This window comes from Perognathus longimembris, chromosome 5 (assembly GCF_023159225.1).
Source record: "Perognathus longimembris pacificus isolate PPM17 chromosome 5, ASM2315922v1, whole genome shotgun sequence".
Taxonomy (NCBI): Eukaryota; Metazoa; Chordata; class Mammalia; order Rodentia; family Heteromyidae; genus Perognathus; species Perognathus longimembris.
This window is the reverse complement of record NC_063165.1, coordinates 23,434,494-23,506,582: the sequence shown is the minus strand read 5'-3', so window position 1 is coordinate 23,506,582 and position 72,089 is coordinate 23,434,494. Positions and strand designations below refer to the sequence as shown.

Here is a 72,089-nt window from a genome sequence, read left to right as displayed (position 1 = left end):
TACTCTGGAAAGCAAAAAATAAAAAATAAGTATTATCTCAAGAAATATTTATGTGTACCTACTGAGAGCTCATCATTTTACTACACAGTAAGGATACTAAATCAAACAAGAAGTGGGTCTTGTCCTCAGTAAATTTATAGCCTAATGTAAGATATAAACAAGTTTTTTTCATGTTATAAGAAAAATTTGCAAAGGTCATGGGAACCTATAGCAAAGGCAACAAGATTATTTTGGAATTCTGCGTTGATGTTTTGAGCTGAAAATAGAAGTTATATAAAAAAAAAGGTTTACAAGGAAACTGCAATAGAGATATCAAGGAGAAAGAGTACTTTCAAAGGGAAAACTACTAGCACATGTTAGAACTGACTGTATAGTCAGTGGAAGATGACAGCAAATGCACCACTTAGAGGGGGCATATCTATAGACATCTGTGAGCAAACTTAATTTGAACATAACAAGCTATCAAAGACAGAAAAATAATAATCCGTCTTATAAAAATGCCAATGAAGACAGATTGGAGCAGGAACAAATTGTCTAGAGTAAAATTCTAGATGAGGCTTTGGTAATAATGATGGAAGGTAGCAATAAAACATCAGAAAATGATAGTGAGACAGATTAGGTAAGATTAAGGCAAATGCTAGCATCTTTCTAAGGAAACTTTATAATTTAGATGTTTCTTCTAGTAAAAACTTGTAATGTTGATGAAAAATGGTACTATTAACCAAAAAAGACAACATTATTAATTTAATGTGAATTTATAATTGAATCTAGGAGTCAAGAAATGGTGGTGCATTTCTCCCACTTCTTGAAAGGCATATATTTTCTTCTTCTTGAACAATTAAGTATAAAAATGATAGATAACAACAAATCTGTAATGCACTGGTTGAACTTCCAATGTTTTATATCCATGGACTATACTCTTATTTTTAGGGATGGCTAAAAATGTTCTAATAGAAAACACTTTTGCTTTGTATATTTCAAATTTCTTTGAATATTTTCATTTAAGGAGTCAAACAAAATATTACAAAATCAATCTCAAATTTAAAAGAGTAAGGAGTCTTTTACAGAAGATCAATTGCTTAACAAATTTCAAGATTGTTAAATGAGAGATGTAATGGTTGTTTAAGGTATCTTGGGAGGGGTTGTTTTCCTATGTATTCCCATGAATAAAATGATAGAAATTATGAGATAGCCTGCTATTGAGAATGTATTAGAGAGAGATAAGGTGATTTGAAGGACCAATTTTTTCGGTAGTCTAACTTAGTAAAAAAAAATTGATTTTATAGAAAACTAGCTAATTAGGAGTTAAAGATATCTAATATATTTTCTACTGATGTAGACTGTAAGTAAGACTACAAACAGATACATGACAACATTAGCAGGCAAATTTTCTGCATTTATGTTAACAAAAATTTCTTGTAATATTCTCCTTTTACAGCAATCAATATGTGGCAAATCTTTGCATTCTTGTTTATTGTAGGATCAATATAAGCCAAAAACATTGATGTGGAAAGTAAAATTTAGCACCATCATATAAGTAGAAAGTTCAGCTGGGTACCAGTGGCCCAGAACTGTAATCCTAGCTACTCAGGAAGTTGAGATCTAATGATTGTGATTCAAAGATACCCTGGGAAATAAACTGTTCCCTAGTACCAGCAAAGAATAATAAATAGAATAAGGTAAAATAAAAATAAACCTCACAAGTATACAGCTATCCATTTATAGTAATCACGAATTAAATCTTGGGGTTGGGAATGTAGCTTAGAGATAGTGTTTGCCTATCATGTACAAGACCTTTGGTTACCTCTCTAGTACCAGAAAAATAAATAAGTAAATCAATTAACCCTTGGGAGTTCCAGGATTATTTTCATATCAACAAGTTGGAAATAATTACTGCAATAATCATTTCAGTCTCAGACTGTGGTTGTGCTAATCCACACTGGTTTTTCACCTGAGACTATTTCAGGCTCTAATAAAGCTTACCCAACCAGAGTAGCTGTATTAGAGAAAGCAATAGGAGCAATAAATTCTGCCTCCACTGTTAAAACATGTCTACTTTTTCATGAAGCACAACATCTACAAGTTTGTTTTAATTGTTAGGTATAGTTGAAACAAACAAACAAAAACCAGTCAGGAATCTCAGAAATCGATGTATAATTCCCATTCTGGTACTAGTTTTGTGATCTTAAATAAGACATGGAATTCTCTGAAAAATTGAAGCAGCTGAACAAGAGTAATTATGGAAGGTCTTTTATAAATACAAATAATACTTATTACCATTGAATTTAATAATTTTTCAGGCTTAGAAAGTAGGAAAAGAGTATGCATTCAGTAAAACTGTGCTTTAAAGTTTGAATGTTAGTTGTTGTTGTTGTTGTTGTTGTTGTTGTTTTCCCAAGTGTTCGCTACCACATTTTCTCGTGATGCTGGACAAAGTGAGTGAGTCATAGCTCCACATCAATCACAGTGTCGCTTGGAAAACCAACCATTTGCTACAGGGTATTAGGTTCAATAATTTACATCTTATTTTCAGTATTTCATTATAAAATAGGCTGTGTGTTATTTTCCCAACTGAAAATTAATAAAAAATGTTCTGAACACATTTGTATTTTAGAAGGCTAAACTGCATGTTATATAGTTTACATGTAAAAACATTTTAATCTTATCGTATTTCAGCTGACAATAGGTTTGAACGTAATTTCATCAGAATTTGAAAACTTCCTCTGTAATATTCTGGCTATAATATGGTCTGAAAATATTCCCTAAAACTTCACATGATATCCAAAACTTGAAGATCTATTATTTGAATGCCAGCATTTGGATACTGGACACACAAAGTCTACATGATAAAGGCTTGGTTGGTAGCCTGTGGATGTTACTGAAAGTTGCTATAAGAAGTAAACCCTAATGGAAGGAAGTTAGGTCATTGAGGATTGTGAAGGATGATTCATACTTTTGTCTCTCTTTGCACCACTTGTTGCTTGTCTTGGGTATTTTTCTTGGAAATATTAAAAGTTTACAAACATGCAAACTGTGTTTAAGAATAAGGCCTTCAAAAATAATTCAATTTTTTTAAAGTAAGGATGCTGAAATGGGCCATAATTGAATGAACGTTGATTTTATTAAAAAGAATGTAATGCTAACGAGCTCACTGAGATGTGAAGACTGGAAAAACACCCACTGAGCCAGGTACAGTAAGTAGCTCATCCTTTAATATTACTACTTTGGAAGCTGAGATAAGAGAATTACTACTATTCAGCGAGTATGGGGCAAACAAGACAAGATGTGCAGCTCTGAGAGGCTCAGGGAGAGATCTAGAGATCACAATATGATTCCAGCCCTGGGGGGAGTGGGGAACAAGACTCTGAAAACTAAATAAATATAGCAGGGCTGCAGGTATGCAGCACTGGTGTGCTAAAGTGCCTACTTAGAAAGCACAAGTCCTAGAATTCAGTTTCTAATGTCCTTTGAAGCCAAACAAATGCTAAAAGTATCCATGCAGTCCAAGTTCAGACCTCAAAAGTTATGGTATCTGATAACACCGTATATTGACTTTTAGCCTTCAGAATTATGAGCAACGTATATCTGTTGTTAGGACCACATTTATGCCATTTTGTTAGTCTAAAACACAATAAGGAAATGATTCCAAAATATGTGGTCTAGAAGCAGTGATTTAATTTATTTAAAATTAGTTTTAGATGTAAAGCATTTGAAATGCTTGACATTCTTCTGGTATCTATTAACACCTGATGCTTTAGGAATTAGAGTAAGAGAAGTTACAGGGCTACAAAAATTCTCTTTCAGGGCTGGGGATATAGCCTAGTGGCAAGAGTGCCTGCCTCGGATACACGAGGCCCTAGGTTCGATTCCCCAGCACCACATATACAGAAAAAACAGCCAGAAGCGGCGCTGTGGCTCAAGTGGCAGAGTGCTAGCCTTGAGCGGGAAGAAGCCAGGGACAGTGCTCAGGCGCTGAGTCCAAGGCCCAGGACTGGCCAAAAAAAAAAAAAATTCTCTTTCAACTTTTCTGCATGGAATTTATGAAGGCAATAATACAATGTATGTACTTTTAGCTAATCATCTTCCCAGAATCCCTTATTAGAGTTCAATATGCTTAGTTTTCATACCTGAGCCCATTTTACCCATAGAATCCGCAGTGATGATGGTTTATAATCAGAAAAAAAAAGCTTTTAGACATTACACTAATTTACAACTGGGCATACTAATCCTTCCCCTTCATGTTTACTTTTTATAAACAGATTACAAATTTTGGGTTGAAATGCAAATAAGATTTTTTAAATTTCATTTTGTTGACATTCCAGATAATTTGATTGCCATTTAAAAGTATTTTATCTCTTTCTTAGTATCCGTTTTTTTTTCCAAAAAGTTTTCAGAGATATCACTCTATCTTCAAGTCTTACAATATATCATAGTTACCAGAGGAGAGGCACAAAAAAGCAATTTGAACAAGTGAACTATAATGAAATTTCCTAAGTTCACCATTGGTAGCATTGGGACAGCATGCTCTATCTACATAAACAAAATTCAAGAAATATTTTTTCTTATGCATCCGATAAGTTTTATGTTAGCAGTGACTTATTGTTTTTATATAAAATCATTGCTAAAGTTTTCCTGGACTATATATATCAACATGCCTGGATCTTGTCTAGAAACTTAGAATTAGACACCACTTCAGATAACCTCAAACAGAATCTACACTTTATTACTTTTAGTTACATAATACTGAGGGCTGAACTCTGGGCTCCTGGTTTGCTAGAGAGGTGCTCCACTACTGGAGCTATACCTTCAGCCCTCTTTGCTTTTGTTGTCTTTCTAATAAGGTTGCACAGTTATGTCTAGACAAGACTGAACTGCAATCCTCCCATATATGTTCCTTGAGTATCAGGGATGACAGGTGCATGTCAGCACACCTACTTTTAATTGTTTTACATGGAGCTCTCACTAAATTTTTACAAGGCTTGCATCAAACCACTATCTTTGTGGTCACACTTTCCTTAGTATGAAAATTTAATGTGTGAATCACTGTGTCTGGTTATTAAGAAATCTTATAATAATAAAAATAACAAAATATAGTGCTATTACTGGTGGCATAACTCAGTAGTAAAACTCTGGCTCAGTATGCAGGGATCCCTGGGTTTGATTTACAGTATCACATTTATGAAACAAGTGCTCAAACAAGAAAAAATCACAGAAAAAAAAACCTATTCTAATTGAATGTATATCAAGCATGAAATATTAAATCTTTTTTTCCTTTTTTCTTCATTGTCAATGTGAAGAACAGTTTCATACGTAAAGCAGTGAGTATATTTCTTATTCAACTTGTTACCTCCTCCTTCATTTACCCCCTCCCCTCTCCCCATTTCCCTCTCCCCTTATGAATTGTACAGTGGGTTTACACCAAATGGTTTTGTATGTATTGCTTTTGGAATGGTTTGTCTTTTTATCCTTTGTCTCTCAGTTTCGGTATTCCCTTTCCCTTCCCTGGCTCTAATACACATATATACAGTATGGAGGGTATTAAGATCAGATACAGTTATAAAAAGGGTAACACCACAGGAAGGGAATACAAGAGCAAAAAAGGTACAGTTTCACATGGTATGGTGAAAATAATTACAACAATAATATATCACTTGTTTCCACAACGTGGACTTCATGAGGCTTAGTATCAACTTATGTGTTCATATGGGCAGAGCTATTAGGGTATTGTGCTCTTCTTCAATGACTAACCTAAATATGTACTAATTATTCCCTATGAGGGAAACCATATGAGGGAAAGTGGGTCCTGCCTCACTTCACTTAGTATGATTTTTTTCCAAGTTCTTCCATTTTCCTTACAAATGGGGCAGTGTTATTCTTTCTGACAAAGGCATAGAGTTCCACTGTGTATATGTACTACATCTGGGTTGGTTCCATATTTTAGCAATGACAAATTGTGCTGTGATTAACATAGGTGTGCTGGTGGCTTTAGTGTGTTCTTTCTTGTAATCATTTGGGTTGATGCCCAAAAGTGGGACTGCTGGGTCATATGGGAGCTCTATGCTTATCCCCCCCCCCCTTTTTTGCCAGTCCTTGGGCTTGAAATCAGGGTCCAAGCAATGTCGCTGGCTTCTTTTTGCTCAAGAATAGCACTCTGCCAACTTGAGCCATGGCACCACTTCTTGCCTTTTCTATATATGTGGTGCTGAGGAATCGAACCTAGGGCTTCATATATACAAGGCAAGCTTGCCACTAGGCCATATTCCTAGCCCCCCTATGTTTAGCCTGCTGAGGAACCTCAATACCGCTTTCCAGAGTGGTTGAACAAGTTTACACTCCCACCAACAATGTCGTAGGGTTCCCTTTTAGAGACATCCCCTTCAGCATTTGTTATTAGTTTTAGTTTTTCTGATAATGGACATGATCCTGTGTTTAAAATTATATTTTTAGCTCAATATCGATATGACTACAAGATACAAATGAAGTATCTTTTGTAAAATGAAGAAAAGCAGAAAAGAAGTTCTATTTTCTTTCTGTTTTACTCTCTAAGTCTGTTTCTCTCTCTCTCTCTCTGTGCATCACACACACACACACACACACACACACACACACACACACACACTCCAAAGGAAATTTCTGATGGTATACTAAGTTTCCATGATAGCCTTATCTCTCTCTTACATGATTTAACATCTATCCTTCTATGGCATTAAAATGATGTCTTTTTAAGAAGTCATAAATTTAGAAGTGTTATATGGTTACTGTAGCTATATTTATCATAAGTACTTTTTCTTCTGTCAGTACTGACATATTTCAGCTTAATGTACTAACATTTTTTCAGCTTTGCACATATGCAGAGGAAGGTGAAAATGGGTTAGAGTTACTATTTTTACTAATAAAGAATGAAAATTCTTTTTTCATTTTCCTGGAAATTCAAAACTTCCTATGAAAATTGTTGGTTTAATATATTTTTCCAGATAATTCCATTTCCTTACTAATAGGACAATGTCACTCTTTCTGACGGAAGCACAGAACCCATTATGTGTATGTACTACATCTTCTTGATCCATTATCTATTGAGAAGGATCTGGATTGGTTCTATATCTTAGCTATGGTAAATAATACTCCAATGAACATGGTTGTGCTAGAAGCTTTAGTATGGCCTTGTTTGTAGTCACTTGGTTAAATGTCCAAGAGTTGGATGCTGGGTCAAAAGGGAGCTCTATGTTTAGCCTTTTGAGATGCCTGTATACTGCTTTCCAGAATGGCTAGACAAGATTACACTCCTACCAGCAGCATATTAGTGTTCCTTTGGCCACATATTTGCCAACATCTGTTGTTGTTAGTTTTCTTGATAATAACCATTCTAACTGGGGTAAGGTGGAACCTCAGTATTGTTCTGATTTGCATTTATTTTATGGCCAGAGATGTTGGGCATTTCTTCACTTGTCTTTTGGCCATTTTTACTTCCTCTTCATAGAAATCTCTCTTTAAGACTTTATCCTACTTACTAATGGGGTGGTTTCTTTGAGGATTTGTTTCTGAAGGGGTTATTTTTTTGAGGCCCAAGCATATTTTAGCTATCATGCGCTTGTCTGTTGTATAGATAGTCAAGATCTTTTCTCAATGTGTGGGCTTTCTATTTATCTTGATAGCTGTGTGTTTTTCCATATAGAAGCTCTGTAGTTTAATGTAATCCCATTTATTTAATCTTCCTTTGATTTCTTTGTTTGCGTTTCTTGGTCATTAATGAGAACGTTTCAAAGCAAGGCAGGCCCAAAGAAAGGTAGGTTGAATAGTATTCCTCACTTGTAATAACTGGAATGTGTTTATGATATTCTTTTCTAATTTAATTTTATTGTCAAGGTGATGTACAGTGGGGTTAGAGTTATATATGTAAGGTAGTGGGTGCATTTCTTGTCACAATTGTTACCCTGCTCCCTCATTTTTTTTTCTCCCACTTTCCCTCCTCCCAATGTGACTACCTCCCTGAAATGTTTTGTCTTCTGGGTATATGTTTATGATATTCTTAACAAGGGCTCACAATACCCTAATTGCTAAGTGCAAACAATCATATATAATGAAGTGTATCAAAACCAACTCTAAGAATTAGAAAGAAGAGGTTCTTATTATGTCCTGTATGTGGTTATTTCCGTTTTTTTTTGTTGTTGTTGTTGTTGTTGTTGCTGTTGTTGTTTCAGTTTTCTCTACCTTTGTCTTGTATATGAGTTTATCTGACCCAAAGAAGAAAACAGAATCACAGAAATATCAGGACAAAGGGTGAACTAATGCAACAATGATACTTACTGGGCACTATGTTGGAAGTGAACTATGTAGCTTGTTGTGGAGGGGAGTAGGGAGGGATAAAGGTGAGAAAATGAGGGGGCATAACAGTGTTTTAAAAGAAATATACACATTATCTTATTTATCTAACTGTAACGCCACTCTTCATTACCTTAACAATAAAGATATTCAAAAAACAGTTATTTTTTATTGTTGTTGTTTATTTCATTTGATTCTTTGAATTTTATTCTGGTTCTTATTTATAGTGAAAAAGAAAATAAGACAATCACATGGTTTTTCAAACTTACACAATTACTTTATGTGTAAAACTCATATAGATACATTTAATATGTGGATGGTCAGCATATATATAATGTATATACATACTCTCCTGGAGTTAATCACTAAACCAACTATACTTTCATGTAAAATTGAATTTAGCATCACCTTATACAATCATATGTACATAGTCATTGAGATATTATGATCATTTTGCTAGGACTATCCTCGACACATACAAATTAGGACCAATGTGCTAAAAAAGTGAAATGTATATGATTCATTTTACCATAAAAACTTATTGATTCACACAAATTTACTATTTTGCTTTGTATTGGCCACTATGTTGTGTGGCTACCTCTGAAAGTCTTCAACTTAAAAATCTGTCATGTGATTTCATCAACATGAATGTGTGGAGAAGAGAGAGCCAATTCAGTCAAGCAAGAGAAAAGTTAAACAGGCAAATTGGACACAACTGTGACTGAGCAGTGGCTCTAAGTGGCTGATTATAGTTTGCCTGCCTACTTAGACTTGCAGCTGTGCCTAGTGGAAAGGAAGAGGTGGATGGAAGGTGTGGGGAAGAGTAGAAAACAGTCATTTGAAACAAGTTTACTTTCCACCTATGTTAGGGTTCTTTATGTGTATACAGAAGCATTTACATAATAACTTAATATTAAAGTAACATTAAAAATACAGAATGATCTGTCAATTACCTAAGTTTTGTCTTATTATTATGGATTTGAATTCTAGAATAGTGATAATAAAAGATGTTTCACTTGAAACTTAATTAAGAGGTTCTATATTACACAATTCAATAATGACCAATTGAGTATTTATCTATTCTTAGAATCTCTATCTCTTTGAATCTTTTCTATTTTCTATTTTCTATTTTCTGTTTGCTTTTTAAAAACTATTTTACCCAATCATGATGATTTTGCAAAGGCTATGATACTCAACTAGGAGATGAAAATTATTATTTGCTATATTTTTAATCATGTATTTTTAATCAAAATGTTCTTTATTTACCAACATATCATTATTATCGATTCTTTTCTGAAAAAACACAAAATGTATGACTGAGTATAACTACATAACTTGTGCAAGATGCCAATTATAATTAGTTAATATGTTTTACCTTCAGCCATTTGATCAGTTTATGCCATCAAAAGAATGTTAATCTACAGTTTTTCAAGGTCAATGTTATTACCAAGAGATATCTCAGCAGTGGTGTAAGTGGACTAGACATGACTGCAATTTTCCTTACCCAATTCACTCACTTGTTTAATAAATATCTGTCAAGATTTTGACACATACTAGTAGGTTTAAAGGATGATAAAGTTAAATTAAGATACAACACAACCACCTTGCCTCTAAGACAGTTACATCTGCTATATCTCAGCCTCTGTCCTAGTGTTGAGCTGACAATACACAGGGATATCTTAGACTGGAGGTGTCAAAGCATAGCCTACAGGCTAAATTTTGCTTGCTGTTTCCTTCAATTAAAAGGAATATTTTGAAAGTATTTATTGTCTATGGCTGCATTGGGCAGCTCAGCTGTGTATTTTCCAGGGAATTTATGATACAAATTGCCAGAAGTATTTACTCTCTAGGCCTTCACAATGAACTTTGCTTACTTCTTCCACACATCATGTTGTGATCTAAATTAGGTATAATACACCATTTGATTTCTTTCATTATCCAAGCTGATATACATCATTCTGTGACTCTTTATAATACTTATTCTCTGCAAACATGAAAGCATAGGTAATTCAGCCCACAAGCTCAATAGATTTATGACTTAATGCATGTGATGATGTAATTATGAGCTAGTATTCTAAAACATTGTGAATATTTAATGTATGAATAGATACCTTCAAATATTTAAATGTACTTGCTTTTTATAAGGCAAATACACATTAGAATGCTAAATATTACACACTGTATTTTGATACTTTTGATCTCCAAAATTACATTATAATAACATGCAAATTTCTCCAAAGAACCAAGGTTTCTTAATCATTATGTGATTAATCACTATGCCAAGTTTTTTATACATACATATTGGGCATCTAAAATCTAAAATATATGACTATTCAATATGAAAACCTTAAGTACTTCTTTTATAAGTATAGTGGTTAAATTTTACTCAATCTCGTAATCACAGCGAATGTCATCCCGGTGCTCTAAGTTCAAGTTCATGTCAGACATAGAAAGTCCAGAGTAAGAACTTTTCCATGTAAGTCAGAAAAATAACAAAACTTTTTTTTTAATCAGTCTATGTCCTGCACTGTACAGAGGATTCACATTTGTAGAGAACTCGAGAAAGTATTAAAATACTATGCGACTCTTACAAAATTTATTCCTATGTTGAATAATTGACAAATGTGCAAATCCTAGGAAAATATATAAAATGTATACTAAATTCTTTCTGCATATCAACTTAATATGTATTCTATGTATTAGTCTAATAATTCTTCTCTAAAATATAGAAACATAAAACAGAAATATATAGTTTCTTGTTAATTCCATTTGAGAAGAGGCAAGTTAACATATACTATGTTCAGGAAGTCCAATGCATCCTGGGAAGCAAATCATTTGGGTTTGAAGTACTTGGTTTTGAGAAATAAATACAACATGAACATGTGTCAGAGGCAATCTTTGTGATTTCAAATACGGTTTATATGGCATCCCTCTCAAGAAGGATAAAAATTTCTGACTAATCCTATTTCCAAAAGTTCTTAATCATCATAGTAAAAATAAAGTGGCTTACATATTTTGAATACTAAGATAAATAATAATATAACACACCCATTTTCTATGATGTACATTATTGAGCTTGAATATCAATAAAGAAGCTACTCAAAGAATAAAAAAATTGATTTAAAATATCTACCATAGTTTATTTGAGGTAGTCTTCCTTTTTAGCTGATTATTTGAATCTCCTAAAATTTCTAGGAGTTTTTGAACAATGATTGATAGAACTTTTATTCTAAGCTTTAACTCTTCCATTTAACTTTGTGTTCTTAGTGTAGTCATTATAGAAAACAGCATGATGGATCCTCAGAGAGCTGTACAGAACTGTCATATAATTCAGGAATTCAATACCTAGGTATATATAAAAATGAAAGAAAGCATCATATCTAAGTGATATGTGTACTCTTGTGTTTATTACAGTAGTATTCACAGTAACCAAATATGTTATTAGCTTAAATTAATACACAAAACATGGCATATTTATATGTGGTACAATATTATTTGATCAAAAATGAGTGAAAACCTGTCATTTGAAGCAATATGAATAAGCCCAAATGACATTTTATTAAGTGAAATAAGCCGTATACATGTATATATATGTGTATATATATAACTATATACATACAGTACATCAAGAGGACTACAGTTCTATTCCATTTGTAATGAAAGTTAGTGAAACCACCTCAACACACAGTCATGCTGACACATATTTATTCTCCAAGTTATACTGCAGATTTAAGTAAACGAGTCATTGTCTGAGGTCAGATGAAACAAAAATGTGTGAAAGCCAATCTAAAAAAAAATAATGAAAGCAAAGAAAACAATGTTGTGGCCTGAGTTAAGAGGTACAAACTTGCCTAACAAACGTGTGGCCTTTGGATCAAATCCCAGTTTTGCCAATATAAGTAGACAAGATTTGAAAATATATAAAACATTTATTTCTAACTTCTTGTTTCATAGAAATTTTTATCAACATTTCTAGTGATTCCTGAATTACCTGTCATGTTTTCAAAAGAGGCTGTTAAAAATAAAATGCACATAATGCTATGTGCTAGGATAGTGATGATTGCCCAGGGAACAAGTCAGTCCACACGAGGCCTTGAAGCTCACAGGAGAAGGAATTTGGATTTCTCACTGTTTGTGTAGATTTCCACTCTTTTGATCAAGTTCATGAAAATAAAAATTTTCCACACATCAAATGATCCTTAATCTTCTCTTAATCCCAAAGTCTCAACTCTTGAAGAGAGTGACGTCTGCAGATAAGAGTGAATGAAGGACTATTTCCTGCCTCTGCAGACACCAGCGGGAACCCAAGACTCTTATAAGATCCTTACATGTTTCTTTCACCAGTTCTTTACTTTCCTCGATACTCCTTTCTTCCTTAACTCATTCTTCTACCAGACAAAGAATCAGGTGTCCATGTGATTTTTAAAGGTTTTCTTCTTAATTTCAAGGAATAAATGTATTTTGATATTGTTGTGGCAGCTTTTCCAAATTGCTACCACTCTTGTTGCCACTCACTTGAAATCTCTAATCATCTATATTTCCTGCAGCCTACATACTGTTCCTTTGGGTTTAATAGTGTAAAATATGTCTCTGTTTTAGTAATTAAAATAGAGAAAATGTAAATGCATATATTCAATCTATCGTGTTAATCTTGTATCCCCGTACAGCATGTACATATGAAAATATATGAATATATAAGCACTATGACATATAGGAAAAGACACATTGCTTATAAATGCTATAGATAAATACTCAGCTAACCATGTATAGATTTTTAAGCAAATATTGGCATATCATCCAAATTTATTAGCCTCGATCAAACTGAGTTGTTACTATTTCATATTCCTAAACTTTGAACCATTTCACATTCGTATACTTCTAATTTTACCACTTCTACATATTAAAAAAAAAGAAATTAATGGCATTTCTGGAGAAAAACAAATATACACATAAACCTGAATGCAATACTTCATAAAACATTAGTGCGCAATTCTAACTCTAGAGAGAGCACAGTAGCATCATTTACAATATAACTCTGACTTCTAACTTAAAAGCATGTCTCTCTGATTCAACTGCTCCATAGATTCTCAAGGATCCTCAACCTGCACTCTCAGCTGCAGTGAAACGCAAAGACTGTCTATTCTCCATTCTGTTGTGAGTGTAATAGAATACCTTTATCTTTCCTTTTGTCTTGTTAACATTGGAGAATTCCTTTTGTCCATTTTTCAGCCACAAACTTTCCATTGTTGCTGAATATATGGCAATAGGTTTGTGTGCATACATCTATGTGTGACGTACATTTCCTTCTGGAGGCACAGAGGGGATCATGGGCAAGGAGGGCCCAGCAGTAGCAGCAGCAGCCATGCACCAATAAAAGGCAATACCACAAAACACTGGGGGCTGGGAATATGTACTAGTGGGAAGAGTGCTTGCGTCATATACATGATGCCCCTGGGGTTCAATTCCCAAGCACCACATATATAGAAAATGGCCAGAAGTGTCGCTGTGCTCAAGTGTCAGAGTGCTAGCCTTGAGCACAAAGAAGCCAGGACAATGGTCAGGCCCTGAGTCCACCGCCCAGGACTAGCACAAAAAATAAAACTAAAAAAATTTTAATTAAAATTAAAAAAACACAAAAGACTGGTAGATCCACAGATAATAAGGAAAGGTAATAAGTGAGCAGTGCCTTTCTAGTCTTCTCACCATAATTTTACATGCTGTAACATATTCTGTCACTCTGTTCCTCCTGTGAATTGACTATCCTGTGACTTTTTTGTATAGGAAATCAACACAAATGTACAAAGGTCAGGAAAAGACCTCATAAACATGTAAGTAAAGGATTTTATGCTGACTTACAAGTTTCCATCTTTGTTCTGGATAGCTAGATCTTGAAAAGTTGTTTGTGTCCTCTGCAATTTCATTTTTCTTAGAAAGCAATTATGTATATAAATTTTACATTTCCAATTGTATAGAGACCATAGATGTTCCTAAGACCCAAGAGCTTAAAGTCCTTGACTGGTAGAGCTGATCCTCCATTTCCTCAGATTCAATACTGTCTTTAACTTCTGTTTGCTTGTAATGAACGTTGCTATGTATACTCACTCTGTTTGTCCACCTATTCATTATTCATACATTATGCCCATAGCCCATACTGCTTCTTATTTTGACTCAAATCCAATGACATCTTTGATTATATAATTTCCAACTTTGTACCTACAAGAGATCCTACAAGATGTACATAGATCTTAACGAATGTGTTTATTCTTGTTGTACTCAAATGCCTAGGGATATATTGTAATAATTTTAAAATAATAAAAGATCAATTGTAGCTGTAAGAACCTCACCCTGTCAAAAGCTGTGAAAAGTCAGATTTTTTTTTATCGATTTGTAAGCCTGCCAGTGTTTCAGGGATGTGCTAAGATGACACTTGGGTAACAGAACAACAACGTTATTTATATAATAACTGAAGGAACCAGAGCATAAGTAATTGTGCAAATTTTGGGGGGAAAAAATCCCAATTCCCATGGAACAGCACAGAGAGGTCCAAGGCATTTTTCCAATGTTTATGTTAAAGAAGGTACACCCTGTGCTTAGGAAGAAACACTACTTGTTATTTGAGAGCTTTTCTGGAGTTTTTCTTAAAGCTACCATCTTTATTACTATATCAAGACATAAACCTTCTCTGCCTTAGGAAGTTAGCTTCTAACTTCCAAGAACATAGATTAACATACATTCCTTAAAAGTTAATCCTCAAGAAACCTCAAATAAAACCAGCACAATCACTGTATAATATGTTGGATGGTTGGTTACTAGGAAGAAGTGATGTAGGGATGGGGCTGGGTTTACAAGGTCTGTGCAAGGACTACAGATTTTATTCTCAAATGAAAAGCCTTTGTATTATCTGAGAATAAAGCTAAAAACAATCGGATACAATTTTTTTTAAAGGATTGGGTTGAAACTAGTTGAAATGGTTAGAGGCTGCAAGTTATAAAACCAGTTGGGAATTTACTTCAAAAATCTACATAAAAATTCAATAATGAATGTAAGGCTTGGATGTTTGAAGTATATAAATATCTTAAAAATCTGTTGATCACTCACCTGACAAGATTGACTGGATGTATAAAATGAGTGTTCAGCTTGATTCTAAGATTACTATCTAATAAATTATGAACCAGGAAATAAACTCCCAATTATACCTTATAATGATACCACATATCACTGGAAAAAAATAACACTTGAAAATTATTTCATCATCTTCAATACTTTTTATTAAACTAACCTCAATCATAATAGTACCTAGAGAGCTCAGAGAAAATTCTGTTGAATGTAAATGTTTCTCTTGTAATGTTCATGATATATATATACATATATCTATAGATATTCATAAATATCTCCTATTCATTCAATAAAAATAATACATTGGAAAATATTTACATAAGACAAAAATTTTCAAATAAATTATTTATTATTTTTTGAGCTAGGTGATGGTGGATCATGACATTAATTCTAGCTACTCAGGAGGCTTAGATCTAGAGGTTATGATTTGAACCCAGCATAGCAGGAAAGTCTGTAAGACTCTTATTTCCAATTAACTATCAAAAAGCCGGAAATGAAGCTGTGATTAAAGTGGTGGGAAACTAAACTAAGGAAAACTAAACCGTGTTCCTCAAACTCTCCCATGAAACAGAAAGGGAGGAATCACTATCAAATTCATTCTATGAAAGCCGCATTACACTTAAATCCCCAAACCAGACAGAGACACAATACAGGAAGAGAACTATAGACATAACATATCTCTTTGATAAAGATAGATGCTAAATTCAACAGCTAAACAAAAACACCTTACAATGTGGTCAGGTTAGACCCCTCCTAGGGATTTGAGGTTGGTTCAGTATATGTAAATCAATAAACGTAACACAACAATTAATCGAGCCAAAGACAGGAATCTCATGGTTAATCATCTTAACAAATGCAGAAAATTCTTTGACCAAATCCAACATTCTATTAAAAAATTCTGGAGAAACTGATTGTCATCTGAACCTATGATCCAAAAGTTGGCTCATACATGTTCGGTTGCTTTTTGTACAATTCAGCTTGTCATAAAATCTCCCTTAATTTGTATATACTTTTTATCATCAAATGGTTGAACAAAAGAGTTGTCATTTAACAAAGCAGTTTATAAGCACAATATATCATGATCAATATCACTCCTTTCAAGATTATCACTCATCCCTTTCATTGCCAGCCCTTACCTCACTCTTCTTAATTTTGTAGGATATCCATCAAATTCTTGACTGCATTTCTCCCCTCTTTTCCTCCTTATTAGCCTTTCCTTTTCATCTTAGCCCCACTCCTTATATTTTACAAATTTGCATTCAAATTACTTGACACTAAGTGATAGAAGTGGATTACAATAAAATAAAAAATAACACTAGACATTAAAATTAGTAGCTATAGGTTCGTACATCTATAGTGAGATTGCTTAGGTTATTATTCTTACAGAAACAATGTTACTTAGTGTCTTTAATTTATATAATTAGCCAAACCTGTAAGAATCTGAGAAGTAGCTCACAACCTAGCTCAACTTATTTTAATGAAATAATTAGCAATAATGTGTTACTTAATTAAAAATTAACATCTCAGGAAAATCCCAACAGCTAACAATTTGGGGAAAATCCTACAAGACATTATAGATAGTACAAGACAATGACTAGCAGAAAAATAACTTAGAAATTGGAAATTATAGATACTAATAATATCTTAACATGAAATTCACATACTTCATAGTATTCAAGAATAATTTTGAACGTTGGCACGAAGAAAAGAGAAATACACAGGAAAAAATAATGCTGCTAACCTTTAAACTGAAACTTTTACTCTGGTAAAGGAAAAAAAATAAAAAAAAATAATCCCATATGAGTTTGAAAGAGTTTTAGAAATAAGCATAACATTAAGGATAAATAAAACATTTCTGGGTTTGTCACCTTTTATAGAATGATAGAAAAAAATAAATTGCTTCCTCAATCTTAAGTATCTCAATATGTGAAATGAGATAATAATTATAGCAAGGATGCTATCAAGATTAAACAATATTAGTAAATAACTCCCTTGATACTAATTTGTGGCTTTAGAAAATATTAGAATGTGTAATTGAAATGTGATATGCTGGATCAGAAGCCGATGAATGGAATTTAGGAAATGGGTGACATGTTTAGATTTAGATGCTGCTAAATCATGGAATCTCTTTAATCACTCTGATAATTGTGCTAATGGAAGCAAAATAAGTTAGCATCATCATTAAGGAATACAATAAATCTGAATAGCGTAGAATATCCCCTGAGAAATATAAACAAAATCTTACTCAATGTCTTTTATTCAATAAGATGCTTTTGGTAAAACCTGATCACAAAGAAAGATTACAACAATTCTCTCTTTATAAAACTTCCACATTTTCTAGAAGCTAGTGATATTTTTTTCATGTTCATGTTCTGTAACAAAATCTACTCCAGCAAGGAATTCTCAAGATAATGCAGTGCAATATTATATAGATCGTTCAGCTTGAATAATAATTCCTCATCTGATATACTCCACAGCCAGCAGTTCACGTAACAATGCATCTTTTGTCTGGGTTCATGCTCCGCTGGCTTCCAAATGTCTTGCACTATTGCCTTTCTGAATTTAGCACTTGTATTGCTAGAGTTAAGAAAATTCACAGAGGATATGATTTTTTGCATATTATAACTTCCTTAAAGCAACTCAAACAAAACTTTGCTCCTGAGGTTCTCATGTTGTGCTGCCATTACTAAGTGGACAAATTATGCCGGGCATTAAAACAAGAGTGGCAGTTACTTGTATTTTGTTTATGTCTCAGGCACTGTCTTAAGTCATCCTCATGTTATTGTGTCAAATACATTTTACATAAGTGATCCGAATTTTAAAGAGTGTTTATGATTCGGGAGAGGTCAGTGATAAAAAAAATATTATTCATCCTCTTATGGGGGTTAATTATTTTTCACAAAAGACTTGGGAGCCATGTCTGGTGGCCCATGCCTGTAATCCCAGCTACTCAAGAGGCTGAGATCTGAGGATCATGGTTAGAAGCCAGCCTAGACAAGGAAAGTCCATGAGACTCTTCTTACAAATAACCACTAGAAAACTGGAAGTGCAACTGTGGCTTAAAGTAGTAAAGCATTAGTCTTGAACAAAACAAACTCAGGGATTGTGCCCAAGCCCCGAGTTCAAGCCCCATGTGCAACAACAACAAAAAATGAATTATAAAGACTTGAAATTTCTGATACCTAAAATATAATTAGAATGTGAACCCTCACCAACTTGTCCAGTTTAGATAAGTTTCTAAAACACCAAAGTTTAAAAAATTGTATTATACTAGAGCAATGTAAAAATGTCAGAATTTATTTTTCTAACATTTAAACATCTGAGTGTATTTTGTGCCTCTACAATAGAATGCTACGGCCGAGTTGATTTATAAAGGAAAGAAAATAATTTCTCCCACTTCTGGAAGCTGAGAAGACCAAAATCAAGATGGTAGAAGGCTAGGTCTCATGAGGATTGTTTCTTGTTTCCAAGACACCACTGTACTGCAGTGTCCTCTGAGGGGAGGAACTCTGAGCCTTTTACAAGGCAGAAGGCATCAGGCAAGCTAGGCAACCATTCCAAAAGGCCTCTTTTTACAATTTTTTTTAACAAGGATTGTAACTCCGTTATTGAGAGGAGCAGCTTTTTTTTGACTTAAGCACTTCTTTAAAATTCCATGGAACTAGGAAACTAAAAGGGAATACTAAAATCGAGAGACACAGGGTTAAAAAAAAAAAAAAGACAAACGACTACAAAAGCAATACTTGCAAAACTGGTGTAAATGAACTGAACTCTTGGGGGGGAAAAGGAAAGGGGGAGGGGGAGGGGTAATGAGGAGGGAGGTAACAAACAGTAAAAGAAATGTATCCAATGCATAAGGTATGAAACAGTAACCTCTCTGTACAACAGTTTGAAAAGTAAAAAACATGTAAAAAAAATAAAATTCCATGGTGTTTTCCTTTGTTGCTGTTATTTTTCAAAACTGGGATTTGAGCTCAGGGCAGATTACTAGGCAGATGCTCTAACAATTATTATTAGGCAGATGCTCTACCAATTGTGCCACACTCCCAGCCTAAGGTCCAAACTTCTAATGCTGTCATGAGTACGGATGTATTCTCACACACAGGTTGTAGTGATACATTCAGAAAATAGTAAATGAAATTTAAGGGACATATTTAATTTTCAGGTTATTCTATGCATGTGGTACAGAGGAATTGAACCCAGCGCTTCATGTATGCTGGGCAAGCACTCTACCACTAAGCCACCTTCCCAGCCATGGGCCGTATTTGATTTTACACAACATATATTAAATATTTGCCTGTAAGAATTAGGCAATTTGATATAGAAGTATCTCTACTACACCTGATTTCTAATATCACTTTTTTTCACAATCATAGATCAGAAAAAGAAGAGTATGGATGTGGACTTAAAATTAAATGTTCAAATGTGATTTCTACTTTGGAATAAAACTGTATAAATATTTAGCTTCACATTGTACAACATAAGCATAGTGAGTTTTTTCACTGTCAAATCAACACCAGTTGCTACAAAATACATCGCCTAAAATTTAGAAGTGAAATATCTCCATATTTCTACTAAAGACTTCAACTTATTTTTTCTTCATTTTTGCCTTTGTCAGGAATTTTTTTAAAATTTCTTTTAATTTCCCTTCACACTCAATGAAATTATATAATAACACAAAAATTTTATTCATTAAACTTTGGAGGGATGAAAACAATTATACTTAAGAGTACCTTTTCCATTCTCTAAAAAAAAAAGTTGTTGGTTTTCTTTTTGTTTTTGTTTTTGTCTCTTTGGAAGTGATAGAAAATGTGTAGGGCCAATTGATGTTGCTGTTGATAAATGCTACAGTGACTGCTGCCCTCAAGCTGGCTTGAACTGTTGCTCTAGAACTGTAGTCAGACTATAGCTTTGCCCACTCTTTCAGCAGTTTCTCCATCACCTTCTACATTTTCTGGACCAAATGTTCTTGTAGCTTTCTTGATGGGGATATCATTGACATCATCATATTGACAGAAGTTTATATGGTATTTCAGGTAATTGATCCAAGTTCCAATCTGCATTACTCTCCTCTACCTCAATTCTCTCTGTTCTTTTGTACTGTCACCACTGCACTGTTCTAGGTCAACTTAAGAAGCAAGAATAATAGCATAAATTGGGTTGCTCAAGAAATTCCCCCAGATAGTTAAAATACATGCAAGAAATTTGTTACTGCTTTTTTCTTAGTTGTTTTATTTTCTCTGATAGGATCAGATTTGACAATAAGTGATAATTTTCTGGAATTTATCAACTTAAATATATTTGCAAGGTTAAAAAATATATTCTATATTTTTCTTTAAAAATAGAATGAATAAAACAAAGAGAAATAAAGAAAATTATATATATCTTTATTTTTGTGTTATTTCTTGTATATTTCAGTAATTAATGCATGTTTCCAATGTCATATACATATTGGCATTACTTAGAAAAAGCATAATTATTTAATATATATAAATGTTTAGGCTAAATAGAGTTCCATTTGTCTTCGGTGTTCATAAAATTACTCTTCCATTTCTGTTTATCTTTTATACTAATAAATTTTAAATTAAGTTGTAATGCTTATCATTAAACAAAAAGTACCTTAATTTTTATGAGTTATTCTCCTTTGTAACTCTCCTGCAACACAACAGTTGGATAACACATTCATTTCTTCCAAACTATAACTTCCTTTTTAAACCATTCATAGGCTCAATTTTTATGACAGTCATAAGAATAATAAGAATATAAAAAAGATTAATAAAAATAAACAACAATAATAATAAAACAGAACACACATTTCCTAGGGATCTTTTTAAAAGTAAAAGACAGGACCAAAAAGCTATATTAAAAGGAAGTACATTCTTATTTCAATGAAGAGGCCAACTTACACAGAGGAAAAATGAGTTTCTATTTAAATGATAATTCAGTCTCTGTTCAGAGATTGATTGATGAATTAAAAAACATATTATAAATCAAATGGGGTGTGTTTTATATAATATGTTTTCAGAATTTTTGAATGCATAATCAGAAATTCAAACAACTTAGTTGCGTGCACTTATTAAAATATCAAATCATCAAAATAAGTGCATCTGTGTTTATTATAAATCCAAAAAATAGACAATTCGTCTGAAGCTATTAAGCATACTACCCTTTGTCATATTGTTAAAAATTGGTGAAAAATACTTGACACCATTGAAAATAGTGTGCATATATGCAACTGTGTGAAGGTCTGTAATTGATGCTTTTAAACTTTTCAACACTGTTTAATGTTATCACAAGCCAAAATTTTGAAAATTACTTGAAATATTCTATCATTTTTTTCTGAATAAAATAAATTTTAATGAATCATTTCTGAACATAGTTGGTTTTTGAAAATTGGTTATTAAGCATAATTTCTGTCCATTTCTGAGACCATTCTGTCAATATCTACAGGATATTTACATTCATGACTATGTATAAGTAAAATGTAGACTATGTCTTTGAACTTCGTGCTTCTTTCATTATTAGTCTCTTAATAATATGATGTTTCAGCAATTATGACAGAAAGATATCAAGACATTTAGGCAAAGATGATAACAAAATCTCTCTTTTATCAAAGAGAGCATTTATTGTACTTGATATATGACTCACCATTACAAAAGAGAGCATTATTAATCTAGTTATAAAGGGAAATATATTTGTGGAGAAAAAATATAAAACATTTGGAATGTAATTACAGGATTCACGCTTAAATTATATAAAAGCATTTGCTCAAAATGCACATCACTCATTCTAGAATTTTTGTCTATATCATATTTTCAATTACTTTCCAGTCCTAAGTTTGTAGTATGTGTATACTTTTCCTATATCTTTTTAATTTTCCAAAAGTAAATATCTATCCCAATTTTAATTTAAGTAAATAGAGCAATATAAATATTCTTTCTTGGTTATTTCCTGTGGTAAAATGTATACATTACTATATTAAGACTTGAACATGTGTCCAGCCTTATAATCTTTTTCACCAGAGCCAACGGGAGATTGAAGAAGTCCCAAGGCCATATTTCCTAGGAATAGTCTCCCATACAGTCCCCGTAGGGTTTAATCAAGTGCAGAAGGCAGCTGAATTCTTTTTTTCATATATTAGCAGATGATTGAGAGCCTGGAATGGATAGAACCATGTATTCTGGACAAAGAGATTCCAAATTAGATACAGTTTGATTAAGAAATGATCATATAAACACACATTTATATATATATATGACAATACAAATAGTAGAATAGTAGGATTTTCATTGATTGTTTATCTTCTTTTTTTAAATTAAATTTTATTGATAAGATGATGAGCAGAGAGGGTATACTTATGTAATAAGGTAGTGAGTACATTTCTTGTCATGTTTGTTACACCCTCCTTCATTTTTCTTTCCCTTCCCCAGTTCAGATAAGCATATATACAATATCCAGTGTACCAGAATCATATACAGTGACCACAGGGGGTACGTCAAAGGAAATTCACCTAGTACATTAAACATTGACAAGAGTAAAATCCTCCTGTTTCCATCTCTTGGAGTTCATTTTGCTTAGCCTCATCTTATATAATCATGTATGTAGCTGTTGAGACCTTTTTATGTTTATTTAGTAATTGTTTGGTTTTAGAGTGATGATCTAAAGTCGCTGACCAAAATATGTAGAAATACCATTTGAAAAGAAGTTTGTTGCTTTACAGACATGATCTCTACTGTTCTCCCCTCCCGCTCCAACAAGCACATATCAGGGAGACCATGCGCCTTTGTCCTCTGTGCTTTAGGCTTGTGTCGCTCAATATTATTCATTCAAAATCTGACCATTTCCCTGTGAATGCCATTATTTTATCATTTTTTGCCATTCAGATTACCTTTATTTTAAGTACACATTAAACAAGAGATTATCTAAAATCAAATGTAACACTTTTGAAAGAGACATATCCTAAAATAACTGATTTCAATGACAAATTAAAAATTTACTGAGTAGTCTGATTTCTAAGTTTATCTTGCTGTTAATTTCATTAAACATATTGACTATTTTTTCAGTAGGCAGACAATTATGTTTACTTTAGAGACAATATTTTTTGTTGATTATGCAGTAGAATTCATTATGTTACCTAATATGCACAGAATGGACTTTTCGATGAAATTATGTAGGATGTCATTTATCTTCTCCATATTAATAACCTAATTGTATTTTCATATGTGCAAGAAAACTTTATGAGCAATATTCTTTGTTAGCTCTCTCTACTCTAGTTGCTGCTCACCACACAATCTGAGGCTGTTTTAAGAGTTCTTTTTTTTAACAAAGGATTTACATTCACAAGGCTTTTATCCTGTTTGGGTTCTCCAATGCAAACTGAGTTTTCTTCCAGGTGAAAGACATTCCACATCTATTACAATCCTAACGTTTCTCACATGTGTGAATTCTCTTAGGCCTGGTAAAGTGAGTTTTGGTTGAAAGACTTGCTATGTTTACAAGGTTTCTCACCTGTGTGAATTCAATTATCCATGCCAATGTCTGTCCACATTTGTTATATTCATAAGGTTTCTCTCCTGTGTGTTCTCTGATGAACATGAAGGTCTGTCCCACTTTTAGGTGAAAGAATTTCCTCATTTGTTACATTCGAACTTGCTGCTTGTGGTCCATTGTTCCTCCACCAGGTTGGGAATAGGTTGAAATGATCCCAGGGTATTGCAGACACCAGAAATCTAGGACATACGGGTAATGATAATATTATCCCATGAGCTCCACGTGCACCTTGGACATGCCATAGATGGTCCTGGGCTCCGAACACAGAGGTCTGGGGTTGGGTTCCGGGGAGATCCCCACAGACGACCAGCTGGGCTCCCCAAATGACCTGCGGGTGCAGCTGCCTGGGACGCAGAGCTGGGACACGGAGCCGGGCCATGAGGTTTGTTTTCATGAGTTCCAGTCATAGGTTTGAACTTGAGGTGTTTTTCTAATGGCTACAGCTCTATTACTTTTGGCCTGCTGGTGGCTAGAGATAAGAGTCTCAGGGACTTTCCTGCCCAGGCTGGTTTGCACCAGGATGCTCAGATTTCAAGCTTTTTGTGTAATACTCTCGGTTTCCCATGGGACACTTATCTCCTGGATTGAGTAGACAGGCCATTATAAGGCAGGGGATCTGAACTGGAAGAGAGAGAGAGAGAAAGAGAGAGAGGAGTTTATCTTCTTTTGTACAGATATTAGGTAACAAATGTATCATCAAGAAATATATGTAATACATATACTATTATATATAATATTAATAAACATATTATATATTATTCATTATATATTATTATATAATGTATAAAAATATAGAAAATATATTTATATAATTATATAGTATATATCATCATATATAATTATATAATATATAATTTATATATACTTTTGTGTATATATATATATATATATACTTTTTTAGTCCTACCATGAATTGACTTGACAAAGTGGAGCATCAAGTTACTATGCTATATAGCAAATATTCCAGGTATATGTTGATGTAAACATGTTATATTTACAAAATTTTAGATCCAGGAATTTAGACAACTTACAGCAGTGATGGCTTATCATTACTCCATAGAGCCTGGAACTTCAAATGGATGGATTAAATTCTAGGTTCTTGAATATCCTTAACTTTTTCCATTCATATTTTTGCTGATTAGTAGCTATTGACATTACACTCAGAATCTCTTCGAGTCTCTAGCTTGGTTGAAATTCGGCCTTATTCTTGGGATTTTAACTTAATTTCCATGGCAAGTTTTCCAAAAGAAAGTCCTATGGGTCTTTTCGTGCTTTTATTTCTCACCTCCAAATCATATAGCAGTATGCCTGTTATAGTATATTGACCAAATCAATTATCATGCATCATCCCGACGCAGGGGAAGAAAATATAGATCTCATTTCTCTTCAAGGAGTGTCAAACTGCATGTATGAAGAATAGGCGGGATGGAAGTTGGGATTGCAAAATATCAGCCAAATACAACATCCATTAACAGCCCAAAGACGCAGTATAAACAAAGGTTTACATTTCTTTTACTAAGTCTCCCCACACTCAGTCCTCACATCTTTTCCTTTCAGTTAACTATGTTTTTCAAACAACTAAAAGATCTATTCATAGATCTTAATTACATTTTCTTGGTTGACTCCCTTCACTTTAAGGAAGCATGTCTTTAACCGATTAAGAGAAGAATAAATTCTAATTTCAGACTTTACATTGCAATATATTTATCAGTAAATGAGGGAGAAATGTTCCATGATAATAGTAGGACTGTGGCCAAATCATCTTTTTTAGAAGGCAATGGGTTCCTAAGATATTTTTTTATATTTTATTTAAAGTTAAAGTATGCTGAGGATCATCATGTGAGGATAATCATCAGTTTTGATAGAGAACACAGGTCTCAGGAGAAGACCTCTGGAGATTTGTCCTTGCTTTGATTTCTTTCCAACTTATGGCAATTTGGCTTGTTGATCTCGCTTGAAATCATTCATAAATCTCTGTTCCCTTGTCTCTGTAGAGGAGGTTCCATCTTCTTAATATTTGGACTTACACGGCAAATTATGTTGGGAATAAACACCATTTAGAGGTTTGAGGACTTTTATTATTTGCTCTGTCACTAAAGATATGTAAGTAAATAACAGTATATTTTTTTTGAGAGAGTTTGTGTTTCAGAGTCCTGATTCATGGTTTAAGAAATGTTTAGCCAAAGGTTTAAGGTTCCACTTGACAAAGTGGAACATCCAGTCACTATGCTATTTAACAAATATTCCAGGTATACGTTGATGTAAACATGTTATATTTACAAAATTTTAGATCCAGGAATTGAGACAACTTACAGCAATGATGGCTTATCGTTACTCCATAGAGCACGTGTGGCTCATGCCTGTAATCATATGTACTTTATAGGGAGACATGTGGAGGCTCACAGTGGAAAGCCGGTCCAGGTAGAAAAGTCTGTGAGATTTTATCTTCAAATAATAAGTAAAATATGGAGACCAGAAGCCTAGTTCAATTAATAAGCCAACCAATATACAAATATAAAAAATTAACCTAAATTTTATGCAATTGCTTCCAAATTGTGTATTTAAAACTGAGTAAACTAGTGGGAAAAGCTGGGAGAGAGCAAGAGAAGAAGTGACATTGTCTAAAGAGAAATATACTCTTTACCTAACTTATGTAAATATAACCCCTCTGCACATCACCTTTATACTTTAATAACAATAAAAATTTAAAAACTAAGTAAACTAGGTTTTATCTGTTACTAGTTTTGTTTATGGAAAATAATATAGCTTCCAATCTACTTGGACTGAATTAGAATGCATGATGCTTATTGTTTATATGATATTTGAACATTAAGTATACTGCAAATAATTGCATCTTCAAAGGAAATTTAATGTAGGATTTGTTTCTTTTAAATATTAATCTTTTTGAAGCAAATGATCTTTGCAAAGCAGAAGCAAATAAAAGAAATCTAGACTTCTCTGTGAACAACAGCACAAAAGAGCTCTTAACATCACTTGTCAAATTTAGAAAAAACAATGAAAGAGTCTAGAAGGGCCACTACTCCAACAATGGCAGTGTTTCCCTGTAATGGAAGACTACTTAAATCACCAGTAGACTCTTGGCAGCATGGGATGAATCCCTAGTGCTCAGGATTCTTTCTGAAGGGAAAATATGGTGTGCCAATCTCTAACAGCTGTCAAGAATTTTAACACTACTCCATTAGAAAGTGCTTCTTGTATACTTTCAAAATAGTATTAATAATGAGATAAACACTTAAAAATGGCACAAAATAGATTAACATCCCTTATGGATATTTTTGTTTATTTTTTGGCCAGTCTTGCGCCTTGAACTCAGGGCCTGCACACTGTCCCTGGCTTCTTTATGCTCAAGCACTCTGCCACTTGAGCCACAGTGCCACTTCTGGCTGTTTTCTATATATGTGGTGCTGAGGAATCGAACCCAAGGCTTCATGTATACAAGGCAAGCACTGTTGCCACTAGGCCACATTCCCAGCCATACTAATGATATTTTTAAAGTAAAAGCCAACAATGAAAACTTATTCAGGGGCTCCAATGCTAAAAAAAAATTGACTTAACTAGAGTAAGTATTGCATGACTATGTAGAAAACTGACAGAATAGAGCATAATTATATAGGACAGATAGATATGTAGTTAAGTATATAGATAGATGATAGTAGATAGACAGATAATAGCTAAAGAAATGATGTACTAACCTGATCTATAAAGTAATAATAAAGGCCTAAATTATGCATTCATACATGTTGAATATTTACTACCTATTCAGCTTAAAAGATTGGATAACATGGCATTTGGAGACTTTACAAAGTCAAATTTTTGCAGTCTGAAAACCCATGTCCTCAAAACTCCAGATGATATTTGTACTTCTGAGTAATATTGTGTACCAATGCTGATAGAAATACAAATATGTACTGTTGGTTTATTAAATAATTAATCACTTTGGCCAAATAATATTGACACAAAGTGCAAAGTCAAAAAGACTTCTAAATGAGAAAATTTCTTACTAAGACTGAAGTTTCTTTCAAATCTCGCTCTAACCATATAAATTCAGTGAGTTAGATAGAATTTATTTTAAAGTTAATGTCAGTAGTGTGGTGCCACATATTTTTTCTTTAAGTAATAAAGATCTAAATATAATCTAAAGAGGCCTCATTAAATAAAACAGCAGGAATTTAGGGCTGAATGATGTATTTATGCATGTATATTTTCTCAAAGATATAGGTACCCTTTCAGCTAGGTACTTTGAAAGAGTCTTCACTTGTTTGCCTATCCTCCCTATTGGACTTGTTATTACTTTCACAGTCTTTTAATAATTATCACCTCATCTTTTATTCTTTGTGAATTTTCTAATATATCTTTGTACGGGTTTATTATGTCAGTTTCTCCTACACCATAATTTAATGAGTCGCAATCTAAAAAGAAAGAAATAAACAAGTGGAAAGACAATCCTTTAGCTCTGTGTATCATTTAGTATCCTCAGAGAGTGAGAAATTAACAATAAAACAGATTTACAAACACAAATGATCATACATTGTGTTAAATGATAGTGCCTAAGTTGCTTCCAGGATGAGAAGGAAGATTTGTTGCCAGTGCACAGTGAAGGAGCAATATTTGGGCATTACGTGGTAGAAGTCATCATGAAAATAACCAAGCACCAGTAAGCCCTGTGCCTATTTGCTCGGCTATTTAAAAAAAAAATGATTTAGATGCTGATTGAGCCTGAGTTGCTCTACTGCAGTTGTTCATGGTTTTAAAAGACACCGGCGTTTACTTTCTTAGTGTGCGCCCTAAACAAACAAACATTTACGTATTTACTCTGCACAGCACAAATCCATGGCTCTACGACTGTCAATATCCCAAATCCATTAGGCAAATGCCTAGAAAAGTACAGAAAGTGAGCAACTAGAAGCATCAACAAACAAGTGCAGAACTCCATAAAAGGTTGCTCGCTTTGACCTTGCAGTTTACCATGCAGAGTCAGCCGTCCAAACCTGCCAGCTGAATTCAATCCACTGTGGATCAAAAACTATTTGAAAGAAATGGTCAGTGCCTTTCAGCAGTACAGTTTCACAGCTATTTGAATGGCATGTTAGTATGTTAGGTTATGTAAGTAACCAAGAAGTCATTTCATGTACATGATCAGATGTGAATAAGTTATATGCAAATATGCTGTCTTATATAAGGAACTGGAGTATCTGCAGAGTTTGGTATTGGTGAAGGATCCTAAAACGAATGCCTTACAGATATCTGAAAGACTCTGGTAGTATGATGAGATCCAAATTAATGAACAAAATATTGATTTCTAAATGATCCCTTTTTTATTTGTTTTATTTCAAGGCAGCATAGATGCATACATCTCTAAAATAATTGCTGAAGAGAATGTTTACTCTGTATGCCTTGCTGCTAAGCTACAAGTACGAGTACCTTATCTTCCAGCTACTTTTAATTCATTTATGTCTGCTCAGCCACAGAAAGGGGTCAGCTTTCCTCCATGAACACTTCAGTGAGCTCTACTATTGTATGATTTGGAATCAAAGCAGGTTTTATGGGTTGAATTTCATTCCCTTAATACTCTCATATTCCTAACTCTGAGTGCCTCAGAATGTTCCTCTATTTGGAGAAGAGGCCATAAAAAATGATGAAGTTAAAATTAACCTAATGTGATATGCCCTGGTCTAACACAATTGATGTCCTTATGTGAACTGGATTATAAGTGACACCTAGCATTTTGTGTACAAAAAGAAAAAGCCATGTGAGGATAAAGCAAAAGACAAGCTTGAAGGTCTCCAGGAGAGGAAAGAAAAATTAAAGAAGGAAGGGAAAGTGTGAGGGAGAGCAGGAGGTCCATTCTTTCTTGACCTTGGAATTTTCGCCTTTATACTTGTGAGAAAATAAATCAGCCTCTATATACTTTACTACAGCACCTCCGAAAATCTGATTCATGACTTTCAAATACACTGCTTTCAGGGTTTGAGAAGACAAAGGAAAAAGTAAGAGAGTGTCTTGTGAAGTACTTGTTGGGATGAGTCCTTCTCATAAAAACTTTAAATGAGATGGGATATATACTTTTATGTTGCTAGGATGTAGTGGTTAATGCTATACTAATATATATATATATATCCACCTTGGAATTTTCAATACAAGTATCTAGAAATGTATGTTATCATTGAGGAAAGTCATTAATAATATTCTTTAGGCATTTATCATTTATAGAGGAAACTGAAATATGGAGGTGTTCTTCAAAATAACAAATAAAAACAGGAAACTCTAAAAAATGAAAAGAAATACCCACTGGCAATGCTTTTGACTACTCATTGAGACTCTTCTGACCATGAGGCTGGATAATCATAACCCTCCCATTGTGTCCACTCTGCCAACACACTAAGTCAGTCATAAGAGGACTTACAGTTGTTGGGACTCTCAAAAATACAAGGGTACTTAGCTTCAGTGGATATTGCTAAATAATAATGTGCGATAAGCCTCTCTAAATAACTTAAGTTTGAAAAAACAAACTATAAAAGAGGAAGAAGAAACTTTATAGCTTATTTGCCTAGGTAATTTTTATTTTCTTTATCACCTATTTGCTAGACTTGTCTGGGACCACTTTCAATATCCACAAAAGGCTTAATAGTTTACTAATATAATTTTCTTTTGTATGCAACATATTCTTTCTTTCTTATATGGATATGAAGTCTTCATGTCAAGCATATATAGATCCTCCCAGATGCCCCTCAGTAGATCAGTGGGTCAGGAAATTGTGGTACATATACACAATGGAATTCTATGCCTCTATCAGAAAGAACGGCATTGCCCCATTCATAAGGAAATGGAAGGACTTGGAAACAATCATATTAAGTGAAGTAACCCAGACCCAAAGAAACTTAAACCCTATGGTGTCCCTCATAGGAAGTAGATAGTACATAATTAGGCTAATCATGGTAGAAGATCAAATTACCCCAATAGCTTCAACCATATGATCACATAAGATGATGCCACGTGAAATGAACTCCATGTTATGGAAACAAGTATTATATCAGTGTTGTAATTATTTTCAACATTCCATGTGAAACTATAACTTTTTTGTTTGTTTGTTTCTCTTGTATTCCCTTTCTGTGGTTTTACCCCCGCTAACACTGTATCTGATCTTAGTACCCTGGATACTGTATATACGTGTATTATAACTAGGGAAGGAAAAGGGAATACCAAAATCGAGAGACAAAGGATAAAAAGACAAATGATTCCAAAAGCAATACTTACAAAACCATATGGTGTAAACCAACTGTACAACTCCTGCAGGGAGAGGAAAAGGGGGAGAGGGGGAGGGAGGGGAAAAATGTGGTAGGAGGTAACAACTTGAACAAGAAATGTTCTTACTGCCTTACATATGAAACTGCAACCCTCTGTACTTCACTTTGACAATAAAGGGAAAAAAAGAATATATAGATCCTTAAACATTGTCTCTCAGTAAATACATTTAAGCAAAAACATATTTACTATACATAAGTACAATAGTGTCGTATTTTTGATAAAGCACATGATCATTATACATGCCTGAAAATGTAAACGAAACAGAAAATAAAACTTGATGTAAACTACCAAGAGTTAGAAAATCCAGACATTACTGCAATTAATCATTCATTTGTTTCTGCATTGACTTGTTTGTTTTCTTATTTATTCATTGTATTTGAGGAAATGTATCTTTGTCACTTGAGGATTGTTGTTCAGCAGCATGCGTTGATAACTGATTACAGTGGCTTGCTGAAATGGAACATGCTTCCCAGGATTTTCTAATTTTTTTGTTTTTGCTTTCTGTTGATAGGTCAAGCAAGACTGAGAAAGCCCAAGATTGTTGTAATGCTTCCAGTACTCGCATCACAGACACCTCATACTGTGTGCTGCCTGCATCTCATGCAGAAAGAAGTAGGAGTTATGAAAAGGGATGGTGCAGAGCTTATACAATAAAGCAGGCTCACTGCAAATCCATACCCCACTCTCCTTTTGATATCATTGCCTTAAAATGATTTGGAGGATAATAGCACTAAGCTAGGCATTTCCTACAAAATCACCATGAATAAAATGGAATGAACCAGACATTTGTCTGCCACAAAATTATGCATGCAGCAAGTGTGATTATTTACTGGTTTTATTACACTTGAATTATCTTATAAGTAATTTTCTGTAATTCAAAAACTGTTCATGAACATGATTATAATGGCTCTATCTTATTAGTCATTCATTTATTCGTTTTATTATTGAACAGACATTTAGGGACTTTGTCTCTTATTAATATTCATATAGATTACCAATTCAAGATGTATGTGGTTGATGATTTAAACAAGTAAAATTTCAGTTAACAGACTAACATTTCAGACTTAAGAATTTATTTTACATTCTGTCCTATTTTGTATAAGATATACAATATATTTTAATAAGAAGTCATTTTTTAGTATGTAATTCATTTGAAAAGTCCTCTGATTTGTTTTTTTTTCTGAATTATTACTTATTTATTGTCAAAGTGATGTACAGAGGGTTCTGTCTAGTTTTATACTTACTATATACATTGCTTTAAAGCATATTACTAATGGATATTCATCAGAATTAATTTGAAATTAGTAAAGCTCAACAAAAGTTTAGATGTTGGAATTGATACAATTAAGTACATAATACACAATTAAGTGTTACACCTTTTAAAGTTAATTTACTTTATTTTTATTATAAATGTGATATACAGAGGGATTACAATTACAAGAGTTAGGTAGTGAGTATATTTGCTTTCTTACAGCATTTTCTGTTCCCTCACTCTCAGTCCCTCCTATTTCCACATCTTTATGTAAAAGGTGGTAATAGTTGGAAACCTCAGTCAAATCACTATAGTTGGATAAAAGAAATATGAAAATAAATATTGTATTGCGAATGACAATTAGAATATCTCCAAGTTGAGATTGCCTGAGATTTTACAAGTGATAATTAAGAATTTTGTCCTGTCTTTGATTACTATTTTGATTTAAAAGATTGATATGCAATCTTTTAAGTTAAAAATTACCTAATTCCTTCATTTGTGTTTAGCCTGGGGATGCTATACTGATCTGTTTTCATGTTAAACAATGCTAGAAACAAAAAAAGGTGATTTGATTGTTCCTTATAAGATCTATTACTAAGAATAAATTGCTTTTTATCTACACTCTCTTGATGACTTTGTTCCTGCTGCATATAATATTCTTGAATTAATGTTCCATAACTATATCTAATTTCTACAACTTGTTTACCTTCAGAGACTAGCTTAACATCCCTCAGCCCTGCCCAACAGCTTCATAAATACATGACTCTCCCATTCCCCTTTCAGAGACACGGAAAACACTTTATCAAATTCTTTATGTTAGGCATATCCACCAAGCTTAGCTTTTTCTTGAAAAAAAGACATTTTTATGATTTTATTAAGGATTCTCAACATGGAATATAGTAGTGTGTATATACCCATTTGGTGGCTAGCTTTACAAGTTTAGGGATGTTTTGAAAACTAACACATTGTTCTAGATAATTAATCAAACTTCTTCCAGTTAATAGTATCCTCATAATTATAAATAACCATCTCTAATGTCTAGATTATGTGAACTCACATGCGTGTATGTATGTATATGTGTACATAGGATACATTTATTTTAAGGAACTGTTGACATGATTATGGAGCCTAAGATATCCCATAAATTACCATCCACCAGTGAAAATAGAATCCCACAAAACATATTGAGATAAAATTCAGTCTAACCCCAAAATTTGAGAACCAAGAACTAAGCACTTGGTTTTCTACTTAAACTATGTTCCTAACCCTTTTGCTTTAGAGTTTTTTGTTTGTTTGTTTTTGTTTTTCTAGACATAGTCTCACATTTTTGCCTGAAATGGCTTGGACTAAGATCCTCCAAATAGCCATGATTATAGTCCTGAATCACCACACATAGCCTCCTTCTGTCTTTGTTCTCTCCTTGCTCTCAGTAGGTAACAGGATGCCTATCTGTTCTAGGAAATTCATCCTGCTCTACTACTGATAACACCTGATAACTGTTGTTTCTTCTTGAAATATCTCCACAAATCCATCAAGAAATAATGTTTAACCAAATGTGCATCTCACACATCAGTGAAGTTGATAAATAAAAGTAATCATGAAAATAATCTTAGAAATCGATAGTGTACAGAAAGTTTTATAACCACCAAAAACATTAAAATGTCTAATACCATATGAATTAGACACAATTTTTTCTATTTTTGTTCCAATTTATTCATTTAGAAATCATCTGATACTGGTTACCATAGCAAATCTTGACATGAAGTGGATTTTTTATGAATAAATATAATGTCTCGAGGTTATATTTGTCTTGGATGGTTTTTTGTTTGTTTGTTTTGAGATAAAGTCTCACTGAACTCTAGACTGGCCTTAATGTCCTACTTCAGTCTTAGTGCTATAATCACCGGTATGTATCTCCTCTGCTTAAATATTAAACTAAGATGGAAAGCCAGAAACAAAACAAAACAAAAAAGATGAAAAACATTTAGAATTGTAGAATAATATTTCCAGAATGAAAATAGTGACAAAAATAGCTTAGAATTTTAAGACATGGTATTTATGTTGTTCCAATATGATATGCTAGGATTTATAGTTTAACAAGTCTTTTGGGTGTCTCACTTGCTTTCCAAGACAATCTTGAACTGCCGAAGTCTAACTAGCACTATTTTGGAGAAGGATATGCAGGTCTCTTCCTTAACAACTATACTGAATTTAACAATCATCACTATAAAACAATGTCTGCTTTATAGCAAAAAAAAAATGCTACAGTTTCTGAAAAGTTGATTCTGTCTCTAACATTGAACTCCAACATCAAGAAGGTGTTTATATCAATCTCTGTATATCAGTGCATCCATGTAATTTGAGCAGATTTGTAAGGCAAATGTTTCATTCTGGTAGAAAATTGGTAAAAGGAAAGACACAAAGCAAAGAACGGGAAAAAGTTTAGGATGAATAAGCCCAAATGCCATATCTTTGGGTAAGATAAAAGGAAATCCAATCCTAGAGAAAGTTGCTTGTGCTAAAAAACTTTCTGTCATCCAATAACTCCATCACTCCCCCATTTACTCATAAGACATTGAATTGGAAATCAAAATTGCCTTTGAAAAAGGTTAATTCATTTTGACTCAATTACAAAACTCCTATGTAACGTGAATTTCACTCATAAGACAGTCTTTAACCTTCCAACCTTTACTTCAGACTGAAGAATTCAAATTCTTTTCTTTGTTTTTGTTCTGTGTCCCACAAGCTTTTCAAATTCATCAAATTCTGTTGCAAGAAAGCAGGAGCCCATTTTTTGAAAGGCCAATATCAGGACTGCAGTCAGGGGTTTATTTTTCTTTACCAATAGTCCCTTGTGTTTGTCACTAGTAGAAGTTATTACAGTGTCACTTTCCTGAGAAAGTATCATAGCATGTGGCATCAGTAATTTTCCCCTGATTCCTGCAGTCCAGGTTCACATGCCTGTGCCTTGCCCAGCTACAGTGAAGGAATGATGGACCAGAAACAGTTTGCCTATTCTGAGAGAACTATTTCCTGGATTCCTTCAGAACATTCAGGAATACATCTGAATAGATGACTACATGTTACATAGGCCACAAAGAAAGAGGATTATCTAAGTGATGCATTTGAAAACAGGCTAACTTACTTTTTAAATAAACATTAGCATTACTTGTGTTAGTTTTACTTAAAACTAAACTTTAACCATCACCACCCTTTCTTCTTCCCACAATGTAAGCTCTTTTAGAATAAACACAACTTATAAAAGCAGTTAAAAGGTATGCTAACTGGCTGAGTCCTTAAATTAAACATCTAATATTGCTCCTAAAAGCTTTTGTAAGTAGAAAATGTCAAGATAATTAGATATCAGCTCTTAGGTAGTAAGCTAAAGCAAAGATTATCATAGGATGAGAGAAAAGTTGTATCTCCATTGAAGAAATTCTAATTAATAAAATATTGAATGTAGTCTAAAATGTAAGTTCTCTTTATAATTTCAGCTTTAGAGTAGGACCATCTGTTCTTTATAAATAAGGTGAGTAAATGTGTGGTCACAGTCTTATCTATTTTCTCTCTCCTCAACTTTAAATAATAAATTAAAACCAAGAGTATACTAGAATTCAGAATGATAGTTCTATTTAAAATGTGCATAAAAATGAGGACTAGTCCCTGTAATGATCAAGAGTATTGTAATAAGATATAGATGCAGTTTTGAGAACTTTAGTCAATAAAGTTATAAATATGAAATATTTATCTATGATAGTCTATGACACAGCTCTATTGGCCAAACTTCCTACATAGGGTCCTTTATCAACAATCTTACAACAAACAGAACCAGACAATTTATAAACTGGTAAACACAACTAAAGTAAAAAAAAAAAATGAGGAAAAAAATGCAGTCTTTAAAATCAAAGAAATAAGAATTCATGAAACAGAAAGGAGCTAATAGAAATTAATTTCACTATTTGCACTGAAGTGTGTACATGGCAAAGCCTAAAGCTGTACTTGGGAACACAAATTTGGACATTATTTTTCACTTAAAATTATAGGCATAAATACAAGATCACAATTAAAGTTTATATTAAAAAGCATAAGGGCTGGGGATATAGCCTAGTGGCAAGAGTGCCTGCCTCGGATACACGAGGCCCTAGGTTCGATTCCCCAGCACCACATATACAGAAAACGGCCAGAAGCGGCACAGTGGCTCAAGTGGCAGAGTGCTAGCCTTGAGCGGGAAGAAACCAGGGACAGTGCTCAGGCCCTGAGTCCAAGGCCCAGGACTGGCCAAAAAAAAAAAAAAAGCATAAAGTCCAACCTCCTAATTGCAAAAAAAAAAAAATAATAATAACATGAATTTCTTGGGAATTTGACTTGATTTGACAATACCAGGAGCTATATGAACAAATATGTCTCTATTCTAATGAATTTTCCTATCATCAATTAGCTGCTTAAAATTTCAAAGTCCAAATTGATGTATATTCCTAGTGAATGCATAAAATTTTATATCTTGAAGTCAACATTTCATATTCAGATTTTATTGTTCATTGTTACTTTGGTATTTGTTTTCCCATTAGCCTGATTTTTAGAGATGCTACTTGCATCTTGTTAGCTTACATATTTGGAAATTATTTTATTTAACAGTTTAAGAGATGAATTAAAGATATAAATACATTAGTACATGTTCATTAGAAGAGATCCTATGCAGAAAATAAGTTTGAAAACACCTAGTACATACTTACTAAATAGATGTCAAATTACATTTTATTTATAAAATGAAAAATATGAGTCAAAATGTAGTTGTTAGCAAATTAAAGCATAATCATTTAAAAGAATATAAAGACTAATAATTGAAAGTGAATGTATAATAAAATTTAACCTGTAACATAAGTTATGCATTATTATTGAAAACATTACTGAAAAAGCTGTAGGGACAGAAGTACATTATTTTGTGGGTATGAAAGCAAGCAAAAGGAAACAGGAAAGATCAGTAAAGATTATTTTTGAAAATTTGAATCTAGAAAGTTCTAACAAACCAAAATTTGAAATATTTATCTCTGGTAGTCAATGTCAAAGATTTGTGTTGTACACATAAAAAGAAATATTTAAAATTGTCAATACTGTTATTGAAGAAGACTTCTTAGTTTATATAATTTTTAAAAAGGGGCTGCGATGTAGCTCAGTGGCAAAGCACTTGCCTAACCAGTGCAACATTCTGGGTTTGATCCCCAGTACAAAAAAACAAACAAACAAACAAAAAAAAACAGCTGTCAGTACTACCCAAATAGTATGTTGTCTTTTGAATAGAACTAAATGTCAATTTTGATCAATTATTAACTATTTTTATCTCACATTTAAAAATAAATTATTTTATATTTTGTATAGCTAAGTCTTTAGTCCTTAGGCAGATTAAAGTCAACACTTTGTACTCTATTACTCAGACAATTCAAACACTGTTGAGCAAAGAGACTTCCTGAAGCCAGAAATGTTGATAAAGTAGGGCAAAATTCAAAAGTCTAAGTTCACATATTTTGGTTCACACACACGTGAACCTGCAATTTTGCTGCCTATCTCTTATCCTGCTTGTCTACTAGGTCTGCTGAGAGGTAACTTTCTCATTGAATTTAGTAAGATGTAGGCACATTTTAAACGCTTGTTTTCACAAAATTGAAATTAATGACACTGCCAAATGTATGTAAGGAGAGGCAGAACCTTCACTTCCTCTTGTAGGGAATAGCTTTGGCTTTCCCCCCGGAGATGAGAGTGGGCAGAAGGCAAGGAGGTGAGCATGTCTGACTCCTTAGGCATTTCAACTGAGAGGCATGGCTAGGCAGATGGGCTTTGTTAAAGCATCTCCCAGGCTCCTCACAGAGATAGGAGACAAGCAAAATGAACGAGAGCAGCCGTGACTGGTGGCATCAGACTGACAGCAGAAATGTGAGAGGAATCTGTGCAAACCAGTGCTCGGGCTGAAGGCAGCTGGACCATGACAGGGGAGCCACGAGGGTCGCTGCTCACACAGCACTTGTGCCATGACTGAGGGAGCAGTGGGGCCTGCCATGGAGGAAGCAGCTGGGCTCTGAGGTGGATGCAAGTGCTGAGGCAGGAAGCAGGTGGTCACAGGAGGTGGAAAAGTTGATGTGCCTGCTAGGGAGCATCTGCCCCTCAGATTGACTTCTGCAGAAATCTCTACAAAGATTACAATGTGAAGGCAAAAGCATTTATTTTGACTAATCATCCTCAAAGGCAATTTTGACACCATGGCTGAAAAGTAGGAGCTGTTGTGCACCAACGTTGCAAAAACGATATATTCTCTTGGGCCAGATTGTCTGAGAAAGAGCAGTAGCTACAAGCACGTTTCCATAGAGGCCAGTGGTCAGTGAGGAATACATCATTTACTCCTGACTTACATTGACTGATGTGTGCTTCCAAGCACTGCTAAGTCCCTCTGAACCTAGAGTACTGCTGGAAAACAAACAAGAAAGGAAATCTTGCTATAAAATATAATCCTCCTTGCAAGCAAAATGTACCCAGACAAGAGATGTATACAGAATGCTCCAATTGCCAAGCCAAAGTGCACTGGTATTACTTCCAATTAAACTGAATAAATAACTTGCAAATTCAATTGTTGAAGTAAAATTTTATTAAGTAGAATACATTCAGAAATCATTTCATGAAACTTGTTGAGCTGTTTATTATGAACGTTTTTTATGGAATTAATATAAACAATAAACCAAACATCAAAGTTTCTCCATACTGGCCATTTTAAAGTAGATAAGCAAAACTTTTAAGTTAGCATTTTGCACTCACTATGAGAGAATAAAACTTTAGAGCTTAATGTAAGCAAAATCTAATTCAGTGTATCTTATTCTTTAAAAAGCTCTGATGTCACTCCAATATGGAAAGTTTCCTCATCAAAAACAATAATCTTTTTCCAAACCTAAAGGACAATAGATAACAGAGGCTTAAATTCTTAGTAGATTGCAGTATGGCCATGTAATCTGCATTTTAGCTAGTGTTCCAAAGAACACAGAAGTTTAAGAAACTCAGCTCCAGGAGTTATTAGAGAAATAACTCAATTCACCCAGATTTTGTCTTAGGACAGACCATCCGTGACAACAACTAATAAATTGTGCATGAAATTGATTTTATCTGTACTGGAGGTACAATTTGTCCTGCAACATGTCCTGATTGCTGTTGACGCACACTTTCATTTTAGTTGCTTGTCTATGGTTTTAACCTGTGCATAACCTCATTTACGGGAAATACTTTAATTTCTTTCAATTATGAAGTTTATTTTTCTCCTTCCTTTCACTTGACTGATTCCTCAGTGAGGAAATCTCAAGTCCTAGAATTCAATTTCTCTCTAATTGATTTTATTCCAAGGTAAAAATCTTAAAATAAAACAAAGCTCAATTAAACAAACACCATGGTCAAAAGGAATGAACATCATATTTTGTGAATTCTATTTATTTTTTTATGCTCTGTAAATACTATTCACTTGCTGTAAATTAAAACTGATGTCCTAGTTAATTTCAGACATAAATAGGGTGGTTCATGCTCTTTTTATCTTATCCCATGCTCACTGGTGCTGTTATAATGGAATTAAACTGAAATAAGAAATAAACATATGAGTTTGTTTCCTTGTTTTACAACCTTTGCACATTCCAGCTTCTCAGCATAAAAAAGGATTAACTGAACAGAGGGCACTGTACCAGAATACTAAATATTCCTGTTTTGTATGTCCTTGAGCAAATTTGAACTGAAAACAAAAATGAACACAGCCATACTCTGCTCATGCAGGACAATAAAGCGACAGATTTAGGCACTAAATTCTTCCAATGTCTAAACTATGTCTCGTGAATAAGTAGTACAGTTTAAGAAACGACCCCAGCACTTTTTGATCACTAGAATTCTGCTGTATATATTACTCATAAGTTTTCATCTTACCTATAACGAGTGCATATATTTGGTGATGAGAAGATAGAATCATACTAGTATTGCCAAATTATATGTACTTATACCCAAGTTACGCATTATGTCTGAGTATTTTTCCCTTACTTTGATAGATGGGTTGATGAGTGCCATTCTGTTAGTTCAAGAGTAATCTTGAAAGCAACAAAAGGTTAAGATTTGTTGATGAAATGATTAATTTATTTTAAATTCCAAATATGCAAACCAAGGTTTTACAAATAAAAATATTTCTTACTATGTTAAGAAGACATAAGCTATGTTAAAAAGACATAAGCTTTCAAAAAAACACAGCATTTTGTAATAGGAAAACTGAAATAGCTTCACTCTTAATCCTTACAATATCTAAACAATCTTAAGAGGAGACAACTACTGATCTTAAATTATATTTCTTCCATGTACTGACCTTAAAAACACAAAATCTAGAGCCAGGAGGTGTTCACCCTTTATCTGAAGTTCTCTGGCATCTTCTTTTCCTTGACTTGTACCAGATATCTGTGTGTGTATGTTCATATATCTATATCTATCTCTATCTCTATCTCTCTTGATATATATATATCAAGTCAACTCAGAATATGAGATCTATTTTATGTGAATTTTTTGTTTTGTTTTATTTTTTGTTTCTTGATTTTTTTATTCCAGTCCTGGGGCTTGAACCCAGGGCCTGTGTGCGTTTGCTGAGCTTCTTTTGCTCAAGGCTAGAACTTTGCCTCAAATGAGGCAAAGCTCCATTTCCAGCTTTTTTGGTAGATTAGTGGAGATAAGAATCTTACAGACTTTCCTGCCCAGGATTGCTTTGAACTGTGATCTTCAGATCTCAATCTTCTGAGTAGGTAGGATTATAGGTGTGAGCCAACAATGACTGGTATATTTTATGAGTTTTGTTGTTGTTGTTGTTGCTGCTGCTGTTACTGCTACTGCTGCTGCTGTTGTTTTGCTGGTCCAGGTCCTGGAGCTTTAACTCAGACTCTGGGCTTCTCTTGCTCAAAATTAGTGGTCTACCACTTGATCCACAATGCCACTTCAGGCTTTTTCTGAATAGTTGGAGATAAGAGTCTCGTGGACTTTTCTACCCAGCTGACTTCAAACTACAATCCTAGGATTTCAGTAGCTAAGATTACAATTGTGAGCCACCGGCCATATTTTATGTTTTTAAAAACAGAATTAACTCATCAGATTGCATGCATTCTACAGCAAGTCTGCTGTCCCACCATTGTCTAATTCAGGACACCTAGTAATATTGAGCACTGAAGATGTTCTAGGAGGCTGGGAATATGGCCTAGTGGTAAAGTGCTCATCTTATACACATGAAGCCCTAGGTTCGACTCCTCAGCAACTACATATATAGAAAAAGCCAGAAGTGGCGCTGTGGCTCAAGTGGTAGATTGCTAGCCTTGAGCAAAAAGAAGCCAGGGACAGGGCTAATGGCCCTGAGTTCAAGCCCCAGGACTGGCAAAAAAAAAAACAAAACATACAAACAAACTAAGATGTTCTAGGTTGCAGAGATGTCTCTGTGACTTAAACACTACACATCAAAGGAGTGAACTCTTTTCTTTTAAAATGGATTCTATCATGTTCAAGTGTTCTCTTAGCTTTAAATAGAAAAAAAAAATTCAAAGGATAAGCAAATTTTCAAATACTATTTTTCTGCATTAAATTAAGCGAATTTAGCTGCCAACTAGCAACTTATAAGAAACACAAATGCTGATTGGGAAAGATCTAGCAGCACCACAGTGAGGTGTTTATATGAATTTGATGATATATTGCTAAATATTAATATATGTGCCTCATTTTAAAAGCAAGTCTCCATATCTGTTGCCTGATACTCTTAACAACAGTATCAACGAAGGTTAAAGGTCCTCGTGAAGGTAAAGTAGATAAGAAAATATGACGGTAATTCTGAAGGAACCAATGACTGGCAGAACCACCTAAATGTTAAGGCAAGTACCTGAATGACACCAAAAGTGAGCAACCTCTTAAATATTTATACATTGAAATATTCACTATTCTTATTCAGATACCATTCTACAAAGAGAAAAATGTTAATATATTCATAAAAAATGTCAAAACGTAGGTTTAATACCTACTTTGGTTATGACCAATGTCTGCTATTAAATCAATTATACAGTGACTAGTCACTCCATTGTAATAATTCTTCAAATTAGTAACAGAAATTATACAAGTTATCTATCACTACTTTTTCTTTTGATTTTTCACAAGTTTATTATTTCTACCTATATGGATTTTGTTGAGTAAATATTCCTGATTGCTAAATGAAGAAAAACTTCAAATTATGCAAGTTTCACTTTAATTTATTAAGGCCTAGCCACTTGGCCCACGAAAATCAGCTTTTAATAAAAAAATATTCCCTTCACTTTTCTATAACAGAAATTAATTTCTGATTTTTGTACATCTGCTTTGAGTACCTGATGGAAGAAGTTTTCATCCTATTTATGTTCAAATAGCTCCTACTGCTTGAGGATTGTGTAAATACTCTGAGATATTGTGCTGTGCCTAATCATTGAGGTAGGATATGAGAAAAACCCTAATATGAGTTCAAAATTCATAGTCCAAAGAATTATTTTCAGCCTCAAATTCACAGTTTAAATACAAGTAGTATACAACTCTATTCCTTAAGAGATAACATTGCAGGGTCATGATGAGAAAATCTCTTTAAAAAAGGGAAATTTAATCACAGAATGCACTATTAACCAATGAACACAGTGAAGAAAATTGAGGAATTACCAGCAAGGACAAGTTGACAACTGCTAATTGAAACACTAAGCAAAGGTCAATCATGGTAAATGATTGCAATTTTCCCAAATACTGCTAAAATGAGATCTCTGTTTCTGCTATACTAGGGCACTGCTAATTAATTTTCACACTGGAAGGTGAGCTTAGATGACTATGGCTTTTTAATTCATAGTTTAGTTCCACTGAATGAGGGCATCCCTCCAAGTGGGCCTCTAAGGAAAGTTCAAAATGGTAGAAGAAATAGGAGGGGGAAATTTCTCCATTAATTTGAGAAACAGCCTGAGGCTTTAATTCAGTTTCTTGCTGTTCAAAGGCAAGGGCACTTCTAAAAGGATTGACAAACCAGCAAGTAAAGTAGGACTACTCGTCTGCTGTCAGTCTTTCAGTCTAATTTGATATTGCCTCCTTCCACCTAAATTCCCAACTGATTTCTAAGCATAAGAAGCTTTGCCTGTTGATTTACAAATAGGAATCTTGAATTTGCCTTTGTGATTGCATAACTGCAGTGTTTTCAAGGGATAACAGTGAATATTCTGATTGTTTCCATTTCTTTGAAGAAGAGCTACTTTAACAACAATTTCATAATCTGAATTATAGTGAAGAAAGCACTAAGAATCGAGGTGCATTAAACCCAATTTAAGCCATAGACATGAGTGTCCTATGAGAGGAATTACTATTAAGGACACATCTCGATCTAGGTTCACTTCTAATCATAAATAATTAAACTGAAGAATCAGTAAAATGACAGCTTCCACTTAGTTTCTATTAATCACTGTTACAGAGGAGTAGAAAAGTGACATGTGGTTTTAAAATCATGATGTGATTTTGCTTTATAAATATTTATAACCAACATGGTTTGATTTTAACAGCTTTCCAATAAGTGTACAAGAGTAGAAAAATGCCATGCTACAAGAGTAACATTTTATAATAGGACACATAATTTCCCTTTCAAAACATTAGCCATATTAGAGAAAGTTAAAATATCATTTTATATTGTGATCAATACTATAGATGTTTGTACACATATAGATGCATTTACCTACTCATAAATACACACTTGCCTACATATTAGTTAACAGAAGGGTGTTTTCCTTGTTCTCTCATCACAGATACCTGTTTCAGTATTACTTGTTTTTATCTATGTGATCACATGATTATAACTGTAAAACAAAATGTTTGGAAGGAGGTCAAATATTATAGAAAAACCAAACACCATCCAAAAGGTACAGTCAATAATGACCTAAACATACAATGTGAGTAAAATTAAATACAACATGACCAATAATGCTTCAGTGTTATACAATTTGGATTCACATGGTACATTTGTTACTTAGATGTAAATAAGAAAAACACCTAATTAAGATTTAATTAAGGAGCTGGGAATATGACCTAGTGGCAAGAGTGCTTGCCTCCTACACATGAAGCTCTGGGTTCGATTCCCCAGCACCACATATATGGAAAACGGCCAGAAGGGGCTCTGTGGCTCAGGTGGCAGAGTGCTAGCCTTGAGCAGGAAGAAGCCAGGGATGGTGCTCATGCCCTGAGTCCAAGGCCCAGGACTGGCCAAAAAAAAAAAAAAAAGATTTAATTAAGATGTAAAATATATGTGTTTTTTTTTTGTACGCATTAGACATCATCTTATATTAATACACTGTGGCTGGGAAGAGGGGTAGGGTTTCTGGTGTTCTTTGAATTTTATTTAAAGTACATATATTTACATATCATCTAGTTTATACAGCCTATTTGTGGAATTCAACTTTGTATCACTTGTGAAGTGTTGTTAGGTGTAGGAATAATTCATAGTAAAAATATTACAATGATTTTTTGTCACTTAAAAAAGATTAAAAACAGTATTTTATTGATAAAATATCTTCCGTGAATTCTAATTTATACCACGTCTGTTATCAATTTAATCAACAAAAATTGTGAGTTCTACTGAATATTTGTAATTGGAAGTCAGTTACATTCATATAATCACCTGAACATCTAATTGTAGTACAGTATTGGATTTATTTTGTATTTCTTAAATTAAGAATAATCAGTTACAACTAATTACTTTTTTACAACATATTTAGTAGTCACAGACATTGTGTAGCAAGATAAAAATCACAGACAAGTCTTGATACAGAAAAAAACACAACAGTAGTTTCTGTGTTGGTAGTGGCAAACATGTTTAGAGCAATACTGACTTTTTCATAAATCTTAATATAAAGTTCTGTAAAGTTATAAGCATAACATTATATACAATGAATATTGAATTAAATATGTAAAATCTCTGAATGATTAATCCCTGAGACAATCATTTGAAAATTATTGTTCCAGGCTATCATAAGATGTCCATAGCAATAACATTTCTAGTATTTGAAAGACTTGAAAACTACTATATCAATTACAAATCTGAATAACATTGATGATATGAGTCAATAAGTTTCTCAGCATGTGTTAAGTTTTTAATACTTTCTATGTAACTTATTATTTTTTTATTTAGGAGTAAAGAAAAGAGAGGACATGTTTTTACTTCAACAGTATAAAATTAATGCCTGTTTCTCATATACTTAAGTATTTCCTTTTAAATGATGCAATCATTAGCAAAATTTGGAATATTTGTTGGCCTGATACTACTATGGATTTTATTTATTTTTTCCTTCTTCATTATTGCTAAAATGAAGTACAGAAGAGTTACAGTTTCATATGTAAGGCAACTACATTTCTTAACCAACTTGTTACCTCTTCCCTCATCCCCCCATCTCTCCCCTCCCCACTTTCCTCCCCCTCATGAGTTGTACAGTTGGTTTACACCAATTGGTTTTGTAAGTATCGTTATTGCAATGTTTTGCATTTTTAATATAAAAAGTTTAAAAAAATAAGTAAAGGAATGGGTAGGGGAGAATGGGTGAGAATGTTGAAAGGGGTGATGTTGATCAAGATGCATTAAATTCCAAAAGTACTGTGTTAAATGGTGGCTCCTTTGTGCAACTACTAAAAAATAATTTTATAATTGGTAAATATGTAAATAAACATGAAACAGAGTGCAAGTGAATGTTTTTATCACTTCTCATGGGAACTAAACTAAAACACTGGGGAAAAATAATTATATAACTATTCTTACATAACTGCTCTTTTTTATGCTGTTTCAAGTGAGGCTAGTATTGGTCTTTCTAATTATCTTTCTGACATTTAAAGGACTCCTAGGATATATTTTCTTCCTATGAATGTTTAGTAACAAGCAAAGGATCATAAACTCATCTGTGACTGTATTTGAAAAGTATTTTAACTAGAAATTACTTGATTATGAGTGAAAAAAGAAAATAAAAAGATTTTAATCTATAAATATATTACTTGAGTAACTAGAGGCAGTTGATTTGTTTGCTACAACTGACAGAGGAACTATCATGGAAAGCGGAAGGGAAGGGATTTCTTTGAAAAGAATGATAAGAACTCTTTTCACAACTAAGAAAATCTAATTTAGACAATAAGGGAATGCAGCAAAAATAGGGCCCTCTGTTAGGCTTCATTCAAACAATGCCAGTGCATGTCACATCCACTTCTTCTCCTTCTCTGGCAGTCTCTTTTACACACCTGTAAACTCAAACATATTTACCTTTCTCCTGTATACCTCTTCTCTCATGCATAAGCTTCAAACAAAGCTTTTTAATAGCAATAGACACGTTATGCTATTACACATATATTTTTGTCCAATGTAGCACTATTCTATATATTTTTGATGTCCCTATCTATACTGTAAAAATGTTCTTAATAAAAATTTCATACAACCTATCAAGCCAATAAGCTATATATTAACCATTGTATCATCTCTGAGGTAGATAGAGCCTTTAGTAATCATACCTTCAGAAAATGACATTTTATTAACCATTGAACCAATAATTCCAAGTCAGTATGTGACTGGTTAATTTTAGTTTTCCAGAGTATGACACCGATATGAGTATCTCTATGTGTGTCAAAAGAATTGCTTGCATATCAAAATACATGAGTGTAGGTATAATTCTTAACTGCTTTCCAAGAGACTTGTGCTGAATTTTAGTGTCCCCAGTGATGTGTGAACACATTTTAACAACCTCCTTGCTTTCAGTAAGTCCTTGCTTTTAACTTGTGGAAGATGACTAGCTTTCAGAAGATTGGTAGTAAACAGATATTCAAATTTACGTCTTTTTTCATAGCCCCTGCTGAGCTTTTTGGCATTACCTTCTCTCTCTGACTCTTCATCTTAACAAGAGCAGCTGGTGACCTATGTCAACAATTTTATATCCTTATGATAAAATTATTTTTCCTTTTAGACATCTCTGAAAAGCTAAACTAATGTCATCTGGGCCATGGGGACTGCTCAAGTAGTAACAAGAGGGCTCCAGGAAAGCCCAGCAGTGCACAGTGCTGTATGACTTTGCACAAGGAAGTTTCTACTCCAGGATTTTTCAATTTTGATTTTGCAGCTCAGTCAGCAATGCTGTGTGCTGTTTGCCTCCTGTTTGAGTTGCAAAATAAAGAGTCATTTTCTCTTCTAAGGTGACAAGTTCAAAAAAATCTAAATAAAAACCTTTACCTCTCCACATCTATTATATTGTCTACCTGGATGATGTACGTTTTTGAGACATAAGAAATATAGAAACTTGGAAGGAAAGAATATGCAGGAAAAGCTAAGCCTATTTTATTAGCTTCTACATAAAAAGAGATTTCAAATGGCAGTAATCATCATTTTTATTAGATGAGGAGGAGGAATCACAAGACATTGAGTTATAGAGAATAATTTCCTTATTCATTATAAATCCTGAAGCCTGAAGTTGTAGAAAATAATGTAAATCGTCTAAATAGTAAAATGTGATAACTTTAGCCATTTGTGGAATGTATAACATTTTAATACAGATTACTCAATCCCTCTTCTGAGTTTGCCTACTATTTTTTATTAATTGCTATTTTTTATCCATTGCTATCATGGTTTGTTATTATAGAGCTGATGTACAGAGGGATTACAATTACATGAGAAAAGTAATGAGTACATTTCCTTTCATAGAGTGTCTTCTGTTCCCAGTACTTCCTTCTCATCTCCATCCACAAGTTGTACACTTTGATCAGTGTCTAGGGGAGCTCTGCTACTCCACTTTTTCACCCATTTCCCCTCAAGTTCTATATCTGATCCTAAACCATTCTGAAGATATACACTAGAATACACCATAGCAGAGGTAAAGAAGACAGAATCATCAAAAACTAAAAAAAGCAAGCAAGCATGCATGCAAGCAAGAACGAAAGAAAGGAAGGAAGACAGACAGACAAGGAAGGAGGGAGGAAGAGAGGAAGAAGGGAGGGAGGGAGGGAGGGTGGGAGGGAGGGAGGAAGGGAAGGATGGATCAGGAAAAAGAAATCTTAACTTTCTGTATCTTGGAGTTTGTTTCAATATGTATATTTTATACAAATATGAAGAAACACTTAGGTATTGCACCTTTGTGTTTCTCTCCTAAGAGTATCCACTTTTGGTCTCCCTATGTGTGAATATCCGGTCCTGTAAAATTTGTTATAGCCTTGTTCATTTGGGGGTCTAATTTCCACATATTAAATAGACCATATGAGTTTTGTCTTTCTGAGCTTGGCTTGATTTGTTCTAATTTCATCTGTAAGAGGCATTATTTTATCTTTTTCTAGTGGCTGTATAAAAAAATCCCATTGTGTGTAGGTACCAATTTGTTTGGATCCACTCAAAGATTGGGGGGCATCTGGACTGATACCATATCTTGGCTACTGTGAATAGTGCAGCAATGAACATGGATGTACAGCTGCCCGTATCATCTCCTAACTCATGATATTCAGGATAGATGCCCAAGTGTGGTATTATATGTCAGGGATGTAGGGAAGGTCTATGTTTAGTTTTCTGAGGAACTCCAGACTGCTGTCAAGAGTGGTTGTACTAGTTACATTCCCACCAAAAGTGCAGGAGGGTTCCTTTTAACCCACGTCCCTGACAACACTTGTTCAAATTGGCAAGCTGAGCCAATCTTACTGGGGTGAGATGGAATATCAGAGTTGTTTTGATTAACATTTCCTTTATGACCAGAGATGATGAATATTCCTCATGTGTTTCTTTGCCATTCTTAACTCTTCTCCTGAGAAGTCTCTCCTTAGCTCCCTTGCCCATTTAGTGATTACTTTATTAGGTTTGGGAAAGATTAGTTTCTTGCATCAATACTGTGATGAGCATGGCCAACATCATATCGGGCTGAATCTGATGCTTGCTTTGATCCTTCAAACTAGGGAATTGAGGTGATTTATTTTAGTATACCTTGGAAGTTTTTGTATGAAGCTTGAAAATAATGCATTGAGTGAAATTGGTCTACAGTCATATGGTGGAGGAAGTGAGGTAAAAGAGGAAATGTTCTCTAGATATGTTGTTTGATTTACTATTATTCTGTTTTGTTTCTTTTGTCTTGTTTTGTGTTGCTTGTCAGTAATGGCATTTAAACTCAGTTCCTCACATTTGCTCAGCTTGTTGAGTAGCTGTTGCTCTTCCATTTGAGCTATCCCTCTGTAGAGTTTCTGATTGGTTGTTTTGGACATGAATTCTTGTCTTTTAGATTTTTCTGCCCAACAATTATCGTTTAGAATTCCCTGATAGAGCAATTAAGATTGTAAGCCTGAATAACTGGAACCCAGCAAGTCTAGGTGTGTTGATGAATCTGGGTCATTACACTATGACCTTCATATGGAATATCACAAGTGCTTCTCAAATTTCCAGCCTATAAAATAGTACATTTGGATACATTCATTCTTCAAGTTGATTAGACTCTGATTAAAAAAAAGGAGATTGATCTCTGGTGAGATAATTTGTCTTCAGACATTCTCAAAAAGAAAAGATGGATTTTTATATGTTTTAAAATGCCTAATTGTTCACCAGAAAACACTTGATAAGCTATAGTTTAAGTTTTCTACCATACCACTAGTTCTAGTAGAAATATCTATTTAGGAATTTCTAGACTATGCAATTGTGATCTCCCATGTAAGTTTTGTCTCTAAATTTACGGCTTATGATTGCTGACTTCCATTGCTTGATATCTCTATAAATTTATTAACTTTGAAGCTGATTGACTTTTTAACTTGTTGTTAGGATGGAATAATAATTCCCAAGTTCCTGCTTGCAAATCTGGAATGCAGAGTAGAAGAAGAATTATTAAAGCTGGAAATATTGAAACAAATAGCAGAAGAGAAGGATCTGGTTATGTCAATATGAAAATATCACAAAAAATGTTAAATACTTGCAGTTAACTATTATCTTACTTTTGAATTTTTCTTTCAGATACAGCTACAAGTATAAATTTGCTACATAATAATGAGTCTTATTGTAAAATATTGTTTTTCCATTAAAGTTTAATTTTTCTACAAACCAAGTGTGTGTGTATATATATATATATATGTAAATACATAAGTACTATTGCTTCCTTGCCATGCCATGTGCACTTGTACAATAGATGTGGTCTAATTTCTTCTCTGTTAATATCTTACAGACCTATGATTTATGCTTAAAACACAATTTTCCATATTTCAAAGGTTAGTAAATAGAGATAATAAAAATGAATTAATCATCATTTATAGATGATTTATTAAAAATATGGGAGTATGATTTATTTAAGATTATATTTTAAAAGAAAGCTCACTTTGGTGCTTAGTATTGATAGAAACTATTTTTTACTACTTGCCTTAGCTAGATAGCATAAAGCAGAGCTAAACTTTACAGTTTTAAAATATTTCTATTAAAAATTATTTTTATTGCTTTTCAGTTAACTTATCTTACAAACCTCACTGAATAGTTGTAAATAATCCATGTACTATAATATCACTTTCAGGTATATGTAAAGAAATCAATCAATTAATTAGAATGCTTATGTGTTACAAAGATAAATTATTATTCTTGTTACTTTTATTTTGTTTTCATCTAGGATGGAATCTGCATCACTGATGTGAATTTCAAAATACATATTACAAATGAGTTGTAAGGAATACTTATCTGTAGTATGGAGATGTGTCCCAAACCAAATCATCCTACAAGACTGAGAAAATCTGTTTCCTTAAGATAGAAAAGAAAAAGAAACGGAAGGGAGGGGAAAGGGAGGAAAAACGAGGGAGGAAGAAGGAGGAGAGAAGGGAGAAAGGAAGGAAGGAACAGGCTATTTATTAACTCATTAAAATCTGTCTGTCTGTCTGTCTACAGAGATAGAGATACAGAGAGGGTTCACCAAGCAATAGTTGCCTATTAACTTAGAGAACCAGACAAATACATATAGAAAGTCACACTTTCCCAGTCTAGAAACTCATATATATCCTCTTTATAATTACAATGTCTTAGAACAAGATTATAACAAAGAAAAGTTTAATCTATTTATGGGGTTATATACTTCTCAAATCAGAATCGTGATTCTATATTTTCTTTTTGTGTTAATCTACTGCACTAACAAGTCTTTTGCACAGAAGACCAGTGGCTTCGAATACTATTATTTTAAAAGCTATTAGAAATTAATTTATAGAATAATTAATGTATAGCACAAATAAATGTTTGAAATTGTACAATACTTTGCAAAGAAAGTTTATATTTTAACTTGGTTTATTTAGTACACTACACTTTACTACTAGTTAAGCCAAAGTAGTTACTCTACCTAAATATGATCCTGGTTATACTTTTAATATTGTTATTTCTAAATAGACTCACTAGGAGAATTCAATCAGAGAGAGGGAGTGAGAGAACAAGAGTGCGATCATTAATTTTGTTTTATAGCAATGTTAATGAGGGATAAAATGATGCATTTAAGGCTAAAATTAAGTAGAAATACCATGAACTTCAACTATTCATCTCATCTTTCCAACATTAATGTGATTAATTAAAAATGCCTTCTATTTTATATAATAATGAAGTATTTAATTTTTATATGAATTATAGTTGTAACCTAAATGTCATCTGCCATACTATGTTATAGATAAAAATAGACTCACCTTGACATTTATAACCTATTTCAATCTCACCCCTCTCCTCCTATCATCCCCTCACCTATAATTAGAAATTCCCCAGAAATCTTACTTTTCTACAGTCTCTTCAAATGCCCATCATCTGACTTTCTTCTTTTCTCAATTTTGTCCGGTTTCCTGGGAAGCTGCTGGAAAAAACATCAAAAAGTTTCAGCTTCTGCCACTTAAAGAACACAAATGTCCACTGTCCACTGGAAAATAAGTGCCTTCTTATGTCTGTGAATCCTGTAAGTCCTACAACACTACTGGATCACATGTAACTATAAAAATGTACCCCCAACTCTACTACCCACTTTAACTTTTCACTAAACTCCACAATAAAACTATAGCATATCTTCACAGTTCCACAAGTCTCGTGAACCAGGTTTGTCTTTACCTCATAATGCATTTATGGTTCCATAAATATTATGTTCACTTCTATACTCATACCTACTATGTGCATTATATTATTGAGGGGGAAAAAGAATGCAATCATTGGGGATGAAATGGGTGTCATTAGTTTAAACATCTTAAAATTAGATCAGACTAGATTTAGCATATCCTATAAATCCACTGGCAGTTGACCTGGTATGAGAAAGGAAGATGGTGACATAAAACACAGAGACACAAGGGGAAGAGACAAAACAAAAGAGAGAAACAGATCTTGGATTTATGATCTCCCAAACCAAAGAATAAAGAGGAGAGGCAAAAGCTAGTAAGAGGCAAGCACAGTTTGTCTTCTACAGACCCACATTGCATTCTTATGGCCTATAGGTGGGAACCATCCAAAGGCCACATTTCTAGGTATGAAGATGTAGGTTTTCAACATATCTGTTTTCAGAAGACACAATTTAGAGAATAAAGAAGCATATTTAAGTAATAAAGAGACAAAATATCTCTTGAAAGATGTCTGGCATTTATAGTGGAAACCCTCATTGAATGAGACATAGTGGATAGAGAAATACTAAAGTCTAGTTCAAGTGCAGTGAGGTAAGCCAAGCACAGGTAAGTGGCAGATGGGAGTGTGTGTGTGTGTGTGTGTGTGTGTGTGTGTGTGTGTGTGTGTGTTTGTAAACTGAAGTTCAAGATGTTCCTATCGTTAGCATTTCCCTAGCCTTAGGTCCTCAGCTCTTCCCACTAGCCCCTAGATCCACCCATGCCTAAAGAGGGACTCCTACTCACTACCTACCTATTTCCCCTTTACTCCCAGAGAGAGAAGCTGCCTCCTGGATAAGGTGCAGAAGCCATGTAGCTCCCTCTCCCATGGGAACTATGGCCCCACTAATAAACCTCCTTATGAACCTCCTTCTGTCTGTGATTATCTCCGCATGGTCCCCTGGGATGGCCAGGACCTATCCTTTCACCTATGGGAGAAAATTTCAAACCAAGGTGTGTGTGTGTGTGTGTGTGTGTGTGTGTGTGTGTGTGTAAGAGAGAGTCAATATATAGGATTTGTGCAAAGTCAAATAGCCGATCAGCAAAATACCCATGTGACCCACTAAAGCCTGGTGTATGCTCTTCCCTGTGCAGCAGAAGGAGCAGAAGTAGCAACAGCATCAGCAACATCAATAGCAGCAGCAGCAGCAACAGAAACAGATGCAGCTGTAGCAATGCTATTTTCTTCTTTCTAGATGTCCAATATGTCTGTCTCGTACCAGCATACTAATGAATATTTGTTCCTCCTATTCTTTTGTCTCAGTAAATTGTTTTATCAACCTGTGGCTAAAAAAGAAAAGAAAAGAAAATCCACAGCAAGACTGTTGGACATTTAGACATGGAAAAGAAGAAAGAAAGGAAGGGAGAAAAGAAGGGAAACAAGAAGGAAAGGAGGGAGAGAGGAGGGGATAAAGGAAGGGAGGAAGGAAGGGAGGGAGGGAGGGAGGGAGGGAGGGAGGGAGGGAAGGAGGGAGGGAGGGAGGTTGGTTGAAAAAACCTGGTAAAGGATATTAACTTTAGTCACAGACTAGGATAGTGCCTCCCAGGTAATGCCCATATTTTGTTTTTATTCAAAGACCTAGCCTCAAGGGAAATGCATTTCCTTCCCTAATTACATAACAGAAGCTTCATAAATTGCAGCAATTGCTAAGAAATTGCCATGGGGGAAAAAAGAGAAAATGTAAAGCAGATTCTGTCTGTTATATGCTAGCATCTGAGTCTAGATTAGCGCATCTAGATAAACTATGATTCTTGGTTTTGTTTTATGAGAATATGAAAAGCATTTTTTCTCTCATAGTTAATGAACAAAAAAAATTCTTAGTAACTTCAAAATATATTTGGAATATACTCTAAATTGATAGCTATTCAAAGCAATACATTAGCGTATTTATTCAGGTCTAACACGTGATTATAGCTAAGGAAAATGAATCTCCCATATGATTTTCTTACTTAAAAAATTGTATAATTTCAAGATTATCTTCCTGGAGGTACATTTTGGATTCATGTCAGGTCACTTGCTATTCATTTCAGCACAATAAAATGGCCCTTTTCTGTTTGTATTGTGTGTGTGTATGGGAACTAACGGATATTACAATATTCAGGGAGTACATACAAATGCACAACCATGTTAGGGAAGTGTCCAATTTATAGGAAGATAATGAAATGTATGTTTTATGAAGGGCAAGTGAATTTTCTCAAGGCTTATTCTTAAGGGAATCGTGTCTGCTTGAAAGAGTACACTCAGAAAGCAAAATCTATACTGTTCTACAGCAGACACTATAAAAATGCAAATTAAGGTTGAAACATGCTTTATTCATGAATTTCAAAAAGTATTGAATTTGAATCTCTTAAAAATACAAAGCTAAAGACGGTTTTCATTTAAAAAGCCAAAAATAAAATATGTATTTAAAGGGATAAATTATACATAAACATGATTTATAATTTATTGCATATAAAACTTTTATCAAAGAAACAAGAGGAATGGTATGTATGCAAATTCAAGGATGCAAAATAAACATATTTCTATAAGCTGTTCAGTGGAAAAGAAAGGGCATTTGATTTATATTGGCTTTTCCTTTTAAGTGTGGCAGCAATCCAAATAATACTTTCAAAATAGTAACGCTTAAGGTGTTCCTTAACACTAGAGATGTGCTTTTTGTGTATGCCTTGGTCTTAAATCAAAATATTTTGCTTTAGTAGGGGTACCTTCTGTTCTGTTTCACATAATCTAGTTAGTAGTGGTACATGTGCATTTACTTAAAGACCATTTATTTTATTTATTTTCTGTTGCTTGTTCCCTGTTGAGTCCTGTTTCCTCTGACTTATTTCCATAAATGCCTTATGTTTGAGAGTTCCACACATTTAATACTCAAGTAGAGTATCAGAATCCTAAATCATCTTTAAATTTTCTTTTTTTTAATTAAATTTTATTAATAAGATGATGTGCAGAGAGGGTATAGTTACATAATAAGGTAGTGAGTATATTTCTTGTCATATTTGTTAAATTTTCTAATCCATTACTTCGTGCCTTCAAAAAGAACCAATGTGAGAGCTATGTAAACTACTCTTTTTTCACTTGCAGTCTCCTCTTCAGTTTTATGATAATGGAAAAATATAGCCTGTATCTGGGTCTGTTAAAAGAAAATTATAACCATAGTTCAAAACTTAATGGACTATGGCATTGGTTCAGATTCACTCAGGATTAGTTATTAGCTTCAAGAAATTGGTTACATTTATTATAGTACCACACATCCATTTTGACAATATACAGTAAATAGGAAGAAGAAGTGGAACAAGTAACCACTGTTTTTAAACTTATCCTGCTTTCTCCCACAATATGAGTAAATTTTCAGGATTTCAAACACATTTCTTAAAGTTTTCTTGTAAAACATGTTGTTCAAAAGGTGTATTTCCCAAGATATATATATATATATATATATATATATATATATATGTACATGTATATATATTTGGTGTTGAGTATATATATCAACACCAAATTTATCAACTGCTGCTTGCTCATTCTGTGAAAATAAGTAGCACTTAGAATTTAACTGAAAGAATTGCATAGGTTAGGAATAGTAGTGAAAATGTATCTCTCATAGAGTATTCAGTAAAGAATTTAAAGAGGTTTCTCTAATTGTAGTGCTTAATTTTTTAACATATCATTTTTAAGGTACGATTTAAGAGATCTAAAAATTATCTAAATTGAAGATAACTTTATACTTAAAATATACTTAAAGGACTTAATTGGCATCAGTTCATCTTAACTATCATTAATAACACATTTTATTTTTATATTTGCTGATAACGCTTTATGAGTTCATTGACAAATCTCTAATTTCCCAATGACATTACTAGTGTTTATTTGTTGCACAGTATCAAGTCATTTAAACAACTTCTTGAAATTCACAATTTGATGAGGGAAGATAAGGCAGTTAGTAACATGGAAATATGTGAACATGGTTAAAGTCTAGAAAAGAGGTTTGATATGTATTATAGTCTAATTTGTCCATGTTCTTTAATTGCCATGTATTGAAGGCTTGATAATCTGCCTGTGACACTATTGGGAACAGGTGGAACCTTTAGAAGTAGGACCTAGTAGAAGAAGGGTAGGTGATTTGAGGCAGTCCTTTGAAGGTAGTATTAGGTCTGTGTCCATTTTTTTCTCTCTTGTTGATTCTTCACTGTTGTCATGATATGAAAAGTTTTGTTCTACAATGAGCACACCACCATGATGCTCTGCCTTATCCCAGACACAAAAATGATGTAATTGGTCATGAACTAAACTCTTTGAAATTGTGAGTACCATTTATTGTCCCAAATAGTTTGTTACACCTATGGAAAGTAAAGCACACAGGATATGCAAGCATAGGCCAGATTAGGAAAAAGACTACATCATTCTTGATGAATATTTGCTAGGGTCTGCAAATCTGTATCAAACTACACTGCATATGTTGAAATCCTAATCCAAGGCAATATCATTAAGAAGTAAGGCCTTTGAAAAATGTTTTAAGTCCTAACAGCAAAGCTTATAATACTCATGATGGGATTATTTTCCCTATAAAACTGAGCTGGTTATCTAACTGCAATGACTAAATAATTTCCTTTTTCCTTAAGGAATTCTTAAAGTTATAAAGAAAATTGCAATACCTAAGGATTATAGTTTGACTAAAGAACACCTCATAATGGAAGAAAACAAAATCCTAATTTATGTTACCATAGTGAGTAATCATTTCTTTGTGTTTAACAGCATTATCAGGATTTAGTCATTTTAGAGTGTAAATATATATCACAAAATACTGAGAATGAAAAAGGAGAAAATGATAATAAAACAGTCTATACTCTGTAACCTCACATTCTTTGTAAAAGAATTGTGCACATTTTTAAAAATTTTATCAAAATGACATCACTATGAAATACAACTATCATTATTCCTAGTTAATAAATAAACAAAGATTTGAAAAATTAGAATGTGTCCCCAAAATAGAATTTATATAAAAGTCAAAGCTTTGGACAGTTATTTGATATTTTCCAACAAGGTCCTCATGATCTTGGGAAGCTGTCCAAATTCCTTACAATGGAAAATTATAAGAAAGCAGTGGATCCCTGATATAGCCTTACTCAGACCTCATTTCAGTCTTCTGGCAGTTACCTTTTCTGGGTTCTGAATTATTTCATTAATCATACATTTCCTTTCTTTTTTTTTTTCCTAGCAAGATTTCAGTAATAAACAACCCCTAGATTTCAGTGGCCCTCAAGAAGACTTACTTCTCCCATTAAACTTTAGTTGGCCACCTAAAGGAAGTCTTCAGATGTCTCCTAGATATTTCTCTACCTAATTCCTCTCTGATTCTCATAGGACAAGGAAGAGTATGTGGATGAAAACCCACTGTCCCTGACCCTTCATAGTACCCAGGCATAAACCCAGGGTCTCATACTTTGTAGGCAGTTGCTCTATCACATGAGTGACACCTCGGGCCCTTTATTTTATTTTATTTTCATTTATTCTTCAGATAGGGTCTTGCATCCTCCACGCAGGGCTGGCCTTTGACTTCAATCTACCTATCAGTGGTTACCACATAGCTAATATTGAAAGATGCAAACCAGAGCACCTGTCTTCTTTGTTGCAGTGGGTGCTTGCTAGTATTTAAACTGTGTGAATCTCAAAATCATCCTCCTCCTAACTTCTATGTTCTGAGTAGCTAGGATTATCATAGTGAGTAACCACACTCAACCTCCTAAAACCTCCCATATCTTCTTTCCAAGTTCTTTGGTTACCACATCTCTTTGCATCCCATCGGATAAAATAAGTCACCCAGCCTAAGGAAAGAACAGTCTTTCAGAAGGAAACATTGCAAATTGTATAGCTCTTCCTGCAAGATTACATAGCTCTGTCAATTGCTATAGGACAGCATTGCCTTCCTGGGAGAGATGTACCTTAAATGTCAGAGATGATTTTTCTGATAATTGAGAATAATATGCAATCTACCAAAGTTAGATGCTGTCAGAAAAATCATTTCTGACATTTAAGGAGTGTTATTGATGATTCTTGACTTCCCTGCAGCAATTCACCTATTGTCACTTTTATTATGTTGTTCCCTGGGGGCAGTCTAGTCTCAACTGATAACATCTGTGACTAAAATGCATTTCCTGAGAAAAGTTGTCATTTTATGAGCATGGATTTCAAATGCAGAGTGCTTCCTCATGGCATCCGCTTAACATAAACCCTAGTGCATCTCCGGCTACATCTTTCTCTAAGTTTCAGGCCTGCCCCTTGGTACTTGCCACCCTTCCCTATACATGATCTTTAAAAGGTGTTTCCACACCAGAGTTATGAGATGCTTTCCTTTGCACCCTTCTGTCATGATTTTACTAATCTTGACAATGTCTGCCATACCTTATCATGAGACTCATTCACTTATTTGTCTGGTACCCCTGTCCAGGCATGCAGTCCAAATGAATTAGACAGTACAGTCTAATTTCATTCTCTACATTATATTTGCATCAGGATACCCTAAATTCATTTGTGGTAGTCATAAATCATATTAATTTGGGCCAATCTCATAGTTCTCTAGCACCTTAAAAATCATTTCTGATGAAAAGTTTCACTAATTTATTGATTCTTTTATTATTCTGGGATTTTTTACTTTTAAATGTTTTAGAATATTTATTGAGCTTTGAATTCTACATTAATTATTTTTTGTTTGATTTAGGCCATTTCTTATCTTGGCAAAAATTTTAGAATATACATTTTGTGTCCAACCCACTTACCCCCAACTTACATCTGTGTTACCTACATATAAAATGATTGTGACTTCTGTGTGTTATTAAAGCATATTGATAAAACTGGTGGATGGGATAGTTTTAAAAGAATGGCACGCTGAAACATGTTTGAGATCTTATCATCACTGTAGAGCATGATTCATAAGCAATCACCTGTCCCTCAAACCACTGTCTTGACCAGCATTCACTGTGTTTCTGCTTCTTATCCACAAAGTTATCCTGTCAGAGCTGGAACTACCGTCAAGTTGCAATCATCCTATCTGCTACCTGAATCAGTGATGTGGCATGAAGAGTCTCTACGGATACACTGCCTCTCCCTTCCTGCTCTCCACTGGGACCTCCAAAGCTTTATGTGCACTCTTCAGAAGAGGGTAAAGTTTCAAATGCTCATAGATTACTATGTTTGGTGAATTGCTCACATTTATATTTATTATGTGTAACTTCCCTTCAACTCCCAATCAGAAATGAAAATGAGATTCATTTGTAATATATTCATAAACTATTCCTTTAATAATGATTGAATGCCCCTTTGATTTTTCAGCCCTCTACTGATTACAAATTTAAATGTTACTGTCTACTAACATCTCCCAATCTGTATGAACGTTTTTTTGTTTTAATTTCACAACTTTAGTTATTAACTGGAAAAAATTTAACTGCCTGATTGGAGCCAAACTACCACATTACATTTCCTTCACCCAACTGGTAATTGCATTTTCAATTTCCTAGAATTATTTGTGATTAAATGTAATTTGTTTCATCTATGATTTTTTTCTAAAATATTAGCTACTTCTGTCCTACTTTTAAAATTGCTATGCATATTCTATCACATAGATGCCATATGCCAGAATGTAAGCAAATATTCTCAGCATTCAAGATAATATATTGGCACTTGCACATAAGTTTGTGAGACTCATGTTAAACATCATCAGTCATCTCACTCAAAATAACTGGACAATTTGTGAAAAAGCTAGAACTGAGTGTAGCTATATTGGTAAAAGACTGAGGAAACCAGCAAAGACGAAGCAACTTACTGAGAACCATAGTAATAAGAGACATCTGATAAGTGGAGCAAGATGTAAACCGTTTAGCCAAAGACCTGAAGGATGAACTATCTGACCACTCTGAAATCTCTGCAGCTTTGCCTTTATGCTCTGCTTCCTGTTGAAGACAGGTTATTCTCTCTCGTTAATAAATGTTGGTATATTAATAGGAAAATAAAGCCTACTTCCCTGAATTAAATGCATGATATCTAATTAGCTCTGTTTTCTCAGGGCTGAGTCAGGTTTGGGCTAAGGTATATCAGGGAAAAATGAGGCCTAGGAGACAGTAATCCTGAATGCGAGACAAACAATGTGAGCTAAGCTTGATTAAAAGCTCAGCAAGTTTATTTTTGCTTTAAGCCTTACACTCCCTCATATGCTTCAATGGTAGGAAACAGGGGGAAAAACACGTGGGAAAGAACGGGAAAGAACAAGTGCACTCTCTCTGACCTTGCCTAACAGTCCAAATAATTAGCATGCTCTGAAACTGAAGAAATGTATTCTGGGAAGAAAAATCCTGGAATAATAGATACTTTTCGCACAAACTGTATATAAAATTACATATCTCAAAGATGAACATTATTCTTCAAGGAAGCATGTAGCAAATCCTTCCATTGTTTGAAGAGATGCCCACCATCAAAGATCTGGAGTTTAGTGAGAAAGCCAAACTTGAAGTCTGTGGGTCCATTTGACAGAACACTGGTAGAAAAAGAATGAAAGAGTGTACCCAGTCTTACAACAAAGGGGAGCACTTTTCCCAAGATAAGTTTCAGCCAAAGTCTGTACTTTTTCATCATTAGTACCTACCTGTGATGTGAAAGTACCTGTGGCACCTGCGATCAGATGTGTCCATACCCATGGTTGTATACTATCTTTGCTTTACTTCCCATTACCAATACACTTTCTTGCTTTCTACCTTGATGTATCCTCAAATTTATCATTCAAACAAAATCGTGAACTTAACATGTGAGGGCCTGGAAGAGGCCACCTACTTTTTGGAGAACTCCTCCCTACATGGGTTACTGATCCAGTAGTAGATGCTGCCAGAATTATTCTGTTATCTGTCTCTATAGTCCTGACTTTTTATCATCTTTCTAGCTGGCTCCTCTCTGACTTCTCTAGACCTCATAATGTACTTTATTTACTAATTTACTATAATGTCAGAATCCTGACAAGGAATCAGACTGTGATATGTGACAGTGTTGCAACGTAGACTAATAAATGACATTCTTTTTTCCTGACTTCGAAAATTGGTTTTACTACTATTGGGCTTAGTTTGTAATTATTTGCTAGCTGTGTACCCACAGACACACACATATACTTACAAGAATTCTGCATACAATATTAATACTCTATTAAGTGGATATGTGTGTATACATGTGTGAGTGCATGTGTGTATGTACCCATTAATACAACTCCAGTACTTTCCACTGACAATGAGAGAAAAGATGCTCAAGTATTTTCACTGTCCTCAATGTCATAGCATGATACCTGTGTATGTCAATCACATCACAAGGAAGGGCCTCCTCACAAGAGCAGTCTTCAGTGTTAGGCTAAATGTTCTACCTTTTTGTACTGATGGAAATATGCAGCATTTTCTCACAACTTTGTAAATAATTTATAAAGAAAAACTTTTGTACAGCTTTAAGAGCATACAACTGTGTAGAAATGGTTGAGAATGCCCTTACTGGGAAGAAAACAGTTATTGATGTAAGCAACAAGTACAGAGTCTTCTTCCAAATATTTTATAGAAAGACACAAAATTGGTGAAATAAAATGACTTTGCAACAGTATCAAGGCAAGAAAAATTCTGAAAATGAGCTAATATTAACTAACAAAGCATTGAAGAATTCTCTAAGCGGAACTAGAGGAACTAGAACTTATTTTTAAAGAGAAGAGGGTGTAATAATAGCATATTTTGAAAGGACTGTACCCATTTGTTCCAGTCTTTCAACTCTATCAACTCTAGACTTATTAAGAGACATAAAGTTTATTATCACACTGTAACAAACACTGAATGGTATTTGTAGATTTAATTTTATTGTCCTCAGAATCAGACACAACAGTAATTACTTTAAATTTACATGAGTATAACATAAATTTCACATGAATTTAATTCTCAGTCTCTCAATCCAAAACCATACAAACACACGACTTAGAACATAAAAATAAAAAGTTAATAAGAACATATTAAATATCACCTTCATTTTCTCAGCAAAGAAAACAATTTCTCATCACCCAAAAAGAGTAAAACCAAGGAACTATACTTAAATCCAATCCAAATGTCAAATTTTCCATCACTAAAACTAGGAATCTCTTGTTTTTGGTCAGTCATGTGGATTGAACTCTAGGCCTGGGCACTGTTGCTGAGCTATTCAGCACAAGGTTAGCACTCTACCACTTTGAGCCACAGTGTCACTTCCAGTTCTCTGGTGGTTAATTGGAGATAAGAGTCTCAAGGTCTTTCCTGCCTGGGCTGTCTTTGAATTACAATCCTCAGATCTCACCTTCCTGAGTAGCTAGGAGTACAGGTGTGAGCCACCAGCACCTGGTGCTATCATTTCTTATTAATCATGGTTTACCTCTTACTGTTCATAAATGAGAAGGTATATACTTTAGTTCTATGGTATGTTTATCTCAAATATCACTCCGCAAGTTCATCTAATAATGCTTAGGCCTCGAGTTCAAACTCTACTACCACACAAAGATACACATACACACAACAAAATCACTCCATCAAGCAAATAATTTTAAATGAGGGGAAAAGAATGAACAATGAACATCTCAGTAACTAGGAAGATATAATTAGAGAGATATATAGGGATAGATAGATATAGATATACACATTATTTTTAAAGACTCTTTACCATGAGGACAGCCCATAATCTCACCTATTCCCAAGGCAGGAACTGACAGGATCAGGGTTTGAGGCCTGCCTAAGTAAAATGTCAATGAACCCCATTTGAACAAATAAACTCTGTATGGTGACACGTGCCGTGACTGGTGCTAGTAGGAACTTCACAGTGAAGGCTAGCTTGAACAAAATAACACAAGACCCTACCTTCAAAATAGCTAAGGCAGAAAGGGAAAAGCTCAAGTGGGAGAGGCCTTGCTTCACATATTTTTGGCCTTCACTGCAATCCCCAGTACCGCCAATAAATAAGTAAATAGCTACTCAGAATACTGATATCAGAGACATGAAGTTCTAATCCAGCCCAAGTGGAAAATCCATGGGATTCTATCTCCAATTAACTACCAAAAGGCTACAATAAAGGCACAATCACCAGCTATAACCAAGAAAGCTTACTAAGGCTATAGGTTCTTAAATTCAAGCCCCAAACCTACATTATATTATAATCCAAACTTTGACTGAAAGGTGCTATTTTATTTAAATAATGTGATTGAAAGCTCTATTGTTCATATAATGCCAAAAGGAATTATTCATAATCCTTCCCAAACCCATGTACTCTATCACCCAAAACAAGTAACCATTTAAAAGGCACAAAATTACTAGGATTCCCCTCACCCCTGTAATTTATGTCAGCATGTTTACCATTTCAATGACTTGTGTCCATTAGATTGAGAGGTGTGGTAATGAAGTACAAAGGATATGCCAGTTGAGATACTGAATTAATAGATCTGTAGATACAGTTTTTACTCAGCTCAATTCTAATTCAGTGTGTGGTCTTATCCTTTTCTGCGAAATAAACTGCACACTCTCTCCTAAATGGGGGGCGGGGTGGGAAACATCCATTCATTAGCAACGTATAGGTAAAGAACACTTCCTGCCTTCCTTTCTATTTCTCTGGTTTTTTTTCCCATGTAATATAGTTACATTTCACCCAAGTGAAAGCTTTCTAGACCACCTTTAGTCCACTTAATAGGCATTGAACAGTAATTTTACCCGCACTTTCCCTAAGTGTTGCTGATGGTGGTGATGTTGATGCTTTAAGTCCCAAGTTAACATTCATGAAGTCATTATGGATAACTTTCCTGAGTAATCTTTGAAGTCCCTTGGAGATGCTTGAGAACATCTGCTATTGCTCTCTGCTTTCCTCTTTCAGCATTGCTATCGGACTAACTTTTCCCTCAACACTCTTTTTTCCATAATATAATGCATGCGGGCAAAGTCAGTGGATATAATTAACACTGCAATAAATTTTAACATACACAAGTGTTCCTACTTTCTTTTCATCCATGAAAATGCCACTTTTATAATTACCCAATATATTTTAAGCAAATCTAAGAGAATTCTAAAGATCTCAATGGTTTGAATTCTATTAAATTCCTGTACCAAAAATTTTAACGTAGGGGCTGGGAATATGGCCTAGTGGCAAGAGTACTTGCCTCATATACATGAAGCCCTGGGTTCAATTCCCCAGCACCACATATATAGAAAACAGCCAGAAGTGGCACTGTGGCTCAAGTGGTAGAGTGCTAGTCTTAAGCAAAAAGAAGCCAGGGACAGTGCTCAGAAGCTGAGTCCAGTCCCCAGGACTGGCCAAAAAAAAAAAAACAAAAAAAAAGAATTTTAACTTCAGTAAGATTCTTATTTTTCAATATTTTATTTACATTTTTATAAAGTGAGTATTTTGGATTTATTGATAATTTTTGTATTCTAAAGTTTTAAGTTTTTTGTTTTTATATTTAGTAGTGTAAAATACTAAATACTAAATACTAATACTAAATACTAATACTAAATACTAGTACTAAATATCAAAGTTAGAAATATGTTAGAATATGTACTTGTAATTCTATACAACTTGAGATCTTACAAGGAAAAGAGTTCCCTGTTCCTTTATGAGTCCTTTCTATTGATTTTCATTCCTGAACAAAGTGTGCTTTTATAATTACAGGATGATATTTAAAATTCAATAAATTAGATTTACTTCATCTGTATGCCACCAAAGGTCAACTTCCATCTGTGGCTATATTCTAGCTACTAAAATAAATAATGTTTACATTTCTGAAAGATACACAGTTGTCATTAGCCTCAGGAAAATCTAACCTTTTTATTTTCTCAGTATTTTTTAGATGTTGATTCATTGGATTTTGATATCATTGTGGAAGATTGTGAGTTCAATATATGGTCATTTTTCGAACCTTAAAAGTGAGTATAATAAATGGCATGAAAACGTTTTATTCATTATGATGTGCTCATTGTTTTAATGAACAAAAGTATGTATGCAAGTAAAACCATGTTCCATAAGAAAAAGATGCATCCAATAATGTAGTTCATTATGAGATCACTATCCATGCTCGATCACAAATTTGCACGAGAAGTTCCTATTTTTCCATTGGGAGCCATAATATTTTAACTAAGATCACAGATATGATGAGGAAAAAGTGTTGAATACCACCAATTTACCTAGGTGAATAGACATTTATGATTCAGGTGATTTCACTAAATTACATTTTCTTTGCTATTGAAACATGGTACATATTTCAATATGTTAGGTGCTAAATTTGTATTTTGTATCACATAATCATAAATTTCCACCAGTATGGAAATTAAGTACAAAAAATAGGAATGGAACTCTCTCAGAAATTTGATACATAAATAAGCACAATCTAACCTGTTTTTAATTCTGACTTCATTTGTACATTATCAAGCTTGTCACCTTGTTTCTCACCCTAAATTCAATTTAATATATTGCTATCTAACGGATTTTTTTAAAAATAACATCTTTATTATCAAGGTAAAGTACAGAGGGGTTAAAATTATATATGTTAGGAAGGGAGTACCTATCTTCTTCAACTTTTTATCCCTCCCCTCATTTTTCTCCCACCTTTCCTCCTTCCTAACCCCCCCTCCAAGTTAATTTACAACATATTGTCTTCTAAGTATTGCCATTGCATTGTTTTGTCTTTTATCATTTGTCTCACCTTTTAATGTTCCCTTTCCCTTCCCTAATTCAGATAAACATATACAAAATACCCAGGGTAATAGAATCAAACAAAGTAACAGTGGGGGATAAATCATAGGGAAGATGAACAGAAGAAAAAATAAATAATTTCACACAGTACATTGAAAAATGACAATATCAATGATAAACCACTGTTTCCATAGTTAGGAGATCATTTCCCTTTGTGTCATCTTCTGTGATCATATGTACCCAGCTATTGAGCTATTGCAATCATCTTCTAGGTCTATACTAGACATATACTAATTATTACTAATAAGGGAGATCATAAAGCTTATGTCTTTGGGTCGGGCTAACTTTACTTAGTATCATTTTTTTCCTAAGTCTTTCCATTTTTTTAATGAATGGGGCAATGTCATTCTTTCTGATAGAAGCATACAGCTTCTGCATGGCAAAGGACATAGCTTGCAAGATAAATAGAAAAACCACAGACTAGGAGAATATTTTTATTGGCCATACACCAGACAAGGGCCTCATATCTAAAGTATAATTATAACTCAAAAAATTAAGTGCCCCCAAAACAAATTCTCAGAGAAACAATTGCCCTAATAATAAGTGGGCTAAATACTTAAAGAAAGACTTCTCTGAAGAAAAAATGAGAATGGCCAAGAGACAATTGAAGAAGTGCTCAACATCTCTAGCCATAAAAGAAATGCAAATCAAAACAACATTGAGATCTCACCTTACCCCAGTAAGAATGACGATCATTAAGAAAACTAATAACAACAGTTTCTGGAGATGTGGCCAAAAGGGAAAATGATTACACTGTTGTACTTGTTCAATCATCCTGGAAATCAATATGGAGGCTCCTTAAAATGCTAAACATAGAGCTCCCCTACCACCCAGCAATCCCACTTCTGGGCATCAAGTTGCAAACAAGGCCATACTGAAGCTACCAGCACAACCATGTTCATAGCAGCATTATTTACCATAGCTAAAATATGAAACCAACCCAGATGTCCTTCAGTAAATGAAGAAATTATGGTATATATCTACTGTTTTTATAGCCCACAAAAGGCAGGTTACACAACCATTATTCACTATTTGCAGAGATGCCTCAAATGGATTCCTTTTAAATATGTCTCTCATAATTGTGATGGTATAAAGCATGGTCTTGCCTTGGATAAATTTCCTAATACCGAAGAAAACACAAATAAAAATAAATTTCTACTAACCTTTATATGAAAATGTTTTATAAACCACACACAAAGTCATCTACATACATAATTTCTGAATTTCTAAGGTAATTTAAATAATAAGATTCAAATGAAGTTACTAAGAAAGTTTCCTTTTGTGTAATGGAAATGCTTCTTTATTTCTTCATAATGATCAGGAGAGAACTCAGGCTTCCACATATATTTGGAAAGCATTCTGCCACCAAGATACACTCCATGTCCTTTAATGGATATTCTTGACTAAATATGGCTGTGGGTTAAAGAAGAAATGGCATTTGCTGCTTTAAAACTTCTGCATTAAACGTGAACTAGGTCTTTTCCATGCACAAATTTTAAAATATTTCAATAATAAAAATCTCCTTATGGGCTGGGGATATGGCCTAGTGGCTAGAGTGCTTGCCTCGTATATATGAGGCCCTGGGTTCAATTCCCCAGCACCACATATACAGAAAATGGCCAGAAGTGGCGCTGTGGCTGAAGTGGAAGAGTGCTAGCCTTGAGCAAAAAGAAGCCAGGGATAGTGCTCAGGCCCTGAGTCCAAGCCCCAGGACTGGCAAAAAAAAAAAAAAAAAAAAATCTCCTTATGTGTGGCGGCTGGGGAGCCGGCTGGGCTGAGACAGCACGCACCGGTCCCTGAGGGGCTCAGTAGTGTGCGGGTGGGCGCCGGCCAACACGGCAGCCTCTGGAGCTGGTATCCGGCACCCTGGCGTTTGGGGCAGGGCTAGCACCAATGGCAGCAACTTCCAGAATCAGCAGCGTGTGTCTATGTACTACCAGATGAGTGTGACTCTCAAGTATGAAATCCAGAAGCTGATCTATGTGCATCTGGTCATAAGGCTGCTGCTGGTTGCCAAGATGAGCCTGGGACACCCGAGGCTCTAGTCACCTAATCAGGTGGCCAGGAGTACCCGTATTTGCTGAGCATAGCGCGCCCTCTCTCTTGGGCCTGCTCTCTTTCCCTCGTAACAGTATCAGCTGTCTGATGCTCTCCATGATCAGCATGAGGCTCTTTTCCGTTGCTCCCTCATTTATGGCAGCATGAGGTGTTCCCTGCCGCACTCTACCACTATGGCAAGGCCTACCGTTTCCTCTTTGGTTTTTCTGCTGTCTCTGTCATGTACCTGGTATTGGTGCTGGCAGTCCAAGTGCATGCTTAGCAGCTGTACTACAGCAAGAAACTTCTAGACTCTTGGTTCACCAGCACACAAGAGAAAAAGCGCAAATGAAACCTGCTCTGGGGTGGACCCTTTTGAGCGGAGTGAGGTGGAGGAAATGTTCCAGTTTCTCCTGGTGATTTGGGCGGCTGTGATATTGGTGCCTAGGGAAGACGAGGCTCACCTTTTGGCCTAGAGTTCTGTTGCCATCTGCTGAAGTTCAAGAATATATTTAAATTATTTCTGATTCAGCACCTGGGTAGCCAACCGCCATGCAATAGCTGATTGAAGTTAAGGCCGTTGGGTTTCCTTTAAGATTGAGCCTTATCCTTGTCTCCTTTGGTCATTATTCCCATTTCTAGTCCTCACCTCTTTACCACCCAGATGGCAGGAAGTAAGGAACAAATTAATTCTGCTTCAGTCTATTAGCAAGAAACACTTCAGAGATTTCGCCCCCTGCAGGCTGTGGTCTCTACTGCAAAGTATTTCCATTTAAAGAGAAACGCAATAAAGTCCCCCCCCAAAAAAAAAAAAAATCTCCCTATATTTTTAATGGGAAGGGAAATACTATTGTGTGATTATTGCCAGGAATATAAATCTAAACTAAGGTTTTTATTCTGAACCTGAAGTAAATTCAGATTAAGAATAATACTTGTGCTTGCCACATGTCTGTAGTTCTTGTATTTGGGAAGCTCAGACAAGATGATTTCATGTTTATGGCTAACCTGTATGTCATAGTAAGTTCCATTGTCAATACTATAAAAATAAAACAGAACAAAAAAATTTTATAGTTACATCCCTGCAGTACTTGTCAGAACTTTTGTTTGGAAGAGTGTTGTATTTTTATTACCTCCCTCTTACTGCTATTAAGGCTGAGGCTCAGAATATTCAAAGGGAACTAGAAAGTGGAAGAGCCTGAACTCAATTTCCCTGTTTCCAAAATTGGTTGTTTTATACATATACACTAGCCACAGGAATTGCTTTTTAATATGTCTGATTTGATTGAACCATTAAACACTTAAAAACCAGGAGGTTCAATGGAAATCTATTGGTGCATATAAATAGTCAAGAAACCAAATACCTTTCATCTTTCATGGCATTTCCTATGCTGTCTGGTTGTTTCAATTTCTGCAATGTTATTGTATACCAGTTTATATTCTCTCCATCTCTTTCTTGCTAGCAGAGTCTCTCTCTCTTTGTTCCCCAGTGAGACAATTGAAGATAACTGAAAAAGTTAGACAAAATCAAGATAGTCTGTTGTGAATTTTTACCATAAGCAATGTCTTTTTCCTGTTAATATATATTCAAAAATTTATCTAAAATGCAAAGTTTAATATGAACATGATTATATTTTGACATTCTGAAAAAAAATGAAGAAATCTGAAACCATTCACCACTTTAGTAATGGTGTACAATTCTTTTCCCACTATGATCCATGGTTACAGGAGTTAGTAAATGTAACTCAAAAGCCCTTGACAACTGTGGATGAATGACTGTAATACAAAGATCGACAAGATTTTGGCAGATTCTGAAGATATAAAAAAGGAAGTCTACCGATTCTGTGTTGGTTTATAGTCACACATAGTTCCTAAGTCATACATCATTACAAAATAGAAAAATAGCACAAATGCTATACAAATGAACACCATAGACGTGTTTCACACTGACTGAGCACCACTCTAAAGTAAAGCTGTAGGCAAGTATCAAAATTTCAGGAAGTAAACACAAATGGTCCTTGACTTTCAATGGTTTGATGTCAGGTTTTTTTCAAATTTATGGTGGTGTGAGACCTATGCCCGTTTGGTACAAGATATACTTTATGTTTAAAATGTTGGTGTTTTCCCAGGCTAGTCATAAACAGAATGATCAATTCTCCCAATCAGTGCTGAGAAGTGATAGGAAGTCAAAACCTCCAATCAGTTATGCAAACAGTACTCTCCAGAGTACTGGGTTGCTAAGTTAGTATATAAGTAGGTTAAGTGTATTAAATGTATTAAGTATATTAAATTATTTTTACTCAAAAATTTTTTAACATACAATGTGTTTATCTGACACACCCCTATTGGAAGTTGATGACTTTAATTACATAGTGTATGTAGAGAGATTGGAAACAGGATTTCTTTCTTGTCATTCAGTCATGGCAACCATGCATATTTTGCTATATTAAGTAGTTGTATAAAGGAGATTCCATTCGATCCATCAGATTATGAGAACAATACACCTTGACCTATGTCACTCCTTCCATCATTCTCCACTATTTGTCCCATCCTATCTCCTCTAATTTACCTCATTTCATTAACTCATAACTGTATAAATTTGTCTGTTTTTAAACTTTCCTCCCACCATTATTAATCATCATTCTACTGTGTTCCACTATGCTGTGTAATTTATGTTTACAAAATTTGTATTTCTAATAATGTATATTTCATCTAACATAACATTTGACAGAAGTCTATTACTAAAACCTTCAATAAAATTGTATCATATATATATATATCCCAATATTTTTAACTTTGCAGTGAACATTGGAAGACAATTTACACAATATTCTAAGGGAATTACATTCATAATTACTTCTTTCATTTAATAGAGTGGACATGCAACCTTCAGGGAACTTTGCATGTGTATCTAGAAATCCTGCCTTTAATTAGATAAACTAGCAATGGATTTTGTAAGACGCGCCTGAGCCACATGTGTAACCTTGGGTGACTGTGTTTTGCTTTTATTGTTGTTTATTTCTTTTTAAACAATTACAGAATTGATTCATAACCAAATGATAGACATCTGGATACCATGAACAAAAGTTTCAAGGAAATATAGTAAGAAATTTTGCTACTTTAAATATTGACTCTCACTATACTTTTATCTTGATGGTGTCAGTGAAAGCAGTAACTGTTACATTTTAAACCCATGAGAGCCTTATTGGTATTTAATATTCTAAACATTTTTCCAAATTCACCAAATTCTATCTTTTTAAACAGGAATGGAAGAAAGAGGTATAAAGCTACTCTCACAAGGAGTATGTGTGTGTGTGTGTGTGTGTGTGTGTGTGTGTGTGTGTGTGTGTGTGTGTGTGTGTCATGTAGGGAGAAAAATAATGCCTGAAAGACATGTTCTTTCTAATTGCAGGAATCTGTAAAAATCCTCTGCCACGTGGCAAGAATATCTTGCAGATGCGATTAAGTTAGAGATTTGAGGAGGTAAGTAGATTATCTTGAATTATTTAGGTTTGATTTAAAATTATTTAGGTATGTTTATCTAGGTTTGTTTTTCTAGGAAATCAGAATATCCTTATGGCA

The 72,089-nt window shown here is 34.1% G+C and overlaps 1 pseudogene; it reads left to right on the top strand.

The window, feature by feature from the left end:
• The first annotated feature begins 24,229 nt into the window (after nucleotides 1-24,229).
• On the top strand, nucleotides 24,230-68,862 carry LOC125351040 (annotated as a pseudogene).
• The last annotated feature ends 3,227 nt before the right edge of the window (nucleotides 68,863-72,089 follow it).